At 43.4% G+C, this 71910-nt stretch overlaps 7 protein-coding genes across 7 annotated transcripts; all 7 read left to right on the forward strand.

Annotated features, from left to right (window-relative positions):
- Window positions 1–8508: 8508 nt before the first annotated feature.
- LOC140465554 (heat shock protein 30C-like) lies at window positions 8509–9553 on the forward strand. The gene has a single exon (XM_072561094.1). It carries the CDS (start codon window positions 8699–8701, stop codon window positions 9356–9358), a length of 660 nt encoding a protein of 219 aa, XP_072417195.1. The 5' UTR covers window positions 8509–8698; the 3' UTR covers window positions 9359–9553.
- Window positions 9554–18749: 9196 nt separating this feature from the next.
- LOC140465521 (heat shock protein 30C-like) lies at window positions 18750–19543 on the forward strand. The gene has a single exon (XM_072561061.1). It carries the CDS (start codon window positions 18860–18862, stop codon window positions 19541–19543), a length of 684 nt encoding a protein of 227 aa, XP_072417162.1. The 5' UTR covers window positions 18750–18859.
- A 3849-nt stretch (window positions 19544–23392) lies between these two features.
- On the forward strand, window positions 23393–24401 carry LOC140465555 (heat shock protein 30C-like). Its single transcript, XM_072561095.1, has one exon. It carries the CDS (start codon window positions 23547–23549, stop codon window positions 24204–24206), a length of 660 nt encoding a protein of 219 aa, XP_072417196.1. The 5' UTR covers window positions 23393–23546; the 3' UTR covers window positions 24207–24401.
- A 9249-nt stretch (window positions 24402–33650) lies between these two features.
- On the forward strand, window positions 33651–34392 carry LOC140465523 (heat shock protein 30C-like). The gene has a single exon (XM_072561062.1). The coding sequence runs from the start codon at window positions 33709–33711 to the stop codon at window positions 34390–34392; it is 684 nt and encodes a 227-aa protein (XP_072417163.1). The 5' UTR covers window positions 33651–33708.
- Window positions 34393–38221: 3829 nt separating this feature from the next.
- On the forward strand, window positions 38222–39249 carry LOC140465556 (heat shock protein 30C-like). Its single transcript, XM_072561096.1, has one exon. The coding sequence runs from the start codon at window positions 38396–38398 to the stop codon at window positions 39053–39055; it is 660 nt and encodes a 219-aa protein (XP_072417197.1). The 5' UTR covers window positions 38222–38395; the 3' UTR covers window positions 39056–39249.
- A 16128-nt stretch (window positions 39250–55377) lies between these two features.
- Window positions 55378–56411, forward strand: LOC140465557 (heat shock protein 30C-like). Its single transcript, XM_072561097.1, has one exon. It carries the CDS (start codon window positions 55558–55560, stop codon window positions 56215–56217), a length of 660 nt encoding a protein of 219 aa, XP_072417198.1. The 5' UTR covers window positions 55378–55557; the 3' UTR covers window positions 56218–56411.
- Window positions 56412–60267: 3856 nt separating this feature from the next.
- LOC140465558 (heat shock protein 30C-like) lies at window positions 60268–61229 on the forward strand. Its single transcript, XM_072561098.1, has one exon. It carries the CDS (start codon window positions 60420–60422, stop codon window positions 61065–61067), a length of 648 nt encoding a protein of 215 aa, XP_072417199.1. The 5' UTR covers window positions 60268–60419; the 3' UTR covers window positions 61068–61229.
- The last annotated feature ends 10681 nt before the right edge of the window (window positions 61230–71910 follow it).

Consider the following 71910-nt stretch of genomic DNA (forward strand, 5'->3'; position numbering starts at 1 on the left):
TGGCAAGATAGAAGGAGAGATCACCGATTAAATTGTTGCTTCAATCCAAAGAAGTCCCCAGACCGTGGGATGTTGACAGGGGCCCTGCTGTTGTATTTGTCTGTCTTGTGTTTGTCCTGTTTTTCTCTCATCTGTTTGTCCTGTGTGTTTCTGTGTTTGTCAGTGCTGCAGTCTGTTCTCGAACCAGAGTTTCATGAGGTTGCGGGACTCCCAATCCTCAGGAGAGGGACCACCCTGGGGACAAGTCTAACTTGTCCAGCTGAGGCAGCGGTCCGTGGACACTGAATCTCTTCAGGAAGTAACAAGTGCCACTGTAATCATCAGGCTTGGAGAGTAAGGTGGGGAATACCCTGTTTATACAGGTCACCAGCCAATATCGTTTGGGAGCAGAATAGGGAAGGTAGGTACGGCGACCCTTAATGGCATGACTTTTGATAAGTTTAGGGAAGTGGTCAGCCCTAACGCCCCCACCCACCCCACACCCCCCCAAACTTGAAATCATGGTGTCCCGAAACCTTTGAAAGAAAAGCAATCCCTCCCAGCACCACAGCCCTCCCTCAGTACACCACACATTCCTTGTTGCTGAGGAACTTGATCCTGGGGTGGTTGGATGAGGGGGCTGTGTTACTGGCTTCCCAGCTGCACAGGGCAGCAGAGACAGAGACAGTGACAGAGAGAGAGAGGGAGACAGGGACAGAGAGAGAGGGAGTGAGAGAGAGAGAGAGAGACAGGGACAGAGAGAGAAGAAGTGAGAGAGAGAGAGACAGGGACAGAGAGAGGGAGTGAAAGAGAGACAAGGACAGAATCAGAGAGAGAGAGAGAGGGACGGGGAGAGAGAGAGAGAGAGAGACAGACAGGGACAGAGAGAGAGTGAGAGAGAGAGAGCAGAGACGGTCCGGCAGTCTGTCACAGTTCATGCTGGTACTCAGCAGGGACTTCGTGCCTGGACGCACATGATCACTGAACATTCGAGAAACTTGGACTCTTTGGGTTCAGCCTTGCATGCACATTTGCTTGCTGGTGATTGAACGTTTCAATCCATGCAGCTGAAGATCCAGAGGTGTCTTGAATTAATTTGCATTTGGTGATCTATGATGCTTTTTCTTTTAAGGAACAATGAGTAATTATGAAATGAAAGTTCTGCATAAGTTTTATTAATAAGGTATTAATGTTCCTTCTCTTCATATACACCATGACTGCCCTGCTGTCACTCTCGAACTAGTCAAAGAATTGACTAAAGTAGATCCATGCGGTTGCACTAAAGCTAAATTGGCTTCAGACTGTACACTGCTTCTCTATCAGAGTTTTCAGAAATATGTTTATTTAAAAATAATACAATAAAGTAAAATGAAATAGTATAATACAGTGGAAGTAACATTTTGGCATCCTGGATTAAGGTACAGAATGATTCTGCGTGAGAATAAACATGAACTTTATACGGCTGAATTAAAATGCAAAAGAAAACTGTAAAACTAAATCTCCCAAACTACCAATACTGCTTTCAGAAAATTATATTGCCATAATTAAATGTTGCTTCGTGGTCCAGATAATTTTAAGCCTGCAGCATCTCATCAGGGAGTATGAAGGACCCATGGTAGAGTGACTATCTGACCCTGTCAAATTCAGCATCAGAGCTGTCACTGTCCCCAATACAGCAATGATTTCTGCTTCATGCTCAGTGGCCCTCCTGGGTCAGCAGACATTGTGCAAGTTGAATGCCAGCATCCACTGCCCCCCTCAGGGTCTCACGCTGGAAATCCTGGATACACACTACTCCATGCTGTGGGCAGCCATTTCCCTCGAAGCTCCGGCCCTGCCAGCTCCAGCTGCGCCTGGTCGTGCTCACAAGCACCTAGATTCCCCTCAGTTGTACTGGGGTTGGGCTTTCTCTTTTAGAAGTGTAACCCCTCCACTTTGACTCAGTAGGTCAGGCCCCCAGCCCCCCGGTAGAGGTTGCCCAACTTGGGCAGGATGAGTTCTGTGTGCGTTGCGCTCCTGCAATACTCCAAGCCACTTTTACCACACAAACCCTGGCACTGCCCCCTCCCATGAAAACCCCCTGTTGCTGGCCCATGTTCCAGCATCACTGTGGACACAGCACCCCAACCATGCACGCCAAGTGTTGTTCACCCTAATACACACAGTCACTCTCAAACAGAGAGCCAACCTGTACCCTATACGGCAATACCCACTGTCGCCAGCAGCAGTCGAAGGGATCTACCCGGTTATTGACTCCTTCCTACAACAGGGTGTCCTAGTTCCCATGACCAGTCCATGTAATACACCCATGCTACCCATCCCAAAACCCGGGAGGCCCAGAAAGTGGCGTTTTGTCCAGGATCTGAGGGCTGTAAATGCAATTGTGGCTCCCTGCTCCGCAGTAGTCACGGACACGAACACCATACTCAGCAGCATCCCTGCTTCCGCCACCTGTTTTTGTGTGATTGACCTCTGCCCAGCCTTTTTCTCTATTAAATTGGTCCCCGAGAGCCAGTACCTTTTTGCTTTTATGTACGGCGGCTGCCAGTACACATGTACCCGGCTTCCCCAGGGTTACACGGAGAGCCTCACAGTCCCCGCAGCTGCAGTACACTGCACCCTCTCCACCCTAGACCTGCCGTGCCACAGCACCCTCCTCCAATACAAGGTCGATTTATTACTGGCCTCTACCTCGGCTGAATTGGACACACAGGACACTGAGGCATTGCTCCACTGTCTAGCAAAAGATGGACACAGGGTTTCAATGGAGAAAATGCAACTCTGCCAATACAAAGTACAGTCCTTGGGATACAAACTCTCACATGGCCTCAGGGCACTATCCAAAGAACGGGTCATGGCCATTACTCAGCTTCCCCCGCCAGCCACAAGAACTCAGCTGCAGGCTTTCCTGAGAATAGTAAATTATTGCAGGCACTGGATCCCAGACCACCGTGCCATTGACGAGCCCCTACGGGAGGCATCCTCACCAAAGCAGCCAACAAAAGTGACCTGGACACCAAAGATGGAACAGGCATTCACTGAATTAAAACAGCGATTAGTCTCTGCTCCTGCCCTGGGGGTTCCAGACAAAACTCAGCCATTTTACCTCAATGTCAATGAATCCGCGGAGTTTACTTGCGGCATCTTTACACACCTCCATGGGGATCTCCAGCGCCCTGATGCTTTTTACTCTGTACATTTACCGCCTGTTGTAAGGGGAATGCTGCTGTGTTTGAGAGCTGTGGCAGCAGCCGCGATAACAGTAGAAAAGGCAACCCCCCATCGTGCTGGATCACCCATGCACTGTTTTGGTTCCCCATTCGGTCTCCCTGCTGCTAAATCCAGCAGCAACCCAGCATTTCACTGCCACCTGGAGAACTGGCTATGAGGTCACTTTATTGGCCAAAGCTAACCTGTCCATACAGCGTGCCCCTGCCCTGAAACCCACCACTTTGCTCGATGCTGTTTGTCACAGGACGGTTCAAGCCCCATGTCTCGCACTGACAGCTGTGAATGAACTGATCATTCCCATCAACATCATCCTGGATACAAGAACCACTCCCCGGCTCAAACCTGACCAAGAGGCTGACGAACAGGAGAATGGGAAGGATGTGGTGAACATGAAAGATGAAGAACAGGTGTCCAGTTAAGACTCTGTTACAATGAACTTTTGAAGATCTAATAATTGTTCAAAAGCAGCAATGAGTTTCTGTAATGTGAGATGAAAATATATTTTTGTCAAATCCATTGCATTCAAGTTGTAAATCTGTAATGTGCTTTTATCAGAATTCATGTACAGGTAAATTATTTATGTATGTATGTTGGAACAATGAATACTTCTGAATTTTATCTATGATCATTCTACCTTCTTACGTGATAGAAGCAAAACTGATACATCACTAATAATCTTCACTCTGACCTCCCTTATTCACGGTTACGGTAAATACACCTTTTAGGTTTGATTAAGTTCAAACTGGGCATAAAATCAGTCAGTCTAGATCTGCCTAAGTCAAACCTCAGGTCATATAGTCATAGAGACATCAAGTCATCCAGCATGTAAACTCAACCATGCTGAACAGGTACCGGAAACTTAACTAGTGCCTATATCTCTCTAAACCTTTCCTGCTCGTGTTATTGGCCAAATGTCGTTTAAATGTTGTTAGAGTACTGGCCTCTACCACTTTCTCTGCCAGCTCACCCTCTGTGTGAAAAAGTCGCCCTTCTCGTCCCTTGTAAGTCTTTCCCCTCTCACCTTAAATCTAAGCCCTCGAGTTTAGGACACACCTATCCTTGGAAGAAGACCTTGCCTGTTCACCTTATCTGTGTCCATCATGATTTTATAAGCCTCTATAAGGTCATCCTCAGCCTCCAGTCTTCCTGGAGAAAAGGTCCAAGTCTATTCAGCCTCTCCTTACAACTCAACACTCCAGTGGATCCAACATCCTTGCAAATAGTTTCAGCACCCAGCTCTGTCAAAAGATATCAAACTACAGTTCAGACACTGTCCTTGAACAATTTTCTACGCTTCAATCTCAGAGATATTCCCTGCAGCTTCACAATAATCAGAAACAACAGCTTCAAAAACAGAAGTTGCTGGAAAGGCTCAGCAGATCAAAGTGAATGTTGTGGTTCCAGTGACCATTCTTCAGAACTGAGGACACGGCCAGACCTGCTGAGCTTTTCCAACAACCTCTATTTTTGTTTATGTTTCTGATTTACAGCATCCACAGTTCTTTCAGTTTCTTTTAGCAATAACTGCTTGTCATCCAACCCAATCTGTACCCTACACTGTTACTGGATGGTGAGATGCACTTTCATTGGGGTTAAATGATTCTTGTGGCTATCGGGAATGGAAGGTCAAGTTGGTTGCGTCAAAAGACACTTTTTATGAAGGTTTTGTTTCAATAATATTAATGATGCTTTACCCTTGAACATAAAGAATAGGAACAGGAGCAGGCCATTCGGCCTTTACACTCACTTTGCTATTCCTTCAGGTCACTGATGAATTAATGATGAACTGACCACTACAATCCTGCCTCCTGGAGAACTCATCACTCGTTATTTAAACAAGAATATGTACAAAGCTTAACTACATTTAATGACACAGCCTCCACTGATCATTGAGGAAGAGAATTTAAACTGGGAATCACCTGAAAGAAGACAATACTCCTGACATGAACCTTATGTGGGTGAGCCCTTATTATTAAACTCTGCTGCTGATTTGAGGATTTCTGCCTGATGTGACACAGCCTTTCAGCAGCTAAAAAGCCAAGATTTGAATTGATTTGATTTAGTATCATCACACGTACCTAGGTACAGTGAAAAGTTTTGTTTTGCATGCAGTATAAATACATCATACCATACAAAGTGCATAATTGATAAAACAGTTCGAGGAATACAATGTTATGGCTGCAAAGAGAGTGCACAAAAAGTAAGATCAACATTAGATTTGAAATTGGACATTTCCATTCAGGAGTCTACTAATAGCAGGGAAGAATCTGTTCTTCAACATGTTGATACGTGTGTTTCAGCTGTTGGCTCTTCTGCCTGATGGAAGAGCTTGGAAGAGATTATAACCGGGGTGGAAGGGGTCTTTGATGATGGTGGTCCCCTTTCTGAGACAAGAAGCAGTGTAGATGGAGTCAATGGATGGAAGCCTGGTTTGTGTGATGGACTGAGCTCTGTTTACAAGTCTCTGTAGTTTTTTACAGTCCTGGGCAGAGCAGCTGCCATTCCAAACCATAATGCATCCAGACAGAATGCTTTCAATGTTGCATCTAGCATCGACAAAAGTAGATGAATGATCGATGGGCATGCCAAATTTCCTTCAATTCCTGAGGAAGAAGAGGCGTTGCTATGCTGACTTCACCATCACATCCATGATGGTGGTCCTGGATAGATTGTTGGTGATTGTCACTCCAGAGGAACTCGCACTCACAACCATCTCCACCTCAGCTCCTTTGACTTAGACAGGGGTGTCCCCTCCTCTTTGCTTCCTGAAGTCAGCTCTTCAGTTTTGCTGACCTTAAGGGAGAGATTGTTATCTTTGTACCACGACACTTCCTTCCTGTATTCTGTCTCATCATTGTTTGATATCCAGACTATAACAGTGATGTTGTCAGCCACATTGGAGATGGATTTCAAATGAAATTTGGCCACACCACCCATGAGTGTACAGGGAGTATAGTAAGGAGCTAAGTATACAATTTTTGGGACACCGGTGTTGAGGATTGTTGTGGAAGAGATGCTGTTGCCTATCCTCACTGATTGTGGTCTGTGGGTGAGGAAGTTGAGGATCCAGTTGTTGAGTCGAGAGCAGAAACCAAGGTCTCAGAGTTTAGAGATGGGTTTGGTTGGGATTATAGTGTTGAATGCGGAGCTGTAGTTGCTAAGTATCTTAATTATACCTCTGTTCCAGGGAGGCTAGGGAGGTGGAGTCTGCCATGGATCTTTTGCGCTGGTAGGCAAATTGCAAGGAATCAAGGCAGGCTGGGAGGCAGGAGTCGATATAAGCGATGAATAATCTCTCGAAGTACTTCATAATTATGGAGGTCAGAGGCACTGGGCAGTAGTCATTCAGGCACGCTGCATGTGTTTTCATTGGCACAGGGATGGTGGTGGTGTTCTTGAAGACCCTTTCAATCTAATGTTTTAAGGAATGGTCACTGTGGCACAGCATCAGGAAGATATGTTATACTTCCCTCAATATGATTCACCAGCTTGGTTCCATCAGTCAATTTACTGGATCACATTAACTGACAAACACGTGGTTTATAGAACAGCGAGAAATATTAACAACAATACCCTTAGTCCAAGAGCAGAAGTGACTTATGCCACAGGAGTTACATTAGAAACATATTAATCCAGCACAAATAGCAAAGAGACACAAAATTTATATTGAACCTAAAATTTGATTCGTCGTTCTCCTTCCTTGGGTCTGTTTCTCATAAACCAGGACGGCAAAATGGGAGTGTAAGGAGGTAGCAGACCCAAAGGACTGTCACAGACTGGAATTGTACTTATAGTTGCAAAGACAGAATTTGAAGAGCTTAGCAAAAGAACATGGGGGGATGGGAGTAATTGCATAGCATTTCCGAAGAGTTGACACTGATCTGATGGACCGAATGGCCTTGCCATCTGCTGTCACATTCTAAACGTATTGTTGTGTATTCTCCATTTTCCATTTTGGAAATCTCATAATTAGCCACAGGGCTTAGTAATTCAAAAAGATGCAGCAGCTTCACTTTCACATTTTTCACCTTTAAATATATTCCATGACAATTACAAAACAGCAAGTGGCTTTAAGGACGGAATAAATACTTTATTCAATTTAAAAGCGGCTGATGTAACTTTCGCCCCATTTTTCTCGGTGATAAATTTCACATCAATCTCATTCAAATTATTTAAAATACCAAAGTCAGAAAAACAAATACAGCCACTTCATTATCTCATGACATGAGTTTATATTTGAATCAATTAATCCCCTTTCTGCTTTTACAAACACTCACTTTCCAGCATATTCTCAGCTTTCTGCTCAGTTGTCAATCATTAACGTTGCTCCTCCCATCTGTGCTGTCACTCTCTGAGGACATTCCGGAAGACTCGGGAATTCCTCCAGTAGCAGTCAGTGAGTCCAGACCTCTCACAAACTGGAATTGTCCATACACTTGCTAAAACAGAATTTGCAGAGTTCGGGAAAAGACCATGGGAGATGCGAGTAATTGGATAGTGCTTCCAAAGGGATCACACCTGCCTGGTGGACCGAATGGCCTTGTTTGTTGCTGGGTTGATCTAAAGCAATTTTTCCGCATTCTTCATTTTCTATAATTGGAAATATTGTATCAAACCCATGATTCACAACGGGGTTTAATAATATGAAAGGACACAGCTTCATTTCAAAGTGTTTCATTTTTTAAAAATGTGTTATCATCATAAACAAGGGAATTGTCTGCAGGCAATCCAGACTTTACAGAACTTAAATAAAACTCATGATTTGGAGATGCCGGTTTTGGACTGGAGTGTACAAAGTTCAAAATCACACAACACCAGGTTATAGTCCAACAGGTTTAATTGGAATCACACAACCTTTGGGAGCGACACTGCTTCATCAGTTGATAGTGATGAAGAAGCGTCACTCCGAAAGCGAGTGTGCTTCCTATTAAACCTGTTGGACTATAACCTGGTGTGGCGTGATATTTTACTAAATAAAACTCATTTATAATTCCCTCCATCTGAAACAGACCAACATTACATTCATCTCGAGAAAGTTACTGAAAACAGGAACGTTACAAAAACCAAACATTGCCTCGTCCTTCCTGCTTGTCATGAGTTGTTATTTCAATAAATTAATCCTCTCTGTGTTTGAACAAACCTCACTTTCCTGCACAGACTCAGCCTTCTGCTCAGCTGTCAATCATTAACATTGCTCCGCCCATCTATGATGTCACTGTCTGAGAACATTCCAGAAGTCTGTGGATGTCCTTCAGTGGGTGTCACTGAGTCGAGTCATTCTTGTTTAAAGTCAGGCTCAGATGTGACGTCATGTATTTTCAGCTCACGTGTGATAAACCCAGCAAACTTGAGGACATTCTGGAAATGTCTGGATTTCTGGCAGTAGAATATATAAGGTGTGAGCTCAGAGTGCTGCAGCAGATCAGAGACTGAAGACTGGGAGTTCACATCAGTCAGTTTGAGGGAAGTGAGAGAAGAGGCAGAGACAATGCTGAGCTATCGGGCTTTCCACCCTTCACATCTGTGCCAGCAGCCTGTATACACACTGGCGCCTGTTGCACACAGGCTCTGGGAACCACTTGAATGTAACAGGTGGGAACAGGTGGAAGATGCGAGAAAGGGCATGAACTTCATCAATCGAGTTCTTGAGGATCTGACAGCAGAATGTTCTGGGGAAATACCAAGAACTCCAGTCAACAAATCTGATGCTAGTGGTGAAGGTAAAGCACAATCCGAGGACAAGGATGGAGATGGCTTTTCTGTGTCCCTGAATGTCCAGCACTTCTCCCCAGAAGACCTGAGGGTGAAAGTATTTGGAAGAAAAGTGCTGGTGACAGGAAAACACGAGAAGAAATGTGATGGTGGCGGCGGCTGTTACAGCTACAAATATGAAGAGTTCAGGAGAGAATTCCAGCTGCCAGAGGATGTCGATGCTGAAGCTCTTCGATGCTGTTTGTCACAGGATGGTCGGTTAAAGGTTCAAGCCCCGCACCTGGCACTGCCAGCTGTGAATGAACGGACCGTCCCCATCACCATCACCTCGGAGACAACAACCACTCCCCGGCTCAATCCTGACCAAGAGACAGAGAAACAGGAGAGTGGGAAGGATGTGGGGATGAAGAAAGCTGAAGAACAGATGGACAGTTAAGACTCTGTAATAATGAACATCTGAAGATGTAATAATTGTTCAAAAGCAGCAATGAATTTCTGTGAATGTGAGATAAAGAGATATTGCTGTCCAATTAATACTTTTCAACTTGGAAACCTGTAAAGTGCTGTTATCAATGTTCTTGTGGTTTACTTTTGAATATATATTGGAAGAATAAATACTTTTGAAATTTAATTATAATGATTCTGCCTATTTACTTGATAAAAATAAAACTGATGTATCACTCTCACTTACATTATTCTCAATTAAGGGAAAGAAGCCTTTTTGACTTGGATTAATTTAAAAGACAGAAACAAAATCAGGTGGTCACAATCTGCCTAAATCTGAGCTCAGGTCTGTCAAAAATGTCAAGCTACTGTGAAGAGACTGCGCTGAAATAATTGTGTACACCTCAGTCTCAGGGATAATCCCTGCAGCGTCACTATCATGAGCGACAACAGGTTGTCATCCAACTCAGACACCAGTCTGTCCACCACTCAGTTATTGAACGGTGGGAAACACTTTCATTGTGGTTAATTGATCATTGTAACTATCAGGGAGAGAAGGTGAAGTTACTTCCATCAGAAGCAACATAAATGTTGGTTTCTTTTTCAACAATATTAATGATACTACACACTTCAACATAAAAAATAGGAACAGTGTTGGGACCACAATGATTCACAATTTACCGAGATGATTTGGAGTTGACGACCACATGTACTGTCTCAAATTTTTTAGATAACACTTAGATGAGTGGCACAGCAAAGTGTGTGGTGGACTGTAAAACATTTCAGAGGAACTTAGATATTTTAAGTGAGTAGGTAAGGTCTGACAGAAAGAATGCAGTGGTAATATATACAAGGTCATCCACTTAGGTAAGAGTAACAATAGAAAGGACTATTACTTGAATGGTAAAACATTGCAGCGTGCTGTGATGCAGAGGGATCTGGGTGTCCTTGTGCATGAATCATCAAAGGTTAGTTTGCAGGTACAACATCTAATTAGGAACGCAAATAGAATGTTGTCTTTCATTGCAAAAATGATTGTGTTTAAAAGCAGGAATGCTATGTTGCAGCTGTATAGGGTACTCGTGAGGCCACACCTGGAATATTGAGTGCATTTTTGATCTCTTACGTGAGAAAGGATGTACTGGAATGAGAGAGGGTGCAGAGGAGCTGCACACGATTGATTCTAAAGTTGAGGGGGTTGACGTATGAGGAGACACTGAGTAGAAGGGGATTATATTCATTAAAATTTAAAATAATGAGGGGGGATCTTATAGAAACACGTAATATTAATGAAGGGAATAGATCAGATAAACGTAGAGAAGATATTTCCACTGGCAGGTGAAATTACGACAAGAGGACACAGACGCAAAATTAGGGGGAGCAGAATTAAAAATTAAGTTCTTCACCCAGAGGGTTGTGAATCTATGGAATTCTCAGCACACTGAAGTCATTGACACTACTTCAGTAAAGGTTTTTAAAGTTAAGATAGATTTTTTTGAAAAATGAAGGAATAAAGGGTTACAGTGAGAGGGCAGGTAGGTGGAGCTGAGGGCTCAAAAAGATCATCCATGACCTTATTAAGTGACGGAGCAGGTTGGAAGGGCCAGATGGCCTACTCCTGCTCCAAGGTCTAACGTTCTTATGCTATTATGTACATCAGTAGGCCATTCCACCCATCAAACACGTTTCTGTATTCCATAAGGTCAACAATGATTTAATGATGGACAGAACACTGCAATCCTGCCTCCCAGATAACTGGTCACTCCTTATTTAAACAACAATCTGTACAAAGCCTCAAACGCATTCAATGCTGTAGCCTCCACTGATCACTGGGGAAGAGAATTCAAACTGATAACCCCCAAAAGAATACAATTCTAGTGATATGTACCTTCGATGGGCAGGACCTTATTTTTAAACTAATCCTCCGACTCCAGGATTTCTGTCTGATGTGACACATCAGTTTAGCATCTACCATGTCAAGACCCTTTGAATCTAATGTTTCAATGAATGGTCCCTCTGTGCAACATCAGGAAGATGTGTAATATTTCCCTCAATGTCACTCAGAAACTTGGTTCCATCAGCATATTTACTGGATCACACTGACTGACAAGCAAGTGATTTGCAGAACAGCAAGAAATATTAACAATCTCAATAGTGCTCGAGTTGAAGCGAGCAATGCCACAGGAGATCCATTACAAAAATATTTCATGCAGTGCAATTGTCAGAGATTCTGAATTAATATTGAACCTAAATACAGTTAGTTATTCTCCTAGAGTTGTGCTATTTCTTGTGAACTGGAAAGGACAATGTTAATGTGAAGAGGGAGCAGATTCAAAGGCCTCTCACAAACTGATATTGTACATACACTTGCTAAAACAGAATTTGCAGAGTTTGGTTAAAGGTCATGGGAAATGTGAGTAATTGGATAGTACTTCCAAAGGGATCACACCGGCCTGGTGGACCGAATGGCCTTGTTTGTTGCTGGGTCGAGCTGAACCATTTTTGCGCATTCTTTATTTTCTATGCAGGAACTGCATAAAAATAAGGGCTTACCCACATAAGGTTCATGTCAGGAGTATTGTCTTCTTTCAGGTGATTACCAGTTTGAATTCTCTTCCTCAATGATCAGTGGAGGCTGTGTCATTAAATGTAGTTAAGCTTTGTACATATTCTTGTTTAAATAATGAGTGATGAGTTCTCCAGGAGGCAGGACTGTCGTGGTCAGTTCATCATTAATTCATTAGTGACCTCAAGGAATAGTGAAGTGAGTTTAAAGGCCGAATGAGTACCAGCATGAACTGTGACAGGCTGCCAGACCGTCTCTGCTCTTTCTCTCTCTCTCTCTCTCTGTCCCGGTGTATCTCTCGCTCTCTCTCTCTCTCTCTCTCTCTCTCTGTCCCTGTCTATCTCTCTCTCTCTCTCCGTCCTTGTCTCTCTCTCTCTCTCTCTCTCTCTCTTTTACTCTCTCTGTCTCTGTCCTTGTCTCTCTTTCACTCTCTCTCTCTGTCCTTGTCTCTCTCTTTCACTCCCTCTCTCCGTCCCTGTCTCTCTCTGTCTCTGTCTCTGTCCTTGTCTCCCTTTCATTCTCTCTGTCTCTGTCCTTGTGTCTCTTTCACTCTCTCTCTGTCCCAGTCTCTCTCTCTTACTCCCTCTCTCTCTGTCCCTGTCTCTCTCTCTCTCTCACTCCTTCTCTCTCTGTCCCTGTATCTCTCTCTCTTCCTCTGTTCTTCTCTCTCTCTTTCACACCCTCTCTCTGTCCCTGTCTCTCTCTCTCTCACTCTCTCTCTCTCTGTCCCTGTCTCTCTCTCTCTCTGTCACTGTCTCAGTCTCTGCTGCCCTGTGCAGCTGGGAAGCCAGTAACACAGCCCCCTCATCCAACTACCCCAGGATCACGTTCCTCAGCAACAAGGGATGTGTGGTGTACTGAGGGAGGGCTGTGGTGCTGGGAGGGATTCCTTTTCTTTCAATGGTTTCGGGACACCATGATTTCAAGTTTGGGGGGTGGGGGGGGGGGGTGGGGTGTTGGGGGCTGACCACTTCCCTGAACTTATCTAAAGTCATGCCATTAAGGGTCGCCATACCTACTTTCCCTATTCTGCTCCCAAACGATATTGGCTGGTGAACTGTATAAACTGGGTATTCCCAACCTGACTCTCCAAGCCAGATGATTACAGTGGCACTTGTTACTTCCTGGAGAGATTCAGTGTGGGCGGACCGCTGCCTCAGCGGGACAAGTTAGACTTGTCCCCAGGGTGGTCCCTCTCCTGAGGATTGGGAGTCCCGCAACCTCATGGACCTCTGGTTCGAGCTGGGAATAGAGAACAGACTGCAGCACTGACAAACACAGAAACACACAGGACAAACAGATGAGAGAAAAATAGGACAAACACAAGACAGACAAACACAACAGCAGGGCCCCTGTCAACCTCCCACGGTCTGGGGACTTCTTTGGATTGAAGCAACAATTTAATCGGTGATCTCTCCTTCTATCTTGCCAGGCTTCCCTTGCCCGTCCCGTCTGTCCCCTTGGCTGGATCAGGATCACGGTACAAGCCCTGGCTCAAGTCGGATCACATGTCTGCCGAGTTGGTTCAAATTTAGATGACCAGTTCAGGAGCGTACCCCGTCCATGTTATCAGTCAGAGTCCATGGTTGCTCAACGCCGAATTGCTGCAATAGTTGGATTGGAATTGTGGCTCCCCTCCACAGTTGTCCAGCCTTTGCTCTCGGTCTGATCGAGAGTGTGAAGCTGGAAAAGCACAGCAGGTCAGGCAGCATCAGAGGAGCAGGAGAATCAATGTTTCATGCATAAGCCTTTCATCAGGAATGAGGCTTGTGGGCCAGGGGCTGAGAGATAAATGGGAGGGTGTGGGGTTGAGAGGGGAGGGTGGGGGGGAAGTTAGCTTAGAAAGCTAACTTGGAAAGGTGCAAGGTCAGAGGGTGGGAGTGAGGGACAGGTCCAGAGGGCGGTGCTGAGTTGGAGGTTTGAGAGTGGGATAATGTGGGGGAGGGGAAATGAGGAAGCTGTTGAAATCCATATTTATCCTGTGTGGTTTCAGGGGCCCAAGGCGGAAAATGAGGCTTTCCTCCTCCAGGCGTCGGGTGGTAATGGTTTGGAAGCGGGGGCGTCCCAGGACCTGCATGTCCTTGACAGAGATGGATTTGAAGTGTCCAGCCACAAGACGGGGGTGGGATTGGTGGATGAGGGTGTCCCAGAGATGTTCTCTGAAACGTTCCGCAATAAAGTGTCCTGTCTCCACCATGTAGAGGAGACCCCAGCGGGTGCAACAGATGCAGTAGATGACATTGGTAGAGGTAGAGGTAAATTTCTGATGGATGTAGAAGGATCCCTTGGGGCCTTGGACGGAGGTGAGGGGAATGGTGTGGGCACAGGTTTTGCACTTCCTGCGATGGCAGGGAAAGGTGCCCGGAGTGAGGTATGGGCTGGTGGGAGCGTATGGACCTGATCAGGCAGTCACGGAGGGAATGGTCTTTCCGAACACCTATATGGGTGGGGAAGGAAATATATCTCTGATGGTGGGGTCCGTTTGGAGGTGGCGGAAGTGGTGGAGGATGATGCTTTATATGCGGATGTTGGTGGGGTGGAAGAGGAGGACCAAGTAGGTTCTGTCCTTGTTGCGTTGGGAGGAGTGGTGTTTAAGTCAGTGGTGTGTGAAGTGGACAAGTTGCGCTGGAGGGCATCGTCAACCACGTGAGAAGGGAAGTTGTGATCGTGGAAGAAGGAGACCTTCTGGTACTTTGAGGTGGAATTGGTCATCGTGGGAACAGATGTTGCAGAGACTACACAAGCCAGATCGACTGAAACTGACAAGCTGTTTATTACAAGCGATATCGCTGGAAGAGAAATTGATCAAGGGTTCTCTTCCCTGTGCTGAGAATCAAGCCATTTTATATACGAATATTGTACAATGATGCTAATTAAAAATAGGGAAAATACAATGGTCTTGATAATCAAGTGATCCAGTTACAACGGTGATAATCACAAAGCAGTTATCAGAAGAATGTCCTGAATCTAGATACAATGAAGCATCCTGGCAGCTTCAATCAGTTTGTAATTTGAGGAGATTCCAGCTCTCTTTGAGTGTAGATTGGATGGTCTGTTTCCTTGGCATTAAGGTGTTTCCATTGTTGCTCACCTGTGAGCCAGGTGTTCAGGTGCCTCTCCGACTGACCTGAGCTATGTGCGGCTTTGGTATCACTGGAGTACAAGACTGCCCTTAGAGCTTTGGGACAGCTGGGTTTATTGGGTCCAGGAAGCTTATTGTCAGGAAGTCTTGGGAAATGCATTTCCTGGACTGTGACCGACTACGGTCATGTCTGGTTTCCCTTGTCAGCCTGTTTGGTCAATGCTGAGGCATTCTGGGTGTTTCTTGTATTGTTTGGACAGGCTTGATTTTCTGTGTTCTGTGTGGCCATGCTGTGTGTAGGCAGATTAGCAGATCTTTTCCCACAATTATAAAATCCCGTTGCGAATCATGGGTTTGATACAGGATTTCTAATTACTGTACAGAAAATGAAGAATGCGCAAAAATGGTTCAGCTCAAGCCAGCAACAAACAAGGCCATTCGGTCCACCAGGCCAGTGACATCCCTTTGGAAGCAGTATTCAATTACTCGTATCTCCCATGCTCTTTTCCCAAACTCTGCAAGTTTTAGCAAGTGTATGCACAATTCCAGTTTGTGAGAGTCCTTAGAATCTGTTCCCTGAGGGCATAGGTTTAAGGTGAGAGGGGAACGATATAAAACAGACCTACGGGGCAACGTCTTCACACACAAGGTGGTACATGTATGGAATGAGCTGCCAAGGGAAGTGGTGGAAGCTGGTACAATTGCAACATTTAAGAGGCATTTGGATGGGGAGATGAATACGAAGGGTTTGGAGGGATATGTGATGGGTGCTGGCAGGTGGGACTAGATTGGGTTGGGATATCTGGTCGGCATGGATGGGTTGGACCGAAGGGTCTGTTTCCGTGCTGTAAATCTCTATGATTCTATGACTCTAAGTAGCACAACAGAAGGAGAATAACTACCTGTATTTAGTTTCTCTATTAATTCAGAATTTTTGACAATTGCACTGCATGTAATATTTTTGTAATGGATCTCCTGTGGCATTGCTCGCTTCTACTCAAGCACTGTTGAGATTGGTAATATTTCTTGCTGTTCTGTAAACTACCTGCTTGTCAGTCAGTGTGATCCAGTCAATGCGCTGATGCAACCAAGTTGCTGAGTGACATTGAGGGAAATATTACACATCTTCCTGATGCTGAAGATAGGGACCATTCATTAAAACATTAGATTCAAAGGGTCTTGCCATGGTAGATGCTAAACTGATGTGTCACACCAGACTGAAATCCTGGAGGATTAATTTTAAAATAAGGACCGACCCATCGAAGGTTCAATTCAGTAGAATTGTCTTCTTTCGGAGGACTATCAGTTTGAGTTCACTTCCGCAATGATCAGTGGTGGCTGCAACATTCAGTGCATTTGATGCTTTATACAGAGTATTGTTTAAATCAGGAGTGATCAGTTATCTGGGAGGCTGTGTTCTGTCCATCATTAAGTCATTGGTGACCATATGGAATACAGAAACATGTTTGATGGGTGGAATGGCCTACTGATGTTCATAGTAGCATAAGAGTTAAGACCTTGGAGCAGGAGTAGGCCATCTTGCCCCTCCAACCTGCTCCGCCATTTATTAAGGTTATGGCTGATCTTTTCGTGTCCTCAGTTCCACTTACCTGCCTTCTCACTGTTATCCTCAATACCTTCATTGTTCAAAAAGAAGGTCTATGCCCTTTGTCGCAGTTTCATCTGTCAGTGGAAACATCCTCTCTACGTTTATCTTATCTATTCCCTTCATAATTTTATATGTTTCTTTAAAATCACCCCTGTGCAGTGATTAAAATCACCCAAGGAATCAAGGCAGGCTGGGAGGCAGGAGTTGATATGAGCGATGACTAATCTCTGGAAGCACTTCACAATTATGGAGGTCAGAGGCACTGGGCAGTAGTCATTCAGGCACACTGCATGTGTTTTCAGTGGCACAGGGATGATGGTGGTCTTCTTGAAGACCCTTTCAATTTTAATGTTTTAAAGAATGGTCACTGTGGCACAGCATCATGAAGATGTGTCATACTTCCCTCAATATCACTCAACACCTTGGTTCCATCAGTCAATTTACTGGATCACACTAACTGACAAACACGTGGTTTATAGAACAGCGAGAAATATTAACAACAATACCCTTAGTCCAAGAGCAGAAGTGACTTATGCCACAGGAGATACAGTAGAAACATATTAATCCAGCACAAATAGCAAAGAGACACAAAATTTATATTGAACCTAAAATTTGATTAGTCGTTCTCCTTCTTTGGTTCGGTTTCTCATAAACCAGAACGGAAAATGGGAATGCAAGGAGGCAGCAGACCCAAAGGCGTCTCATACTGGAATTGTACTTATAGTTGCAAAGACAGAATTTGCAGAGCTTAGCAAAAGAGCATGGGAGGTGGGAGTAATTGCATAGCATTTCCGAAGAGTTGACACTGACCTGATGGACCGAATGGCCTCGCCATCTGCTGTCACATTCTATTGTTGTGTATTCTCCATTTTCCATTTTGGAAATCTCATAATTAGCCACAGTGCTTTGTAATTGAAAAGGATGCAGCAGCTTCACTTCTACATTTTTCACCTTTAAATATATTTCATGACAATTACAAAACAGCGAATGGCTTTAAGGACGGAATAAATACTTTATTCAACCGTAACAAGGACAGAACGCCCCTGGTGCTCACCTTCCACCCTACAAACCTTCGCATCAACCAAATCATCCACCGACATTTCCGCCACCTCCAAAAAGACCCCACCACCAGGGATATATTTCCCTCCCCACCCCTTTCCGCCTTCCGTAAAGACCGTTCCCTCCGTGAATACCTGGTCAGGTCCACACCCCCCTACGACCCACCCTCCCATTCTGGCACTTTCCCCTGCCACCGCAGGAACTGTAAAACCTGTGCCCATACCTCCTCCCTCACCTCTATCCAAGGCCCTAAAGGAGCCTTCCACATTCATCAAAGTTTCACCTGCACATCCACCAATATCATTTATTGTATCCGTTGCTCCCGATGTGGTCTCCTCTACATTGGGGAGACTGGGCGCCTCCTAGCAGAGCGCTTTAGGGAACATCTCCGAGACGCCCGCACCAATCAACCAAACCGCCCCGTGGCCCAACATTTCAACTCCCCCTCCCACTCTGCCGAGGACATGGAGGTCCTGGGCCTCCTTCACCGCCGCTCCCTCACCACCAGATGCCTGGAGGAAGAATGCCTCATCTTCCGCCTCGGAACACTTCAACCCCAGGGCATCAATGTGGACTTCAATAGCTTCCTCATTTCCCCTTCCCCCACCTCATCCTAGTTTCAAACTTCCAGCTCAGTTACTGTCTCCTTGACATGTCCGACCTGCCTATCTTCTTTTCCACCAATCCACTCCACCCTCTCCTCCTTGACCTATCACCTTCATCTCCTCCCCCACTCACCCATTGTACTCTATGCTACTCTCTCCCCACCCCCACCCTCCTCTAGCTTATCTCTCCATGCTTCAGGCTCACTGCCTTTATTCCTGATGAAGGGCTTTTGCCCGAAACGTTGATTTCGCTGCTCGTTGGATGCTGCCTGAACTGCTGTGCTCTTCCAGCACCACTAATCCAGTATTTGATTTTCAGCATCTGCAGTCATTGTTTTTACCCCGTCACTGAGTCGAGTCATTCTTGTTTAAAGTCAGGCTGAGATGTGACGTTATGTATTTTCAGCTCACGTGTGATAAACCCAGCAAACTTGAGGACATTCTGGAAATGTCTGGATTTCTGGCAGTCGAATATATAAGGTGTGAGCTCAGAGTGCTGCAGCAGATCAGAGACTGAAGACTGGGAGTTCACATCAGTCAGTTTGAGGGAAGTGAGAGAAGAGGCAGAGACAATGCTGAGCTATCGGGCTTTCCACCCTTCACGTCTGTGCCAGCAGCCTGTATACACACTGGCGCCTGTTGCACACAGGCTCTGGGAACCACTTGAATGTAACATGAGGGATCAGGTGGAAGAAGCGAGAAAGGGCATGAACTTCATCAATCGAGTTCTTGAGGATCTGACAGCAGAATGTTTTGGGGAAATACCAAGAACTCAAGACAACAAATCTGATGCTAATGCAGAAGGTAAAAGACAATCCGAGGACAAGGATGGAGATGGCTTTTCTGTGTCCCTGAATGTCCAGCACTTCTCCCCAGAAGACCTGAGGGTGAAAGTATTTGGAAGAAAAGTGCTGGTGACAGGAAAACACAAGAAGAAATGTGATGGTGGCAGCGGCTGTTACAGCTACAAATATGAAGAGTTCAGGAGAGAATTCCAGCTGCCAGAGGATGTCAATGCTGAAGCTCTTCGATGCTGTTTGTCACAGGATGGTCGGTTAAAGGTTCAAGCCCCACGCCTGGCACTGCCAGCTGTGAATGAACGGACCGTCCCCATCAACATCACCTCAGATACAACAACCACTCCCCGGCTCAATCCTGACCAAGAGACAGAGAAACAGCAGAGTGGGAAGGATGTGGGGATGAAGAAAGCTGAAGAACAGATGAACAGTTCAGACTCTGTTACAATGAACGTATGACATTGTAATAATTGTTCAAAAGCAGCAATGAATTTCTGTGAATATCAGATAAAGAGATATTGTTGTCCAGTTAATAGTTTTCAGGTTGGAAACCTGTACACTGCTGTTATCATTGTTCATGTAGTTTATTTCTGTATGTATATTGGAAGAATAAATACCTTTGAAATTTAATTATGATGATTCTGTCGATTTACTTGATAAAAAGAAAACTGATATGTCACTCTAACTTACATTATTCTCAATTAAGGGAAAGAAGCCTTTTTTACTTGGATTCATTTAAGACAGAATCAAAATCAAGATCTGCCTAAGTCTGAGCTCAGTTCAGTCAAAGATGTCAAGCTACTGTGAGGAGACTGTGCTGAAATAATTGTGTACACCTCAGTCTCAGGGATAATCCCTGCAGCGTCACTATCATGAGCAACAACAGGTTGTCATCCAACTCAGACACCAGTCTGTCCACCACTCAGTTATTGAACGGTGGGAAACACTTTCATTGTGGTTGATTGATCAATGTAATTGTCAGGGAAGAAAGTTGAAGTTACTTGCATCAGAAGCAACGTTTATGTAGTTTGTGTTTCAATAATCTTAATGATAATATACACTTCATCATAAAGAATAGGATCAGTGTTGGGACTGCAGTTATTCACAATTTACACAGTTGTTTTGAGTTGGGTACCATGTGGAATGTCTCAAAGTTTCCAGATGACGTTAAGACGAGTGGCACAGCAAAGTGTGTGGTGGACTGGGAAACTTTGCAGAGGAACATAAATATTTCAAGTGAGTAGGTAAAGGTCTGGCCGATGGAATACAATGTTAATAAATGAGAAATCATCCACTTAGGTAGGAGCAACTGTGAAAAGGACTATTACTTGAAAGGTAAAAGTTGCAGCGTGCTGCTATGCGGAGGGATCTGGGCATCCTTTTTAATGAATCATAGAATGCTGGAGTGCAGGTACAACACGTAATTAGGAAGGCAAATGGAATGTTGTCCTTCAATGCGAAAGAAAATGAGTTTAAAAGCAGTGAGGTTATGTTGCAGCTGTATAGAGTGCTGGTGAGGCCACACCTGGAATACTGCGTACAGTTTTGGTCTCTTACTTGAGAAAGCTTCACGAGGTTGATTCCACAGTTGAGAGGGTTGACGTATGAAGAGAAATTGAGTAGAATGCAATTATATTCATTGGAATTTGCAAGAATCAGGGGTGATTTTAAAGAAACATATAAAATTATGAAGGGAATAGATAAGATAAATGTAGAGAGGATGTTTCCACTGACAGATGAAACCAAAACAAAGGACATAGACCTTTTTTTTGAACAATGAAGGTATTGAGGATAACAGTGAGAAGGCAGGTAAGTGGAACTGAGGAAACGAAACGATCAGCCATGACCTTAATAAATGGCGGAGCAGGCTGGAGGGGCAAGATGGCCTACTCCTGATCCAAGGTCTTCCATTCTTATGCTACTATGAACATCAGTTGGGCATTCCACCCATCAAACATGTTTCTGTATTCCATAAGGTCACCAATGACTTAATGATGGACAGAACACAGCCTCCCAGATAACTGATCACTCCTCATTTAAACAATAATCTGTATAAAGCCTCAAATGCACTCAATGTTGAAGCCACCACTGATCATTGCGGAAGTGAACTCAAACTGATAGTCCTCTGAAAGAAGACAATTCTACTGATACGAACCTTCGATCGGTCGGTCCTTATTTTTAAATTAATCTTCCAGGATTTCTGTCTGGTGTGACACAGGAGTTTAGCATCTACCATGGCAAGACCCTTTGAATCTAATGTTTCAATGAATGGTCCCTATCTACAGCATCAGGAAGATGTGTAATATTTCCCTCAATGTCACTCAGCAACTTGGTTCCATCAGCGCATTGACTGGATCACACTGACTGACAAGCAAGTAGTTTACAGAACAGCAAGAAATATTACCAATCTCAACATTGCTTGAGTAAGCGAGCAATGCCACAGGAGATCCATTACAAAAATATTACATGCAGTGCAATTATCAAAAATTCTGATATTAATACTGAAACTAAATACAGTTAGTTATTCTCCTTCTGTTGTGCTACTTAGAGTCATAGGGTCATAGAGATTTACAGCACGGAAACAGACCCTTCGGTCCAACCCATCCATGCCGACCAGATATCCCAACCCAATCTAGTCCCACCTGCCAGCACCCAGCACATACCCCTCCAAACCCTTCCTATTCATATACCCATCCAAATGCCTCTTAAATGTTGCAATTGTACCAGCTTCCACCACTTCCTCTGGCAGCTCATTCCATACATGTACCACCTTCTGTGCGAAGAAGTTGCCCCGTAGGACTGCCACCTATACGGCAATACCCACTGTCGCCAGCAGCAGTAAAAGGGATCCACCCGGTTATTGACTCCTTCCGACAACAGGGTGTCCTAGTTCCCATGACCAGTCCATGCAATACACTCATGCTACCCATCCAAAAACCCGGGAGGCCCAGAAAGTGGCGTTTTGTCCAGGATCTGAGGGCTGAAAAAGCAATTGTGGATCCCTTTAAATATATTTCATCACAATTACAAAACAGCAAATGGCTTTAAGGACGGAATTAATACTTTATTCAATTTAAAAGCGGCTGCTGTAACTTTCGCCCCATTTTTCTCGGTGATAAATTTCACATCAATCTCATTCAAATCATTGAAAATACCAAAGTCAGAAAAACAAATACAGCCACTTCATTATCTCATAACATGAGTTTATATTTCAATCAATTAATCCCCTTTCTGCTTTTACAAACACTCACTTTCCAGCACATTCCCAGCTTCCTGCTCAGTTGTCAATCATTAACATTGCTCCTCCCATCTGGGCTGTCACTCTCTGAGGACATTCCGGAAGACTCGGGAATTCCTCCAGGAGCAGTCACTGAGTCCAGACCTGACACAAACTGGAATTGTACATACACTTGCTAAAACAGAATTTGCAGAGTTCGGGAAAAGACCATGGGAGATGCGAGTAATTGGATAGTGCTTCCAAAGGGATCACACCTGCCTGGTGGACCGAATGGCCTTGTTTGTTGCTGGGTTGATCTAAAGCAATTTTTCCGCATTCTTCATTTTCTATAATTGGAAATACTGAATCAAACCCATGATTCACAACGGGGTTTTATAATATGAAAGGTCACAGCTTCATTTCAAAGTGTTTCATTTTTTTAAAATGTGTTATCATCATAAACAAGGGAATTGTCTGCAGGCAATCCAGACTTTACAGAACTTAAATAAAACTCATGATTTGGAGATGCCGGTTTTGGACTGGAGTGTACAAAGTTCAAAATCACACAACACCAGGTTATAGTCCAACAGGTTTAATTGGAATCACACAGGCTTTGGGAGCGACACTGCTTCATCAGTTGATAGTGATGAAGAAGCGTCACTCCGAAAGCGAGTGTGCTTCCTATTAAACCTGTTGGACTATAACCTGGTGTGGTGTGATTTTTTACTAAATAAAACTCATTTACATTTCCTTCCATCTGAAACAGACCAATATCACATTCATATCAACAAAATCACTGAAAACAGGAACGTTACAAAAACCAAACACTGCCTCGTCCTTCCTGCTTGTCATGAGTTGTTATTTCAATAAATTAATCCTCTCTGTGTTTGAACAAACCTCACTTTCCTGCACAGACTCAGCCTTCTGCTCAGCTGTCAATCATTAACATTGCTCCGCCCATCTAAGCTGTCACTGTCTGAGTACGTTCCAGAAGTCTGTGGATGTCCTCCAGTGGGTGTCACTGAGTCGAGTCATTCTTGTTTAAAGTAAGGCTCAAATGTGACGTCATGTATTTTCAGCTCACGTGTGATCAACCCAGCAAACTTGAGGACATTCTGGAAATGTCTGGATTTCTGGCAGTAGAATATATAAGGTGTGAGCTCAGAGTGCTGCAGCAGATCAGAGACTGAAGACTGGGAGTTCACATCAGTCAGTTTGAGGGAAGTGAGAGAAGAGGCAGAGACAATGCTGAGCTATCGGGCTTTCCATCCTTCACGTCTGTGCCAGCAACCTGTATACACACTGGCGCCTGTTGCACACAGGCTCTGGGAACCACTTGAATGTAACATGTGGGAACAGGTGGAAGAAGCGAGAAAGGGCTTGAAGTTCATCAATCGAGTTCTTGAGGATCTGACAGCAGAATGTTCTGGGGAAATACCAAGAACTCCAGTCAACAAATCTGATGCTAGTGGTGAAGGTAAAGCACAATCCGAGGACAAGGATGGAGATGGCTTTTCTGTGTCCCTGAATGTCCAGCACTTCCCCCCAGAAGACCTGAGGGTGAAAGTATTTGGAAGAAAAGTGCTGGTGACAGGAAAACACGAGAAGAAATGTGATGGTGGCGGCGGCTGTTACAGCTACAAATATGAAGAGTTCAGGAGAGAATTCCAGCTGCCAGAGGATGTCGACGCTGAAGCTCTTCGATGCTGTTTGTCACAGGATGGTCGGTTAAAGGTTCAAGCCCCGCACCTGGCACTGCCAGCTGTGAATGAACGGACCGTCCCCATCACCATCACCTCGGAGACAACAACCACTCCCCGGCTCAATCCTGACCAAGAGACAGAGAAACAGGAGAGTGGGAAGGATGTGGGGATGAAGAAAGCTGAAGAACAGATGGACAGTTAAGACTCTGTAATAATGAACATCTGAAGATGTAATAATTGTTCAAAAGCAGCAATGAATTTCTGTGAATGTGAGATAAAGAGATATTGCTGTCCAATTAATACTTTTCAACTTGGAAACCTGTAAAGTGCTGTTATCAATGTTCTTGTGGTTTACTTTTGAATATATATTGGAAGAATAAATACTTTTGAAATTTAATTATAATGATTCTGCCTATTTACTTGATAAAAGTAAAACTGATGTATCACTCTAACTTACATTATTTTTAATTAGGGGAAAGAAGCCTTTTTTACTTGGATTAATTTAAAAGACAGAAACAAAATCAGGTGGTCACAATCTGCCTAAATCTGAGCTCAGGTCTGTCAAAAATGTCAAGCTACTGTGAAGAGACTGCGCTGAAATAATTGTGTACACCTCAGTCTCAGGGATAATCCCTGCAGCGTGACTATCATGAGCGACAACAGGTTGTCATCCAACTCAGACACCAGTCTGTCCACCACTCAGTTATTGAACGGTGGGAAACACTTTCATTGTGGTTAATTGATCATTGTAACTATCAGGGAGAGAAGGTACAGTTACTTCCATCAGAAGCAACATAAATGTTGGTTTCTTTTTCAACAATATTAATGATACTACACACTTCAACATAAAAAATAGGAACAGTGTTGGGACCACAATGATTCACAATTTACCGAGATGATTTGGAGTTGACGACCACATGTACTGTCTCAAATTTTTTAGATAACACTTAGATGAGTGGCACAGCAAAGTGTGTGGTGGACTGTGAAACATTTCAGAGGAACTTAGATATTTTAAGTGAGTAGGTAAAGGTCTGACAGAAAGAATGCAGTGGTAATATATATAAGGTCATCCACTTAGGTAAGAGTAACAATAGAAAGGACTATTACTTGAATGGTAAAACATTGCAGCGTGCTGTGATGCAGAGGGATCTGGGTGTCCTTGTGCATGAATCATCAAAGGTTAGTTTGCAGGTACAACATCTAATTAGGAACGCAAATAGAATGTTGTCTTTCATTGCAAAAATGATTGTGTTTAAAAGCAGGAACGCTATGTTGCAACTGTATAGGGTACTCGTGAGGCCACACCTGGAATATTGAGTGCATTTTTGATCTCTTACGTGAGAAAGGATGTACTGGAATGAGAGAGGGTGCAGAGGAGCTGCACACGATTGATTCTAAAGTTGAGGGGGTTGACGTATGAGGAGACACTGAGTAGAAGGGGATTATATACATTAAAATTTAAAAGAATGAGGGGGGATCTTATAGAAACACGTAATATTAATGAAGGGAATAGATCAGATAAACGTAGAGAAGATATTTCCACTGGCAGGTGAAATTACGACAAGAGGACACAGACGCAAAATTAGGGGGAGCAGAATTAAAAATTAAGTTCTTCACCCAGAGGGTTGTGAATCTATGGAATTCTCAGCACACTGAAGTCATTGACACTACTTCAGTAAAGGTTTTTAAAGTTAAGATAGATTTTTTTGAACAATGAAGGAATAAAGGGTTACAGTGAGAGGGCAGGTAGGTGGAGCTGAGGGCTCAAAAAGATCATCCATGACCTTATTAAGTGACGGAGCAGGTTGGAAGGGCCAGATGGCTTACTCCTGCTCCAAGGTCTAACGTTCTTATGCTATTATGTACATCAGTAGGCCATTCCACCCATCAAACACGTTTCTGTAGTCCATAAGGTCAACAATGATTTAATGATGGACAGAACACTGCAATCCTGCCTCCCAGATAACTGGTCACTCCTTATTTAAACAACAATCTGTACAAAGCCTCAAACGCATTCAATGCTGTAGCCTCCACTGATCACTGGGGAAGAGAATTCAAACTGATAACCCCCAAAAGAATACAATTCTAGTGATATGTACCTTCGATGGGCAGGACCTTATTTTTAAACTAATCCTCCGACTCCAGGATTTCTGTCTGATGTGACACATCAGTTTAGCATCTACCATGTCAAGACCCTTTGAATCTAATGTTTCAATGAATGGTCCCTATATGCAACATCAGGAAGATGTGTAATATTTCCCTCAATGCCACTCAGAAACTTGGTTCCATCAGTACATTTACTGGATCACACTGACTGACAAGCAAGTGATTTGCAGAACAGCAAGAAATATTAACAATCTCAATAGTGCTCGAGTTGAAGCGAGCAATGCCACAGGAGATCCATTACAAAAATATTTCATGCAGTGCAATTGTCAGAGATTCTGAATTAATATTGAACCTAAATACAGTTAGTTATTCTCCTAGAGTTGTGCTATTTCTTGTGAACTGGAAAGGACAATGTTAATGTGAAGAGGGAGCAGATTCAAAGGCCTCTCACAAACTGATATTGTACATACACTTGCTAAAACAGAATTTGCAGAGTTTGGTTAAAGGTCATGGGAAATGTGAGTAATTGGATAGTACTTCCAAAGGGATCACACCGGCCTGGTGGACCGAATGGCCTTGTTTGTTGCTGGGTCGAGCTGAACCATTTTTGCGCATTCTTTATTTTCTATGCAGGAACTGCATACAAATAAGGGCTTACCCACATAAGGTTCATGTCAGGAGTATTGTCTTCTTTCAGGTGATTACCAGTTTGAATTCTCTTCCTCAATGATCAGTGGAGGCTGTGTCATTAAATGTAGTTAAGCTTTGTACATATTCTTGTTTAAATAATGAGTGATGAGTTCTCCAGGAGGCAGGACTGTCGTGGTCAGTTCATCATTAATTCATTAGTGACCTCAAGGAATAGTGAAGTGAGTTTAAAGGCCGAATGAGTACCAGCATGAACTGTGACAGGCTGCCAGACCGTCTCTGCTCTCTCTCTCTCTCTCTCTCTGTCCCGGTGTATCTCTCGCTCTCTCTCTCTCTCTCTCTCTCTCTCTCTGTCCCTGTCTATCTCTCTCTCTCTCTCCGTCCTTGTCTCTCTCTCTCTCTCTCTCTCTCTCTTTTACTCTCTCTGTCTCTGTCCTTGTCTCTCTTTCACTCTCTCTCTCTGTCCTTGTCTCTCTCTTTCACTCCCTCTCTCCGTCCCTGTCTCTCTCTGTCTCTGTCTCTGTCCTTGTCTCCCTTTCATTCTCTCTGTCTCTGTCCTTGTGTCTCTTTCACTCTCTCTCTGTCCCAGTCTCTCTCTCTCTTACTCCCTCTCTCTCTGTCCCTGTCTCTCTCTCTCTCTCACTCCTTCTCTCTCTGTCCCTGTATCTCTCTCTCTGTCTCTGTTCTTCTCTCTCTCTTTCACACCCTCTCTCTGTCCCTGTCTCTCTCTCTCTCACTCTCTCTCTCTCTGTCCCTGTCTCTCTCTCTCTCTGTCACTGTCTCAGTCTCTGCTGCCCTGTGCAGCTGGGAAGCCAGTAACACAGCCCCCTCATCCAACTACCCCAGGATCACGTTCCTCAGCAACAAGGGATGTGTGGTGTACTGAGGGAGGGCTGTGGTGCTGGGAGGGATTCCTTTTCTTTCAATGGTTTCGGGACACCATGATTTCAAGTTTGGGGGGTGGGGGGGGTGGGGTGTTGGGGGCTGACCACTTCCCTGAACTTATCTAAAGTCATGCCATTAAGGGTCGCCATACCTACTTTCCCTATTCTGCTCCCAAACGATATTGGCTGGTGAACTGTATAAACTGGGTATTCCCAACCTGACTCTCCAAGCCAGATGATTACAGTGGCACTTGTTACTTCCTGGAGAGATTCAGTGTTCACGGACCGCTGCCTCAGCGGGACAAGTTAGACTTGTCCCCAGGGTGGTCCCTCTCCTGAGGATTGGGAGTCCCGCAACCTCATGGACCTCTGGTTCGAGCTGGGAATAGAGAACAGACTGCAGCACTGACAAACACAGAAACACACAGGACAAACAGATGAGAGAAAAACAGGACAAACACAAGACAGACAAACACAACACCAGGGCCCCTGTCAACCTCCCACGGTCTGGGGACTTCTTTGGATTGAAGCAACAATTTAATCGGTGATCTCTCCTTCTATCTTGCCAGGCTTCCCTTGCCCGTCCCGTCTGTCCCCTTGGCTGGATCAGGATCACGGTACAAGCCCTGTCTCAAGTCGGATCACATGTCTGCCGAGTTGGTTCAAATTTAGATGACCAGTTCAGGAGCGTACCCCGTCCATGTTATCAGTCAGAGTCCATGGTTGCTCAACGCCGAATTGCTGCAATAGTTGGATTGGAATTGTGGCTCCCCTCCTCAGTTGTCCAGCCTTTGCTCTAGGTCTGATCGAGAGTGTGAAGCTGGAAAAGCACAGCAGGTCAGGCAGCATCAGAGGAGCAGGAGAATCAATGTTTCATGCATAAGCCTTTCATCAGGAATGAGGCTTGTGGGCCAGGGGCTGAGAGATAAATGGGAGGGTGTGGGGTTGAGAGGGGAGGGTGGGGGGGAAGTTAGCTTAGAAAGCTAACTTGGAAAGGTGAAAGGTCAGAGGGTGGGAGTGAGGGACAGGTCCAGAGAGCGGTGCTGAGTTGGAGGTTTGAGAGTGGGATAATGTGGGGGAGGGGAAATGAGGAAGCTGTTGAAATCCATATTTATCCTGTGTGGTTTCAGGGGCCCAAGGCGGAAAATGAGGCTTTCCTCCTCCAGGCGTCGGGTGGTAATGGTTTGGAAGTGGAGGCGGCCCAGGACCTGCATGTCCTTGACAGAGATGGATTTGAAGTGTCCAGCCACAAGACGGGGGTGGGATTGGTGGATGAGGGTGTCCCAGAGATGTTCTCTGAAACGTTCCGCAATAAAGTGTCCTGTCTCCACCATGTAGAGGAGACCCCAACGGGTGCAACAGATGCAGTAGATGACATTGGTAGAGGTAGAGGTAAATTTCTGATGGATGGAGAAGGATCCTTTGGGGCCTTGGACGGAGATGAGGGGAATGGTGTGGGCACAGGTTTTGCACTTCCTGCGATGGCAGGGAAAGGTGCCCGGAGTGAGGTATGGGCTGGTGGGAGCGTATGGACCTGATCAGGCAGTCACGGAGGGAATGGTCTTTCCGAACACCTATATGGGTGGGGAAGGAAATATATCTCTGGTGGTGGGGTCCGTTTGGAGGTGGCGGAAGTGTGGAGGATGATGCTTTATGTGCGGATGTTGGTGGGGTGGAAGAGGAGGACCAAGTAGGTTCTGTCCTTGTTGCGTTGGGAGGAGTGGTGTTTAAGTCAGTGGTGTGTGAAGTGGACAAGTTGCGCTGGAGGGCATCGTCAACCACGTGAGAAGGGAAGTTGTGATCGTGGAAGAAGGAGACCTTCTGGTACTTTCTGAGGTGGAATTGGTCATCGTGGCAACAGATGTTGCAGAGACTACACAAGCCAGATCGACTGAAACTGACAAGCTGTTTATTACAAGCGATATCGCTGGAAGAGAAATTGATCAAGGGTTCTCTTCCCTGTGCTGAGAATCAAGCCATTTTATATACGAATATTGTACAATGATGCTAATTAAAAATAGGGAAAATACAATGGTCTTGATAATCAAGTGATCCAGTTACGATGGTGATAATCACAAAGCAGTTATCAGAAGAATGTCCTGAATCTAGATACAATGAAGCATCCTGGCAGCTTCAATCAGTTTGTAATTTGAGGAGATTCCAGCTCTCTTTGAGTGTAGATTGGATGGTCTGTTTCCTTGGCATTAAGGTGTTTCCATTGTTGCTCACCTGTGAGCCAGGTGTTCAGGTGCCTCTCCGACTGACCTGAGCTATGTGCGGCTTTGGTATCACTGGGGTACAAGACTGCCCTTAGAGCTTTGGGACAGCTGGGTTTATTGGGTCCAGGAAGCTTATTGTCAGGAAGTCTTGGGAAATGCATTTCCTGGACTGTGACCGACTACGGTCATGTCTGGTTTCCCTTGTCAGCCTGTTTGGTCAATGCTGAGGCATTCTGGGTGTTTCTTGTATTGTTTGGACAGGCTTGATTTTCTGTGTTCTGTGTGGCCATGCTGTGTGTAGGCAGATTAGCAGATCTTTTCCCACAATTATAAAATCCCGTTGCGAATCATGGGTTTGATACAGGATTTCCAATTCTTGTACAGAAAATGAAGAATGCGCAAAAATGGTTCAGCTCAAGCCAGCAACAAACAAGGCCATTCGGTCCACCAGGCCAGTGACATCCCTTTGGAAGCAGTATTCAATTACTCGTATCTCCCATGCTCTTTTCCCAAACTCTGCAAGTTTTAGCAAGTGTATGCACAATTCCAGTTTGTGAGAGTCCTTAGAATCTGTTCCCTTAGGGCATAGGTTTAAGGTGAGAGGGGAAAGATATAAAACAGACCTACGGGGCAACGTCTTCACACACAAGGTGGTACATGTATGGAATGAGCTGCCAAGGGAAGTGGTGGAAGCTGGTACAATTGCAACATTTAAGAGGCATTTGGATGGGGAGATGAATACGAAGGGTTTGGAGGGATATGTGATGGGTGCTGGCAGGTGGGACTAGATTGGGTTGGGATATCTGGTCGGCATGGATGGGTTGGACCGAAGGGTCTGTTTCCGTGCTGTAAATCTCTATGATTCTATGACTCTAAGTAGCACAACAGAAGGAGAATAACTACCTGTATTTAGTTTCTCTATTAATTCAGAATTTTTGACAATTGCACTGCATGTAATATTTTTGTAATGGATCTCCTGTGGCATTGCTCGCTTCTACTCAAGCACTGTTGAGATTGGTAATATTTCTTGCTGTTCTGTAAACTACCTGCTTGTCAGTCAGTGTGATCCAGTCAATGCGCTGATGCAACCAAGTTGCTGAGTGACATTGAGGGAAATATTACACATCTTCCTGATGCTGAAGATAGGGACCATTCATTAAAACATTAGATTCAAAGGGTCTTGCCATGGTAGATGCTAAACTGATGTGTCACACCAGACTGAAATCCTGGAGGATTAATTTTAAAATAAGGACCGACCCATCGAAGGTTCAATTCAGTAGAATTGTCTTCTTTCGGAGGACTATCAGTTTGAGTTCACTTCCGCAATGATCAGTGGTGGCTGCAACATTCAGTGCATTTGATGCTTTATACAGAGTATTGTTTAAATCAGGAGTGATCAGTTATCTGGGAGGCTGTGTTCTGTCCATCATTAAGTCATTGGTGACCGTATGGAATACAGACATATGTTTGATGGGTGGAATGGCCTACTGATGTTCATAGTAGCATAAGAATGGAAGACCTTGGAGCAGGAGTAGGCCATCTTGCCCCTCCAACCTGCTCCGCCATTTATTAAGGTCATGGCTGATCTTTTCGTGTCCTCAGTTCCACTTACCTGCCTTCTCACTGTTATCCTCAATACCTTCATTGTTCAAAAAGAAGGTCTATGCCCTTTGTCGCAGTTTCATCTGTCAGTGGAAACATCCTCTCTACGTTTATCTTATCTATTCCCTTCATAATTTTATATGTTTCTTTAAAATCACCCCTGTGCAGTGATTAAAATCACCCAAGGAATCAAGGCAGGCTGGGAGGCAGGAGTTGATATGAGCGATGACTAATCTCTGGAAGCACTTCACAATTATGGAGGTCAGAGGCACTGGGCAGTAGTCATTCAGGCACACTGCATGTGTTTTCAGTGGCACAGGGATGATGGTGGTCTTCTTGAAGACCCTTTCAATTTTAATGTTTTAAAGAATGGTCACTGTGGCACAGCATCATGAAGATGTGTCATACTTCCCTCAATATCACTCAACACCTTGGTTCCATCAGTCAATTTACTGGATCACACTAACTGACAAACACGTGGTTTATAGAACAGCGAGAAATATTAACAACAATACCCTTAGTCCAAGAGCAGAAGTGACTTATGCCACAGGAGATACAGTAGAAACATATTAATCCAGCACAAATAGCAAAGAGACACAAAATTTATATTGAACCTAAAATTTGATTAGTCGTTCTCCTTCTTTGGTTCGGTTTCTCATAAACCAGAACGGAAAATGGGAATGCAAGGAGGCAGCAGACCCAAAGGCGTCTCATACTGGAATTGTACTTATAGTTGCAAAGACAGAATTTGCAGAGCTTAGCAAAAGAGCATGGGAGGTGGGAGTAATTGCATAGCATTTCCGAAGAGTTGACACTGACCTGATGGACCGAATGGCCTCGCCATCTGCTGTCACATTCTATTGTTGTGTATTCTCCATTTTCCATTTTGGAAATCTCATAATTAGCCACAGTGCTTTGTAATTGAAAAGGATGCAGCAGCTTCACTTCTACATTTTTCACCTTTAAATATATTTCATGACAATTACAAAACAGCGAATGGCTTTAAGGACGGAATAAATACTTTATTCAACCGTAACAAGGACAGAACGCCCCTGGTGCTCACCTTCCACCCTACAAACCTTCGCATCAACCAAATCATCCACCGACATTTCCGCCACCTCCAAAAAGACCCCACCACCAGGGATATATTTCCCTCCCCACCCCTTTCCGCCTTCCGTAAAGACCGTTCCCTCCGTGAATACCTGGTCAGGTCCACACCCCCCTACGACCCACCCTCCCATTCTGGCACTTTCCCCTGCCACCGCAGGAACTGTAAAACCTGTGCCCATACCTCCTCCCTCACCTCTATCCAAGGCCCTAAAGGAGCCTTCCACATTCATCAAAGTTTCACCTGCACATCCACCAATATCATTTATTGTATCCGTTGCTCCCGATGTGGTCTCCTCTACATTGGGGAGACTGGGCGCCTCCTAGCAGAGCGCTTTAGGGAACATCTCCGAGACGCCCGCACCAATCAACCAAACCGCCCCGTGGCCCAACATTTCAACTCCCCCTCCCACTCTGCCGAGGACATGGAGGTCCTGGGCCTCCTTCACCGCCGCTCCCTCACCACCAGATGCCTGGAGGAAGAATGCCTCATCTTCCGCCTCGGAACACTTCAACCCCAGGGCATCAATGTGGACTTCAATAGCTTCCTCATTTCCCCTTCCCCCACCTCATCCTAGTTTCAAACTTCCAGCTCAGTTACTGTCTCCTTGACATGTCCGACCTGCCTATCTTCTTTTCCACCAATCCACTCCACCCTCTCCTCCTTGACCTATCACCTTCATCTCCTCCCCCACTCACCCATTGTACTCTATGCTACTCTCTCCCCACCCCCACCCTCCTCTAGCTTATCTCTCCATGCTTCAGGCTCACTGCCTTTATTCCTGATGAAGGGCTTTTGCCCGAAACGTTGATTTCGCTGCTCGTTGGATGCTGCCTGAACTGCTGTGCTCTTCCAGCACCACTAATCCAGTATTTGATTTTCAGCATCTGCAGTCATTGTTTTTACCCCGTCACTGAGTCGAGTCATTCTTGTTTAAAGTCAGGCTGAGATGTGACGTTATGTATTTTCAGCTCACGTGTGATAAACCCAGCAAACTTGAGGACATTCTGGAAATGTCTGGATTTCTGGCAGTCGAATATATAAGGTGTGAGCTCAGAGTGCTGCAGCAGATGAGAGACTGAAGACTGGGAGTTCACATCAGTCAGTTTGAGGGAAGTGAGAGAAGAGGCAGAGACAATGCTGAGCTATCGGGCTTTCCACCCTTCACGTCTGTGCCAGCAGCCTGTATACACACTGGCGCCTGTTGCACACAGGCTCTGGGAACCACTTGAATGTAACATGAGGGATCAGGTGGAAGAAGCGAGAAAGGGCATGAACTTCATCAATCGAGTTCTTGAGGATCTGACAGCAGAATGTTTTGGGGAAATACCAAGAACTCAAGACAACAAATCTGATGCTAATGCAGAAGGTAAAAGACAATCCGAGGACAAGGATGGAGATGGCTTTTCTGTGTCCCTGAATGTCCAGCACTTCTCCCCAGAAGACCTGAGGGTGAAAGTATTTGGAAGAAAAGTGCTGGTGACAGGAAAACACAAGAAGAAATGTGATGGTGGCAGCGGCTGTTACAGCTACAAATATGAAGAGTTCAGGAGAGAATTCCAGCTGCCAGAGGATGTCAATGCTGAAGCTCTTCGATGCTGTTTGTCACAGGATGGTCGGTTAAAGGTTCAAGCCCCACGCCTGGCACTGCCAGCTGTGAATGAACGGACCGTCCCCATCAACATCACCTCAGATACAACAACCACTCCCCGGCTCAATCCTGACCAAGAGACAGAGAAACAGCAGAGTGGGAAGGATGTGGGGATGAAGAAAGCTGAAGAACAGATGGACAGTTCAGACTCTGTTACAATGAACGTATGACATTGTAATAATTGTTCAAAAGCAGCAATGAATTTCTGTGAATATCAGATAAAGAGATATTGTTGTCCAGTTAATAGTTTTCAGGTTGGAAACCTGTACACTGCTGTTATCATTGTTCATGTAGTTTATTTCTGTATGTATATTGGAAGAATAAATACCTTTGAAATTTAATTATGATGATTCTGTCGATTTACTTGATAAAAAGAAAACTGATATGTCACTCTAACTTACATTATTCTCAATTAAGGGAAAGAAGCCTTTTTTACTTGGATTCATTTAAGACAGAATCAAAATCAAGATCTGCCTAAGTCTGAGCTCAGTTCAGTCAAAGATGTCAAGCTACTGTGAGGAGACTGTGCTGAAATAATTGTGTACACCTCAGTCTCAGGGATAATCCCTGCAGCGTCACTATCATGAGCAACAACAGGTTGTCATCCAACTCAGACACCAGTCTGTCCACCACTCAGTTATTGAACGGTGGGAAACACTTTCATTGTGGTTGATTGATCAATGTAATTGTCAGGGAAGAAAGTTGAAGTTACTTGCATCAGAAGCAACGTTTATGTAGTTTGTGTTTCAATAATCTTAATGATAATATACACTTCATCATAAAGAATAGGATCAGTGTTGGGACTGCAGTTATTCACAATTTACACAGTTGTTTTGAGTTGGGTACCATGTGGAATGTCTCAAAGTTTCCAGATGACGTTAAGACGAGTGGCACAGCAAAGTGTGTGGTGGACTGGGAAACTTTGCAGAGGAACATAAATATTTCAAGTGAGTAGGTAAAGGTCTGGCCGATGGAATACAATGTTAATAAATGAGAAATCATCCACTTAGGTAGGAGCAACTGTGAAAAGGACTATTACTTGAAAGGTAAAAGTTGCAGCGTGCTGCTATGCGGAGGGATCTGGGCATCCTTTTTAATGAATCATAGAATGTTGGAGTGCAGGTACAACACGTAATTAGGAAGGCAAATGGAATGTTGTCCTTCAATGCGAAAGAAAATGAGTTTAAAAGCAGTGAGGTTATGTTGCAGCTGTATAGAGTGCTGGTGAGGCCACACCTGGAATACTGCGTACAGTTTTGGTCTCTTACTTGAGAAAGCTTCACGAGGTTGATTCCACAGTTGAGAGGGTTGACGTATGAAGAGAAATTGAGTAGAATGCAATTATATTCATTGGAATTTGCAAGAATCAGGGGTGATTTTAAAGAAACATATAAAATTATGAAGGGAATAGATAAGATAAATGTAGAGAGGATGTTTCCACTGACAGATGAAACCAAAACAAAGGACATAGACCTTTTTTTTGAACAATGAAGGTATTGAGGATAACAGTGAGAAGGCAGGTAAGTGGAACTGAGGAAACGAAACGATCAGCCATGACCTTAATAAATGGCGGAGCAGGCTGGAGGGGCAAGATGGCCTACTCCTGATCCAAGGTCTTCCATTCTTATGCTACTATGAACATCAGTTGGGCATTCCACCCATCAAACATGTTTCTGTATTCCATAAGGTCACCAATGACTTAATGATGGACAGAACACAGCCTCCCAGATAACTGATCACTCCTCATTTAAACAATAATCTGTATAAAGCCTCAAATGCACTCAATGTTGAAGCCACCACTGATCATTGCGGAAGTGAACTCAAACTGATAGTCCTCTGAAAGAAGACAATTCTACTGATACGAACCTTCGATCGGTCGGTCCTTATTTTTAAATTAATCTTCCAGGATTTCTGTCTGGTGTGACACAGGAGTTTAGCATCTACCATGGCAAGACCCTTTGAATCTAATGTTTCAATGAATGGTCCCTATCTACAGCATCAGGAAGATGTGTAATATTTCCCTCAATGTCACTCAGCAACTTGGTTCCATCAGCGCATTGACTGGATCACACTGACTGACAAGCAAGTAGTTTACAGAACAGCAAGAAATATTACCAATCTCAACATTGCTTGAGTAAGCGAGCAATGCCACAGGAGATCCATTACAAAAATATTACATGCAGTGCAATTATCAAAAATTCTGATATTAATACTGAAACTAAATACAGTTAGTTATTCTCCTTCTGTTGTGCTACTTAGAGTCATAGGGTCATAGAGATTTACAGCACGGAAACAGACCCTTCGGTCCAACCCATCCATGCCGACCAGATATCCCAACCCAATCTAGTCCCACCTGCCAGCACCCAGCACATACCCCTCCAAACCCTTCCTATTCATATACCCATCCAAATGCCTCTTAAATGTTGCAATTGTACCAGCTTCCACCACTTCCTCTGGCAGCTCATTCCATACATGTACCACCTTCTGTGCGAAGAAGTTGCCCCGTAGGACTGCCACCTATACGGCAATACCCACTGTCGCCAGCAGCAGTAAAAGGGATCCACCCGGTTATTGACTCCTTCCGACAACAGGGTGTCCTAGTTCCCATGACCAGTCCATGCAATACACTCATGCTACCCATCCAAAAACCCGGGAGGCCCAGAAAGTGGCGTTTTGTCCAGGATCTGAGGGCTGAAAAAGCAATTGTGGATCCCTTTAAATATATTTCATCACAATTACAAAACAGCAAATGGCTTTAAGGACGGAATTAATACTTTATTCAATTTAAAAGCGGCTGCTGTAACTTTCGCCCCATTTTTCTCGGTGATAAATTTCACATCAATCTCATTCAAATCATTGAAAATACCAAAGTCAGAAAAACAAATACAGCCACTTCATTATCTCATAACATGAGTTTATATTTCAATCAATTAATCCCCTTTCTGCTTTTACAAACACTCACTTTCCAGCACATTCCCAGCTTCCTGCTCAGTTGTCAATCATTAACATTGCTCCTCCCATCTGGGCTGTCACTCTCTGAGGACATTCCGGAAGACTCGGGAATTCCTCCAGGAGCAGTCACTGAGTCCAGACCTGACACAAACTGGAATTGTACATACACTTGCTAAAACAGAATTTGCAGAGTTCGGGAAAAGACCATGGGAGATGCGAGTAATTGGATAGTGCTTCCAAAGGGATCACACCTGCCTGGTGGACCGAATGGCCTTGTTTGTTGCTGGGTTGATCTAAAGCAATTTTTCCGCATTCTTCATTTTCTATAATTGGAAATACTGAATCAAACCCATGATTCACAACGGGGTTTTATAATATGAAAGGTCACAGCTTCATTTCAAAGTGTTTCATTTTTTTAAAATGTGTTATCATCATAAACAAGGGAATTGTCTGCAGGCAATCCAGACTTTACAGAACTTAAATAAAACTCATGATTTGGAGATGCCGGTTTTGGACTGGAGTGTACAAAGTTCAAAATCACACAACACCAGGTTATAGTCCAACAGGTTTAATTGGAATCACACAGGCTTTGGGAGCGACACTGCTTCATCAGTTGATAGTGATGAAGAAGCGTCACTCCGACAGCGAGTGTGCTTCCAATTAAACCTGTTGGACTATAACCTGGTGTGGCGTGATATTTTACTAAATAAAACTCATTTACATTTCCTTCCATCTGAAACAGACCAATATCACATTCATATCAACAAAATCACTGAAAACAGGAACGTTACAAAAACCAAGCACTGCCTCGTCCTTCCTGCTGGTCATGAGTTGTTATTTCAATAAATTAATCCTCTCTGTGTTTGAACAAACCTCACTTTCCTGCACAGACTCAGCCTTCTGCGCAGCTGTCAATCATTAACATTGCTCCGCCCATCTATGATGTCACTGTCTGAGGACATTCCAGAAGTCTGTGGATGTCCTCCAGTGGGTGTCACTGAGTCGAGTCATTCTTGTTTAAAGTCAGGCTCAGATGTGACGTTATGTATTTTCAGCTCACGTGTGATAAACCCAGCAAACTTGAGGACATTCTGGAAATGTCTGGATTTCTGGCAGTAGAATATATAAGGTGTGAGCTCAGAGTGCTGCAGCAGATCAGAGACTGAAGACTGGGAGTTCACATCAGTCAGTTTGAGGGAAGTGAGAGAAGAGGCAGAGACAATGCTGAGCTATCGGGCTTTCCACCCTTCACGTCTGTGCCAGCAGCCTGTATACACACTGGCGCCTGTTGCACACAGGCTCTGGGAACCACTTGAATGTAACAGGTGGGAACAGGTGGAAGAAGCGAGAAAGGGCATCAACTTCATCAATCGAGTTCTTGAGGATCTGACAGCAGAATGTTTTGGGGAAATACCAAGAACTCGAGACAACAACTCTGATGCTAATGGAGAAGGTAAAAAACAATCCGAGGACAAGGATGGAGATGGCTTTTCTGTGTCCCTGAATGTCCAGCACTTCTCCCCAGAAGACCTGAGGGTGAAAGTATTTGGAAGAAAAGTGCTGGTGACAGGAAAACACGAGAAGAAATGTGATGGTGGCAGCGGCTGTTACAGCTACAAATATGAAGAGTTCAGGAGAGAATTCCAGCTGCCAGAGGATGTCGATGCTGAAGCTCTTCGATGCTGTTTGTCACAGGACGGTCGGTTAAACATTCAAGCCCCACGCCTGGCACTGCCAGCTGTGTATGAACGGACCGTCCCCATCAACATCACCTCGGATACAACAATCACTCCCGGGCTCAATCCTGACCAAAAGGCAGAGGAACAGGAGAGTGGGAAGGATGTGGGGATGAAGAAAGATGAAGAACAGATGAACAGTTAAGACTCTGTTACAATGACCAGCTGAAGATGTAATAATTGTTAAAAGCAGCAATGAATTTCTGTGAATGTGAGATAAAGAGATATTGCTGTCCAATTAATAGTTTTCAACTTGGAAACCTGTAAACTGCTGTTCTCAATGTTCTTGTGGTTTATTTTTGAATGTATATTGGAAGAATAAATACTTTTGAAATTTAATTATAATGATTCTGCCTATTTACTTGATAAAAAGAAAACTGATATGTCACTCTGACTTACATTATTCTCAATTAAGGGAAAGAAGCCTTTTTTACTTGGATTAATTTAAAGGACAGAATCAAAATCAAGATCTGCCTAAGTCTGAGCTCAGGTCTGTCAAAGATGTCAAGCTACCGTGGGGAGACTGTGCTGAAATAATTGTGTACACCTCAGTCTCAGGGATAATCCCTGCAGCGTCACTATCATGAGCGACAACAGGTTGTCATCCAACTCAGACACCAGTCTGTCCACCACTCAGTTATTGAACGGTGGGAAACACTTTCATTGTGGTTGATTGATCAATGTAATTGTCGGGGAAGAAAGTTGAAGTTACTTGCATCAGAAGCAACGTTTATGTAGTTTGTGTTTCAATAATCGTAATGATAATATACACTTCATCATAAAGAATAGGATCAGTGTTGGGACCACAGTTATTCACAATTTACACAGTTGTTTTGAGTTGGGGACCACGTGGAATGTCTCAAACTTTGCAGATGACGCGAAGACGAGTGGCACAGCAAAGTGTGTGGTGGACTGGGAATCTTTGCAGAGGAACATAAATATTTCAAGTGAGTAGGTAAAGGTCTGGCCGATGGAATACAATGTTAATAAATGTGAAATCATCCACTTAGGTAGGAGCAACTGTGAAAAGGACTATTACTTGAAAGGTAAACATTGCAGCGTGCTGCTATGCAGAGGGATCTGGCCATCCTTTTTAATGAATCATAGAAGGTTGGTTTGCAGGTACAACACATAATTAGGAAGGCAAATGGAATGTTGTCCTTCAATGTGAAAGAAACTGAATTTGAAAGCAGTGAGGTTATGTTGCAGCTGTATAGGGTGCTGGTGAGGCCACACCTGGAGTACTGCGTGCAGTTTTGGTCTCTTACTTGAGAAAGCTTCACGAGGTTGATTCCAGAGTTGAGAGGGTTGACGTATGAGGAGAAACTGAGTAGAATGCAATTATATTCATTGGAATTTGCAAGAATCAGGGGTGATTTTACAGAAACATATAAAATTATGAAGGGAATAGATAAGATAAACGTAGAGAGGATGATTCCACTGACAGATGAAACTGCGACAAATGGCATAGACCTTTTTTTTGAACAATGAAGGTATTGAGGATAACAGTGAGAAGGCAGGTAAGTGGAACTCAGGACATGAAAAGATCAGCCATGACCTTAATAAATGGCGGAGCAGGCTGGAGGGGCAAGATGGCCTACTCTTGCTCCAATGTCTTACATTCTTATGCTACTATGAACATCAGTAGGCCATTCCACCCATCAAACATGTTTCTGTATTCCATAAGGTCACCAATGACTTAATGATGGACAGAACACAGCCTCCCAGATAACTGATCACTCCTCATTTAAACAATAATCTGTATAAAGCATCAAATGCACTGAATGTTGCAGCCACCACTGATCATTCCGGAAGTGAACTCAAACTGATAGTCCTCCAAAAGAAGACAATTTTACTAATATGCACCTTCGATCGGTCGGTCCTTATTTTTAAATTAATCCTCCAGGATTTCTGTCTGATGTGACACATCAGTTTAGCATCTACCATGTCAAGACCCTTTGAATCTAATGTTTTAATGAATGGTCCCGATCTACATCATCAGGAAGATGTGTAATATTTCTCTCAATGTCACTCAGCAACTTGGTTCCATTAGCGCACTGACTGGATCACACTGACTGACAAGCAAGTAGTTTACAGAAGAGCAAGAAATATTACCAATCTCAACAGTGCTTGAGTAGAAGCGAGCAATGCCACAGGAGATCCATTACAAAAATATTACATGCAGTGCAATTGTCAAAAATTCTGAATTAATATTGAACCTAAATACAGTTAGTTATTTTTCTTCTGTTGTGCTATTTAGAGTCATAGAAATTTACAGCACGGAAACAGACCCTTCGGTCCAACCCATCCATGCCGACCAGATATCCCAACCCAATCTAGTCCCACCTGCCAGCACCCAGCACATATCCCTCCAAACCCTTCCTATTCATATACCCATCCAAATGCCTCTTAAATGTTGCAATTGTACCAGCCTCCACCACTTCTTCTGGCAGCTCATTCCACACATGTTCCACCCTCTGTGTGAAGACGTTGCCCCGTAGGTCTGTTTTATATCGTTCCCCTCTCACCTTAAACCTATGCCCTCAGGGAACAGATTCTAAGGACTCTCACAAACTGGAATTGTGCATACACTTGCTAAAACTTGCAGAGTTTGGGAAAAGAGCATGGGAGATACGAGTAATTGAATACTGCTTCCAAAGGGATGACACTGGCCTGGTGGACCGAATGGCCTTGTTTGTTGCTGGCTCGAGCTGAACCATTTTTGCACATTCTTCATTTTCTGTACAGTAATTGGAAATCCTGTATCAAACTCATGATTCGCAACGGGATTTTATAATTGTGGGAAAAGATCTGCTAATCTGCCTACACACAGCATGGTCACACAGAACACAGAAAATCAAGCCTGTCCAAACAATACAAGAAACACCCAGAATGCCTCAGCATTGACCAAACAGGCTGACAAGGGAAACCAGACATGACCATAGTCACTCGCAAACCAGGAAATACACTTCCCAAGACAACCTGACAATAAGCTTCCTGGACCCAATAAACACAGCTGTCCCAAAGCTCTAAGGGCTGTCTTGTACCCCAGTGATACCAAAGCCGCACATAGCTCAGGTCAGTCGGAGAGGCACCAGAACACCTGGCTCACAGGTGAGCAACAATGGAAACACCTTAATGCCAAGGAAACAGACCATCCCAACTACCCTCGTAGAGAGCTAGAATCTCCTCAAATTACGAACAGATTGAAGCTGCCAGGATGCTTCATTGTATCTAGATTCAGGACATTCTTCTGATAACTTCTTTGTGATTATCACCATCGTAACTGGATCACTTGATTATCAAGACCATTGTATTTTCCCTATTTTTAATTAGCATCATTGTACAATATTCCTATATAAAATGACTTGATTCTCAGCACAGGGAAGAGAACCCTTGATCAATTTATCTTCCAGCGATATCGCTTGTAATAAACAGCTTGTCAGTTTCAGTCGATCTGGCTTGTGTAGTCTCTGCAACATCTGTTGCCACGATGACCAATTCCACCTCAGAAAGTACCAGAAGGTCTCCTTCTTCCACGATCACAACTTCCCTTCTCATGTGGTTGACGATGCCCTCCAGCGCAACTCCTCCACTTCACACACCACTGACTTAAACACCACTCCTCCCAACGCAACAAGGACAGAACCTACTTGGTCCTCCCCTTCCACCCCATCAACATCCGCATATAAACCATCATCCTCCACCACTTCCTCCACCTCCAAACGGACCCCACCACCAGAGATATATTTCCTTCCCCACCCATATAGGTGTTCGGAAAGACCATTCCCTCCGTGACTCCCTCGTCAGGTCCATTCGCTCCCACCAGCCCATACCTCATTCCTGGCATCTTTCGCTGCCATCGCAGGAAGTGCAAAACGTGTGCCCACACCATTCCCCTCACCTCCGTCTAAGGCCCCAAGGGATCCTTTCACATCCATCAGAAATTTACCTCTCCCTCTACCAATGTCATCTACTGCATCTGTTGCACCCACTGGGGTCTCCTCTCCATGATGGAGTCAGGACACTTTCTTGCAGAACGTTTCAGAGAACATCTCTGGGACACCCTCATCCACCAATCCCACCCCTGACTTGTGGCTGGACACTTCAACTCCATCTCTATCAAGGACATGCAGGTCCTGGGCCGCCTCCACTTCCAAACCGTTACCACCCGACGCCTGGAGGAGGAAAGCCTCATATTCCGCCTTGGGCCCCTGAAACCACACAGGATAAATATGGATTTAAACAGCTTCCTCATTTCCCCTCCCCATTATCCCACTCTCAAACCTCCAACTCAGCACCGCCCTCTGGACCTGTCCCTCACTCCCACCCTCTGACCTTTCACCTTTCCAAGTTAGCTTTCTAAGCTAACTTCCCCCCCACCCTCCCCTCTCAACCCCACACCCTCCCATTTATCTCTCAGCCCCTGGCCCACAAGCCTCATTCCTGAAACGTTGATTCTCCTGCTCCTCGGATGCTGCCTGACCTGCTGTGCTTTTCCAGCTCCACACTCTCGATCAGACCTAGAGCAAAGGCTGGACAACTGTGGAGGGGAGCCACAATTCCAAACCAACTATTGCAGCAATTCGGCATTGAGCAACCATGGACTCTCCCTGATAACATGGACGGGGTACGCTCTTGAACTGGTCATCTAAATTTTAACCAACTCGGCAGATACGTGATCCGACTTGAGCCAGGGCTTGTACCGTGATCCTTATCCAGCTAATGGGACAGACGGGACGGGCAAGGGAAGCCTGGCAAGATAGAAGGAGAGATCACCGATTAAATTGTTGCTTCAATCCAAAGAAGTCCCCAGACCGTGGGATGTTGACAGGGGCCCTGCTGTTGTGTTTGTCTGTCTTGTGTTTGTCCTGTTTTTCTCTCATCTGTTTGTCCTGTGTGTTTCTGTGTTTGTCAGTGCTGCAGTCTGTTCTCTATTCCCAGCTCGAACCAGAGGTCCATGAGGTTGCGGGACTCCCAATCCACAGGAGAGGGACCACCCTGGGGACAAGTCTAACTTGTCCCGCTGAGGCAGCGGTCCGCGGACACTGAATCTCTTCAGGAAGTAACAAGTGCCACTGTAATCATCAGGCTTGGAGAGTAAGGTTGGGAATACCCTGTTTGTACAGGTCACCAGCCAATATCGTTTGGGAGCAGAATAGGGAAGGTAGGTACGGCGACCCTTAATGGCATGACTTTAGATAAGTTCAGGGAAGTGGTCAGTCCCAACGCCCCGCCTCCCCCCCCCAAACTTGAAATCATGGTGTCCCGAAACCTTTGAAAGAAAAGGAATCCCTCCCAGCACCACAGCCCTCCCTCAGTACGCCACACATCCCTTGTTGCTGAGGAACGTGATCCTGGGGTGGTTGGATGAGGGGGCTGTGTTACTGGCTTCCCAGCTGCACAGGGCAGCAGAGACTGAGACAGTGACAGAGAGAGAGAGAGAGACAGGGACAGAGAGAGGGAGTGAGAGAGAGACAGGGACAGAGACAGGGACAGAGAGAGAGACAAGGGACAGAGAGAGAGAGAGAGAGAGAGAGACAGGGATAGTGAGAGAGGGAGTGAGAGAGAGAGAGAGACAGGGACAGAGAGAGGGTGTGAAAGAGAGAGACAAGGACAGAGACAGAGAGAGTGAAAGAGAGACAAGGACAGAGACAGAGAGAGTGAATGAGAGACAAGGACAGAAACAGAGAGAGAGCGAGAGGGACGGAGAGAGAGAGACAGACAGACAGGGACAGAGAGAGAGTGAGAGAGAGAGAGAGCAGAGACGGTCCGGCAGCCTGTCACAGTTCATGCTGGTATTCAGCAGGGTCTTAGTGCCTGGACACACATGATCACTGAACATTCGAGAAACTTGGACTCTTTGGGTTCAGCCTTGCATGCACATTTGCTTGCTGGTGATTGAACGTTTCAATCCATGCAGCTGAAGATCCAGAGGTGTCTTGAATTAATTTGCATTTGGTGATCTATGATGGTTTTTCTTTTAAGGAACAATGAGTAATTATGAAATGAAAGTTCTGCATAAGTTTTATTAATAAGGTATTAATGTTCCTGCTCTTCATATACACCATGACTGCCCTGCTGTCACTCTCTAACGAGTCAAAGAATTGACTAAAGTAGATCCATGCGGTTGCACTAAACCTAAATTGGCATCAGACTGTACACTGCTTCTCTATCAGAGTTTTCAGAAGTATGTTTATTTAAAAATAATACAATAGAGTTCAATGATCCAGTATAATACAGTGGAAGTAACATTTTGGCATCCTGGACTGAGGTGCAGGATGATTCTGCGTGAGAAGAAACGTGAACTTTATATGGCTGAATTAAAATGCAAAAGAAAACTCTAAAACTAAATCTCCCAAACTGCCAATACTGCTTTCAGAAAATTATATTGCCATAATTAAATGTTGCTTCGTGGTCCAAATAATTTTAAGCCTGCAGCATCTCATCAGGGAGTATGAAGTACCCATGGTAGAGCGACGATCTGACCCTGTCAACTTCAGCATCAGAGCTGTCACTGTCCCCAATACTGCAATGATTTCTGCTTCATGCTCAATGGCCCTCCTGGGTCGGCAGACATTGTGCAAGTTGAATGCCAGCATCCACTGCCCCCCTCAGGGTCTCACGCTGGAAATCCTGGATACATACTACTCCATGCTGCGGGCAGCCATTTCCCTCGAAGCTCCGGCCCTCCCAGCTCCAGCTGCGCCTGGTCGTGCTCACAAGCACGTAGAGTCCCCTCAGTTGCACCGGGGATGGGCTTTCTCTTTTAGAAGTGTAACCCCTCCACTTTGATTCACTTAGTCAGGCCCTCGGCCCCCTGGTAGAGGTTGCCCAACTTGGGCAGGATGAGTTCTGTGTGCGTTGCGCTCCTGCAACACTCCAAGCCACTTTTACCACGCAAACCCCAGCACTGCCCCCTCCGATGAAAACCCCCTGTTGCTGGCCCATGTTCCAGCATCACTGTGAACACAGCACCCCAACCATGCACGCCAAGTGGTGTCCACCCTAATACACACAGTCACTCTCAAACAGGGAGCCATCCTGCCACCTATACCCACTGTCGCCAGCAGCAGTAGAAGGGATCAAGCCGGTTATTGACTCCTTCCTACAACAGGGTGTCCTAGTTCCCATGACCAGTCTATGTAATACACCCATGATACCCATCCCAAAACCCGGGAGGCCCAGAAAGTGGTGTTTTGTCCAGGATCTGAGGGCTGTAAATGCAATTGTGGATCCCTGCTCCGCAGTAGTCACGGACACTAACACAATACTCAGCAGAAGAAAGTTGAAGTTACTTGCATCAGAAGCAACGTTTATGTAGTTTGTGTTTCAATAATCTTAAATGATAATATACACTTCATCATAAAGAATAGGATCAGTGTTGGGACCACAGTTATTCACAATTTACACAATTGTTTTGAGTTGAGGACCACGTGGAATTTCTCAAAGTTTGCAGATGACACTAAGACGAGTGGCACAGCAAAGTGTGTGGTGGACTGGGAAACTTTGCAGAGGAACATAAATATTTCAAGTGAGTAGGTAAAGGTCTGTCCGATGGAATACAATATTAATAAATGTGAAATCATCCACTTAGGTAGGAGCAACTGTGAAAAGGACTATTACTTGAAAGGTAAACATTGCAGCGTGCTGCTATGCAGAGGGATCTCGGCATCCTTTTTAATGAATCATAGAATGTTGGAGTGCAGGTACAACACGTAATTAGGAAGGCAAATGGAATGTTGTCCTTGAATGCAAAAGAAATTGAGTTTAAAAGCAGTGAGGTTATGTTGCAGCTGTATAGGGTGCTGGTGAGGCCACACCTGGAGTACTGCGTACAGTTTTGGTCTCTTACTTGAGAAAGCTTCACGAGGTTGATTCCAGAGTTGAGAGGGTTGACGTATGACGAGAAACTGAGTAGAATGCAATTATATTCATTAGAATTTGCAAGAATCAGGGGTGATTTTAGAGAAACATATAAAATTATGAAGGGAATAGATAAGATAAATGTAGAGAGGATGTTTCCACTGACAGATGAAATTGCGACAAAGGGCATAGACCTTCTTTTTGAACAATGAAGGTATTGAGGATTACAGTGAGAAGGCAGGTAAGTGGAACTGAGGACACGAAAAGATCAGCCATGACCTTAATAAATGGCGGAGCAGGCTGGAGGGGCAAGATGGCCTACTCCTGCTCCAAGGTCTTCCATTCTTATGCTACTATGAACATCGGCCATTCGACCCATCAAACATGTTACTGTATTCCATAAGGTCACCAATGACTTAATGATGAACAGAACACAGCCTCCCAGATAACTGATCACTCCTCATTTAAACAATAATCTGTATAAAGCATCAAATGCACTGTATGTTGCAGCCACCACTGATCATTGCGGAAGTGAACTCAAACTGATAGTCCTCTGAAAGAAGACAATTCTACTGAAATGAACCTTCGATGGGTCGGTCCTTATTTTTAAATTAATCTTCCAGGATTTCTGTCTGGTGTGACACAGGAGTTTAGCATCTACCAGGTCAAGACCATTTGAATCTAATGTTTCAATGAATGGTCCCTATCTACAGCATCAGGAAGATGTGTAATATTTCCCTCAATGTCACTCAGCAACTTGGTTCCATCAGCGCATTGAATGGATCACACTGACTGACAAGCTGCTATGCAGAGGGATCTCGGCATCCTTTTTAATGAATCATAGAATGTTGGAGTGCAGGTACAACACGTAATTAGGAAGGCAAATGGAATGTTGTCCTTGAATGCAAAAGAAATTGAGTTTAAAAGCAGTGAGGTTATGTTGCAGCTGTATAGGGTGCTGGTGAGGCCACACCTGGAGTACTGCGTATAGTTTTGGTCTCTTATTGTGAAAGCTTCACGAGGTTGATTCCAGAGTTGAGAGGGTTGACGTATGACGAGAAACTGAGTAGAATGCAATTATATTCATTGGAATTTGCAAGAATCAGGGGTGATTTTAGAGAAACATATAAAATTATGAAGGGAATAGATAAGATAAATGTAGAGAGGATGTTTCCACTGACAGATGAAATTGCGACAAAGGGCATAGACCTTCTTTTTGAACAATGAAGGTATTGAGGATTACAGTGAGAAGGCAGGTAAGTGGAACTGAGGACACGAAAAGATCAGCCATGACCTTAATAAATGGCGGAGCAGGCTGGAGGGGCAAGATGGCCTACTCCTGCTCCAAGGTCTTCCATTCTTATGCTACTATGAACATCGGCCATTCGACCCATCAAACATGTTACTGTATTCCATAAGGTCACCAATGACTTAATGATGGACAGAACACAGCCTCCCAGATAACTGATCACTCCTTATTTAAACAATAATCTGTATAAAGCATCAAATGCACTGAATGTTGCAGCCACCACTGATCATTGCGGAAGTGAACTCAAACTGATAGTCCTCTGAAAGAAGACAATTCTACTGAAATGAACCTTCGATGGGTCGGTCCTTATTTTTAAATTAATCTTCCAGGATTTCTGTCTGGTGTGACACAGGAGTTTAGCATCTACCAGGTCAAGACCATTTGAATCTAATGTTTCAATGAATGGTCCCTATCTACAGCATCAGGAAGATGTGTAATATTTCCCTCAATGTCACTCAGCAACTTGGTTCCATCAGCGCATTGACTGGATCACACTGACTGACAAGCAAGTAGTTTACAGAACAGCAAGAAATATTAACAATCTCAACAGTGCTTGAGTAGAAGCGAGCAATGCCACAGGAGATCCATTACAAAAATATTACATGCGGTGCAATTGTCAAAAATTCTGATATTAATACTGAAACTAAATAGTTAGTTATTCTCCTTCTGTTGTGCTACTTAGAGTGATAGAGTCATAGAGATTTACAGCACGGAAACAGACCCTTCGGTCAAACCCATCCATGCCGACCAGATATCCCAACCCAGTCGAGTCCCTCCTGCCAGCACCCAGCACATATCACTCCAAACCCTTCCTATTCATATACCCATCCAAATGCCTCTTAAATGTTGCAATTGTACCAGCTTCCACCACTTCCTCTGGCAGCTCATTCCATACATGTACCACCTTCTGTGCGAAGAGGTTGCCCCGTAGGTCTGCCACCTATACGGCAATACCCACTGTCGCCAGCAGCAGTAGAAGGGATCAACCCGGTTATTGACTCCTTCCGACAACAGGGTGTCCTAGTTCCCATGACCAGTCCATGTAATACACTCATGCTACCCATCCCAAAACCCGGGAGGCCCAGAAAGTGGCGTTTTGTCCAGGATCTGAGGGCTGTAAATGCAATTGTGGATCCCTGCTCTGCAGTCGTCACGGACACTAACACCATAGTCCGCAGCATCCCTGCTTCCGCCACCTGTTTTTGTGTGATTGACCTCTGCCCAGCTTTTTTCTCTATTAAATTGGTCCCTGAGAGCCAGTACCTTTTTGCTTTTATGTACGGCGGCTGCCAGTCCACATGGACCCGGCTTCCCCAGGGTTACACTGAGAGCCTCACAGTCCCCGCTGCTGCAGTACACCGCACCCTCTCCACCCTACCCCTCCGTGCCACAGCACCCTCCTCCAATACAAGGTCGATTTATTACCGGCCTCTACCTCAGCTGAATTATGCACACAGGACACTGAGGCATTGCTCCACTGTCTAGTAAAAGATGGACACAGGCTTTCAATGGAGAAAATGCAACTCTGCCAATACAAAGTACAGTCCCTGGGATACAAACTCTCACATGGCCTCAGGGCACTATCCAAAGAACAGGTCATGGCCATTACTCAGCTTCCCCCGCCAGCCACAAGAACTCAGCTGCAGGCTTTCCTGAGAATAGTAAATTAATGCAGGCACTGGATCCCAGACCACCGTGCCATTGACGAGCCCCTACGGGAGGCATCCTCACCAAAGCAGCCAACAAAAGTGACCTGGACACCAAAGATGGAACAGGCATTCACTGAATTAAAACAGCGATTAGTCTCTGCTCCTGCCCTGGGGGTTCCAGACTACACTCAGCCATTTTATCTCAATGTCAATGAATCCGAGGAGTTTACATGCGGCATCTTAACACAGCTCCATGGGGATCTCCACGGCCCTGATGCTTTTTACTCTGTACATTTACCGCCTGTTGTAAGGGGAATGCTGCTGTGTTTGAGAGCTGTGGCAGCAGCCATGATAACAGTAGAAAAGGCCACCCCCCATCGTGCTGGATCACCCATGCACTGTTTTGGTTCCCCATTCGGTCTCCCTGCTGCTAAATCCAGCAGCAACCCAGCATTTCACTGCTACCTGGAGAACTGGCTATGAGGACGCTTTACTGACAAAAGCTAACCTGTCCGTACAGCGTGCCCCTGCCCTGAAACCCACCACTTTGCTCGATGCTGTTTGTCACAGGACGGTTGGTTAAAGGTTCAAGCCCCATGTCTGGCACTGACAGCTGTGAAGGAATTGATCGTTCCCATCAACATCATTCTGGATACAAGAACCACTCCCCGGCTCAATCCTGACCAAGAGGCTGACGAACAGGAGAATGGGAAGGATGTGGTGAACAAGAAAGATGAAGAACAGGTGTCCAGTTAAGACTCTGTTACAATGAATTTTTGAAGTTCTAAAAATTGTTCAAAAGCAGCAATGAGTTTCTGTAATGTGAGATGAAAATATATTTTTGTCAAATCCATTGTATTCAAGTTGTAAATCTGTAATGTGCTTTTATCAGAATTCATGTACAGGTAAATTATTTATGTATGTATGCTGGAACTGTGAATACTTCTGAATTTTATGTACCATTCTACCTTCTTACGTGACAGAAGCAAAACTGATACATCACTAATAATCTTCACTCTGACCTCCCTTATTCACGGTTACGGTAAATACACCTTTTAGGTTTGATTAAGTTCAAACTGGGCATAAAATCAGTCAGTCGAGATCTGCCTCAGTCAAACCTCAGGTCATATAGTCATAGAGACATCAAGTCATCCAGCATGTAAACTCAACCATGCTGAACAGGTATCGGAAACTTAACTAGTCCCTATATCTTTCTAAACCTTTCCTGCTCATGTAATTGGCCAAATGTTGTTTAAATGTTGTTAGAGTACTGGCCTCTACCACTTTCTCTGCCAGCTCACCCTCTGTGTGAAAAGGTCGGCTTTCTCGTCCCTTGTAAATCTTTCCCCTCTCACCTTAAATCTAAGCCCTCTAGTTTAGGACACACCTATCCTTGAAAAAAGACCTTGCCTGTTCACCTTATCTGTGTCCATCATGATTTTATAAGCCTCTATAAGGTCATCCTCAGCCTCCAGTCTTCCTGGAGAAAAGGTCCCAGTCTATTCAGCCTCTCCTTACAACTCAACACTCCAGTGGATCCAATAGTTTCAGCACCCAGCTCTGTCAAAAGATATCAAACTACAGTTCAGACACTGTCCTTGAACAATTTTCTACACTTCAATCTCAGAGATATTCCCTGCAGCTTCACAATAATCAGAAACAACAGCTTCAAAAACAGAAGTTGATGGAAAGGCTCAGCAGATCAAAGTGAATGTTGTGGTTCCTGTGACCATTCTTCAGAACTGAGGACACGGCCAGACCTGCTGAGCTTTTCCAACAACCTCTATTTTTGTTTCTGTTTCTGATTTACAGCATCCACAGTTCTTTCAGTTTCTTTTAGCAATAACTGCTTGTCATCCAACCCAATCTGTACCCTACACTGTTACTGGATGGTGAGATGCACTTTCATTGGGGTTAAATGATTATTGTGGCTATCGGGAATGGAAGGTCAAGTTAGTTGCATCAAAAGCCACTTTTTCATGAAGGTTCTGTTTCAATAATATTAATGATGCTATACCCTTGAACATAAAGAATAGGAACAGCAGCAGGCCATTCGGCCTTTAAACTCACTTCGCTATTTCTTGAGGTCACTAATGAATTAATGATGAACTGACCACGACAATCCTGCCTCCCGGAGAACTCATCACTCCTTACTTAAACAAGAATATGTACAAAGCTTCACTACATTTAATGACACAGCCTCCACTGATCATTGAGGAAGAGAATTCAAACAGGTAATCACCTGAAAGGAGATAATACTCCTGATATGAACCTTATGTGGGTGAGCCCTTATTTTTAAACTCTGCTGCTGATTTGAGGATTTCTGCCTGATCTGACACACCCTTTCAGCAGCTAACAAGCCAAGATTTGATTGGATTTGAGTTAGTATCATCACATGTACCTGGGTACAGTGAAAAGTTTTGTTTTGCATGCAGTATAAATACATCATACCATACAAAGTGCATAATTGATAGAACAGTTCGAGGAATACAATGTTATGGCTGCAAAGAGAGTGCACAAAATCAACATTAGATTTGAAACTGGACAGCTCCATTCAGGAGTCTACTAACAGCAGGGAAGAATCTGTTCTTCAACATGTTGATACGTGTGTTTCAGTTGTTGGCTCTTCTGCCTGATGGAAGAGCTTGGAAGATATTATAACCGGGGTGGAAGTGGTCTTTGATGATGCTTGTCCCCTTTCTGAGACAAGAAGCCATAGATGGAGTCAATGGATGGAAGCCTGGTTTGTGTGATGGACTGAGCTCTGTTTACAAGTCTCTGTAGTTTCTTACAGTCCTGGGCAGAGCAGTTGCCATTCCAAACCATAATGCATCCAGACAGAATGCTTTCTATGTTGCATCTAGCATCTACAAAAGTAGATGAATGATCGATGGGCATGCCAAATTTCCTTCAATTCCTGAAGAAGAAGAGGCATTGCTGTGCTGACTTCACCGTCACATCCATGATGGTGGTCCTGGATAGATTGTTGGTGATTGTCACTCCAGGGGAACGTGCACTCACGATCTTCTCCACCTCAGCTCTTTTGACTTAGACAGGGGTGTCCCCTCCTCTTTGCTTCCTGAAGTCAGCTCTTCAGTTTTGCTGACCTTAAGGGAGAGATTGTTATCTTTATACCACGACACTAAGCATTGTATTTCCTTCCTGTATTCTGTCTCATCATTGTTTGATATCCGGCCTATAACAGTGATGTTGTCAGCCAAATTGGAGATGGATTTCAGATGAAATTTGGACACACCACCCATGAGTGTACAGGGAGTACAGTAAGGAGCTAAGTATACAACTTTGTGGGACACCGGTGTTGAGGATCGGTGTAGAATAAATGCTGTTGCCTATCCTCACTGATTGTGGTCTGTGGGTGAGGAAGTTGAGGATCTGGTTGTTGAGCCGAGAACAGAAACCCAGGTCTCAGAGTTTAGAGATGGGTTTGGTTGGGATTATAGTGTTGAAAGCAGAGCTGTAGTAGCTATGTATCTTAATAATCCCTATGTTCCAGGGAGACTAGGGAGGTGGAGTCTGCCATGGATCTGTTGCGCTGGTAGGCAAATTGCAAGGAATCAAGGCAGGCTGGGAGGCAGGAGTTGATACGTGCGATGACTAATCTCTCGAAACACTTCATAATTATGGAGGTCAGAGGCACTGGGCAGTAGTCATTCAGGCACGCTGCATGTGTTTTCATTGGCACAGGGATGGTGGTGGTGTTCTTGAAGACCCTTTCAATCTAATGTTTTAAAGAATGGTCACTGTGGCACAGCATCAGGAAGATGTGTCATACTTCCCTCAATATCACTCAACACCTTGGTTCCATCAGTCAATTTACTGGATCACACTAACTGACAAACACGTGGTTTATAGAACAGCGAGAAATATTAACAACAATACCCTTAGTCGAAGAGCAGAAGTGACTTTTGCCACAGGAGATACATTAGAAACATATTAATCCAGCACAAATAGCAAAGAGACACAAAATTTATATTGAACCTAAAATTTGATTCGTCGTTCTCCTTCTTTGGTTCAATTTCTCATAAACCAGAACGGAAAATGGGAGTGTAAAGAGGTAGCAGACCCAAAGGCCTGTCACAGACTGGAATTGTACCTATAGTTGCAAAGACAGAATTTGCAGAGCTTAGCAAAAGAACATGGGGGGTGGGAGTAATTGCATTGCATTTCCGAAGAGTTGACATTGACCTGATGGACCGAATGGCCTCGCCATCTGCTGTCACACTCTAAACGTATTGTTGTGTATTCTCCATTTTCCATTTTGTAAATCTCATATGGTCTTATCATTAGCCACAGGGCTTAGTAATTCAAAAAGATGCAGCAGCTTCAGTTCTACATTTTTCACCTTTAAATATATTTCATGACAATTACAAAACAGCAAATGGCTTTAAGGACGGAATAAATACTTATTTCAATTTAAAAGCGGCTGGTGTAACTTTCGCCCCATTTTTATCGGTGATAAATTTCACATCAATCTCATTCAAATCATTGAAAATACCAAAATCAGAAAAACAAATACAGCCACTTCATTATCTCATGACATGAGTTTATATTTGAATCAATTAATCCCCTTTCTGCTTTTACAAACACTCACTTTCCAGCACATTCCCAGCTTCCTGCTCAGTTGTCAATCATTAACATTGCCCCTCCCATCTGGGCTGTCACTCTCTGAGGACATTCCGGAAGACTCTGGAATTCCTCCAGTAGCAGTCAGTGAGTCCAGACCTCTCACAAACTGGAATTGTACATACACTTGCTAAAACAGAATTTACAGAGTTTGGGAAAAGACCATGGGAGATGCGAGTAATTGGATAGTGCTTCCAAAGGGATCACACCTGCCTGGTGGACCGAATGGCCTTGTTTGTTGCTGGGTTGATCGAAAGCAATTTTTCCGCCTTCTTCATTTTCTATAATTGGAAATACTGAATCAAACCCATGATTCACAACAGGGTTTTATAATATTAATGGAGACAGCTTCATTTCAAAGTGTTTCATTTTTAAAAATGTGTTATCATCATAAACAAGGGAATTGTCTGCAGGCAATCCAGACTTTACAGAACTTAAATAAAACTCATGATTTGGAGATGCCGGTTTTGGACTGGAGTGTACAAAGTTCAAAATCACACAACACCAGGTTATAGTCCAACAGGTTTAATTGGAATCACACAGGCTTTGGGAGCGACACTGCTTCATCAGTTGACAGTGATGAAGAAGCGTCACTCCGAAAGCGAGTGTGCTTCCTATTAAACCTGTTGGACTATAACCTGGTGTTGTGTGATTTTTTTACTAAATAAAACTCATTTACAATTCCCTGCATCTGAAACAGACCAATATCACATTCATATCAACAAAATCACTGAAAACACGAATATTAGAAAAACCAAACACTGCCTCGTCCTTCCTGCTTGTCATGAGTTGTTATTTCAATAAATTAATCCTCTCTGTGTTTGAACAAACCTCACTTTCCTGCACAGACTCAGCCTTCTGCTCAGCTGTCAATCATTAACATTGCTCCGCCCATCTAAGCTGTCACTGTCTGAGAACATTCCAGAAGTCTGTGGATGTCCTCCAGTGGGTGTCACTGAGTCGAATCATTCTTGTTTAAAGTCAGGCTCAGATGTGACGTCATGTATTTTCAGCTCACGTGTGATAAACCCAGCAAACTTGAGGACATTCTGGAAATGTCTGGATTTCTGGCAGTAGAATATATAAGGTGTGAGCTCAGAGTGCTGCAACAGATCAGAGACTGAAGACTGGGAGTTCACATCAGTCAGTTTGAGGGAAGTGAGAGAAGAGGCAGAGACAATGCTGAGCTATCGGGCTTTCCACCCTTCACGTCTGTGCCAGCAGCCTGTATACACACTGGCGCCTGTTGCACACAGGCTCTGGGAACCACTTGAATGTAACAGGTGGGAACAGGTGGAAGATGTGAGAAAGGGCATGAACTTCATCAATCGAGTTCTTGAGGATCTGACAGCAGAATGTTTTGGGGAAATACCAAGAACTCAAGACAACAAATCTGATGCTAATGGAGAAGGTAAAAGACAATCCGAGGACAAGGATGGAGATGGCTTTTCTGTGTCCCTGAATGTCCAGTACTTCTCCCCAGAAGACCTGAGGGTGAAAGTAATTGGAAGAAAAGTGCTGGTGACAGGAAAACACGAGAAGAAATGTGATGATGGCAGCGGTTGTTACAGCTACAAATATGAAGAGTTCAGGAGAGAATTCCAGCTGCCAGAGGATGTCAATGCTGAAGCTCTTCGATGCTGTTTGTCACAGGACGGTCGGTTAAACATTCAAGCCCCACGCCTGGCACTGCCAGCTGTGTATGAACGGACCGTCCCCATCAACATCACCTCGGATACAACAACCACTCCCGGGCTCAATCCTGACCAAAAGGCAGATGAACAGGAGAGTGGGAAGGATGTGGGGATGAAGAAAGATGAAGAACAGATGAACAGTTAAGACTCTGTTACAATGACCAGCTGAAGATGTAATAATTGTTAAAAGCAGCAATGAATTTCTGTGAATGTGAGATAAAGAGATATTGCTGTCCAATTAATAGTTTTCAACTTGGAAACCTGTAAAGTGCTGTTATCAATGTTCTTGTGGTTTATTTTTGAATGTATATTGGAAGAATAAATACTTTTGAAATTTAATTATAATGATTCTGCCTATTTACTTGATAAAAAGAAAACTGATATGTCACTCTGACTTACATTATTCTCAATTAAGGGAAAGAAGCCTTTTTTACTTGGATTAATTTAAAACACAGAAACAAAATCAGGTGGTCACGATCTGCCTAAGTCTGAGCTCAGGTCGGTCAAAAATGTCCAGCTACTGTGAAGAGACTGTGCTGAAATAATTGTGTACACCTCAGCCTCAGGGATAATCCCTGCAGCGTCACCATCATGAGCGACAACAGGTTGTCATCCAACTCAGACACCAGTCTGTCCACCACTCAGTTATTGAACGGTGGGAAACACTTTCATTGTGGTTAATTGATCATTGTAACTGTCAGGGAGAGAAGGTGAAGTTACTTCCATCAAAAGCAACATAAATGTCAGTTTATGTTTTAACAATATTAATGATACTACACACTTCAACATAAAAAATAGGAACAGTGTTGGGACCACAATTATTCACAATTTACAGAGATGATTTGGCGTTCAGGAACACATGTAATGTCTCACATTTTTCAGATAACACTAAGATGAATGGCACAGCAAAGTGTGTGGTGGACTGTGAAACTTTGAAGAGGAACTTTGATATTTCAAGTGAGTAGGTAAAGGTCTGGCAGAAAGAATGCAGTGTTAATAAATATGAGGTCATCCATTTAGGTAAGACTAACAATATAAAGGACTATTACTTGAATGGTGAAACGTTGCAGCATGCTGTGATGCAGAGGGATCTGGGTGTCCTTTTTAATGAATCATAGAAGGTTGGTGTGCAGGAACAATATGTAATTTAGGAAGGCAAAAGAATGTTTTCCTTCATTGCAAAAATGATTGAGTTTAAAAGCAGGAACGCTATGTTGCAGCTGTATAGGGTACTCGTGAGGCCATACCTGGGGTATTGCGTGCAGTTTTGGATTCTAACTTGAGAAAGGATGTACTGGAATGAGAGAGGGTGCGGCAGAGCTTCATGAGGTTGATTCTGGAGTTGAGGGGGTTGACATATGAGGAGAGACTGAGTAGAATGGGATTATATTCATTGAAATTTAAAAGAATGAGGGGGGATCTTATACAAACATGTAATATTATGAAGGGAATAGATAAGATAAATGTAGAGAAGATATTTCCACTGGCAGGTGAAATGGCGACAAGAGGACACAGACGCAAAATATGATGATGGCAGCGGCTGTTACAGCTACAAATATGAAGAGTTCAGGAGAGAATTCCAGCTGCCAGAGGATGTCGATGCTGAAGCTCTTCAATGCTGTTTGTTACAGGAGGGTCGGTTAAAGGTTCAAGCCCCATGCCTGGCACTGCCAGCTGTGAATGAACAGACTGTCCCCATCAACATCACCTCGGATACAACAACCACTCCCCGGCTCAATCCTGACCAAGATGGAGAGGTACAGGAGAGTGAGAATGATGTGGGGATCAATAACAGACGTAGAACAGATGGACATTTAAGATTCTGTTCCAATGGACTTTAGAAGATGTAAGAATTTTGAAAAAGCAGCAATGAATTTCCCTGAATACCTGAGGACAAGATATTGTTATCCAATTAATTGTTTTAAATGTAAATCTGTATTGTGCTATTAGCAGTTTTGATGTATATTATTTCTTTATGTATATTGGAAAAATAAATACTTTTGGGAATTAACTATGATGATTCTGCCTTCATATTTTATCAAAACAAGTCTGATACATCACTGACGTTCTTCACTCTAACTGACATTATTGTCATTTACCATAAAGATACTATTTAACCTGCGTGAAATTAAAACCCAGAACATGAAATCAGTCTATCTAGTTCTGCCTAAATTTCAACTCAGGTCAGTCAAAAATATCAAACTTAGAGACTATGCGTGAGCCAGTTTTTTTACAGCTCCATGTCAGAGATATTCCCTGCAGCGTCCCAATCTTCTCCAGCAACAGCTTGTCATCCACCTCAGACACCAACTTGTATACCAGTCTGTGACTGGATGGTGGCAAGCACTTTCTTTGTGGTTAAATAATCATTGTAACTTATGGAGGTTGGGGGGGTGGGGGATGGTGGGGGGGAGGGGTGTGCGGGGGGTTGGAGAAGCAGCTTACTTGCATCCTGAGTCACCTTTATGATGTTTTTGTTTTCAATAATATGAATGATACTGTACTGGGCCTTAGTGGTTGGCATCTGTTGCCTCACAACGCCAGGGACCCAGATTCAATTCCACCTTCAAGCAACTATCTTTGTGGAGTTTGCACGTTTTCCCTGTGTCTGCGTGGGTTTGTGCTCTGGTCCCCTCCCACAGTACAAAAATGTGCGAGTTAGATGGATCGGTCATTCTAAATTGCCCATTGTGTCCAGGATGTGCAAAACTAGCATCAGATTGATAGGCTGAATGGCCTCCTTCCATACTGTCAGGATTCGCAGAGTCTATGATGTTTCTGCAATCATAAAATATTGGAACATGAGTAGGCCATTCAGTCCTTCAAAATCATTTCTTCATTCCATAAGGTCACCATGATGGACAGAACATTATAGTCCTGCCTCCCGGATACCCGATCACTCCTTATTTGAACAATAATCTGCATAAAATCTCAAATAAGTTCAATGTTGCAGCCACCACTGCTAATTGGGAAAAAGAATTCAAATTGATAACCCTCAGAAAGGTCGATAATTCTCCTGATATGAACCTTAGACGGTTGAGCCCTTAATTTTAAACAGGGCTCCCGACTCCAGGATTTCTGGCTGATGTGACACATCCTACTGGCAGACAATTAATCAAGACTCTCTGAATCTAATGTATCAATGAACAGTCCCTATGTACAGCATCAGGTAGGTGTGTCATATTTCCCTCAATGTCACTCTGCAGCTTGGTTCCATCAGTACATTTCCTGGGTCACACTGACTGACAATCAAGTGGCTTGCAGAACAGCGACAAATGTTAACAATGATATCCATATTCCTCAAAAAAAAAGGAGCGATGCCACAGGAAATCCTACAGGAATATTTTAAGTGCAGTACAACTGTCAACAGACTCTGAACGTATATCGAACTGAAACATAGTTTGTTCTTCTCCTTCTGTTGTGCTGTTTCTAGTGAATTGGAAAGGAAGATGAGAATGCGAGGAGGTAGCAGATTCAGTGCCCTCTTGCAAACTGAAGTTATACGTATGCTTGCAAAAACAGAATTTGCAGAGCATGGGCAAAATAGCATGGGAGACGCAAGTAATTAGAAAGTGCTTCAAAAGAGATGATACTAGACTGATGGACAGAATGGCCTAGCTTGTTGCTGAGTAGATCTAAAGCAATTCTTGTGCATTCTTTGTTTTCTATATGTTGCTAAATCCTGCAGCAATCGCATATCTGGCAACACGGTGTTATAATATTGAAGGACACAGCAACTTCATTTCTAAGTATGTCATTTCTTTATAGACATTATCATGATCACAAATGAGCTCATTACATTTAGGACAGGTTCAACACTACTTAGCGTAAATAAAATGTATTTGCATTTCAAACTCCATCTCGAACTTATACATATCAAATCAATCTCTTATGAATCACTGAAAACAGTAATGTTAAAATGACCAAATACTGCCTCTTCATTCTGAGATGACAAGTTGATATTTCAATAAATTAATCCTCTCTGGGTTTTTAAAAAAACAAACTTTCCTGCACAGATTCAGCCTTCTGCTCAGCTGTCAATCATTAACATTGCTCCGCCCATCTAAGCTGTCACTGTCTGAGAACATTCCAGAAGTCTGTGGATGTCCTCCAGTGGGTGTCACAGAGTCGAGTAATTCTTGTTTAAAGTCAGGCTCAGATGTGACGTCATGTATTTTCAGCTCACGTGTGATAAACCCAACAAACTTGAGGACATTCTGGAAATGTCTGGATTTCTGGCAGTAGAATATATAAGGTGTGAGCTCAGAGTGCTGCAGCAGATCAGAGACTGAAGACTGGGAGTTCACATCAGTCAGTTTGAGGGAAGTGAGAGAAGAGGCAGAGACAATGCTGAGCTATCGGGCTTTCCACCCTTCACGTCTGTGCCAGCAGCCTGTATACACACTGGCGCCTGTTGCACACAGGCTCTGGGAACCACTTGAATGTAACATGTGGGAACAGGTGGAAGAAACGAGAAAGGGCATGAAGTTCATCAATCGAGTTCTTGAGGATCTGACAGCAGAATGTTTTGGGGAAATACCAGGAACTCGAGACAACAAATCTGATGCTAATGAAGAAGGTAAAAAACAATCCAAGGACAAGGATGGAGATGGCTTTTCTGTGTCCCTGAATGTCCATAATTTCTCCCCAGAAGACCTGAGGGTGAAAGTATTTGGAAGAAAAGTGCTGGTGACAGGAAAACACGAGAAGAAATGTGATGATGGCAGCGGCTGTTACAGCTACAAATATGAAGAGTTCAGGAGAGAATTCCAGCTGCCAGAGGATGTCGATGCTGAAGCTCTTCGATGCTGTTTGTCACAGGATGGTCGGTTAAAGGTTCAAGCCCCGTGCCTGGCACTGCCAGTTGTGAATGAACGGACCGTCCCCATCAACATCACCTCGGATACAACAACTACTCCCCGGCTCAATCCTGACCAAGAGACAGAGAAACAGGAGAGTGGGAAGGAGGTGGGGAACAAGAAAGCTGAAGAATAGTTGGCCACGAATCACTCATTTATAGCAAACTCTTTAAGTTAAAATAATTTCTCATGTGTAGAACTACATTTCTGAGGATTTGAAGTGAATATGTATTGCTGAATATTAATTGCTTGTCGTTCTGTATTTTTCTGTTATCAGCATTCACAGGAACTATTTATGTATGCATTTTGGTGCAATAAATACTTTTGAAAACTAACTATGATGATTCTGCCTTCTTACTTGAAAAAAACAAATCTGATACATCACTGAAAAGCTGACTGCATTATTCTCATTTACCAAAAGACATGTTTAAACGTCAATCAATTTACAACCCAGAGAATGAATTCAGTACGTCAATATCTTCCAAAGTCTGATTCAGTCCTAGCAGTCATGAAATTCTCTTGAACAGCCAGCACAGCACATTTGAGGATCTCTCTGGACCAGCAGATATTCGTACAGGTTCACAATGAGCTGCAACACCCCTTGGTCCAGCACAGATTCCAGCCTGTACACCAGTCACTTACTGGATAGTAGGAATCACTTTAATTGACATTAGCTATTTAATATAAAAATCAGCATGCGGAACAGTGAAGATATTTGCACCATATGCAAGTTTTAGTGTTTCACCTAAATAATATCACTGATCCTGTATCTTTAATGTCTGTGTCTTTCTGTAGCAATAAAATGAGTCACATCTTGGAGATGATGCATGCTCCCGCTACCAATCTCTCCCATCCCAGTCTGTGATGTCTGCTAGGCTGTCCTCCCTTCCTCATCTTCTCTCCCTCTCCTATATCAAAGGGTGCACAAATGAAAACATTTAGACTGAACTAATACTAAGTCTGGAATATAGTTCACTATCCTGTCACCATTTCATGATAGAGAGTAAAGAGTTTTATTGAAGTTCATAGTAGATTCATGTGTAATGGAAACTCATTTATCAATTATAAATTTGTGATTTTTGCATCAAAAGTAATGCTAATGAATTAATTAATAGAAATGTTCAGCATTGCTACATGTTTTCTTTTATAAGTTCTGCTGCTTCAAATTCAGTGATCGTTCTTTTAGAGTCATTTTCGATGTTATTTTAAGTCTCTCTGAATACGGTAAGTAAACTGTTACATTGCTGCTTACGATCTATTGTAGTAAATGGAGAACTCTGGATGTAAACTCACATTACAATTAGTTCCTTTTTCTTGCAAAATCTCTCACAAACGTGATTGAGTTTTTTTTTGTAGAGGTGACCACAAAGATGGATGAAGGCAGAGCAGTACATGTTGTCTATAGGACTTCAGCAAGGCCTTCGAGTGAGATCAACATTAAATTTGAAAGTTACTGTGTTTACAACTCTCTGTTGTTTCTTACGGTCCTGGGCAGAACAGTTACCGTACCAAGCCATGATGCATTTGGCTAGAGCGTTTTCTATGGTACATCTATAAAAATTGTTAAGAGTCATTGTGGACATCTTGAATTTCCTTAGTTCCAGAAGATGTGGAGGTGTTGTTGTGCTTGGCCATTGCGTCAATGTGGGTGGACCAGGATAAATTGTTGGTGATCGTCACTCCTACGAACATGACGATCTCGACCATCTCCACCTCAGCTCCATTGATGCAGACGGGGCAGACCCTCCACCTTGCTTCCTTTGCTGGGTTTATCACACATCGGCTGAAAGGAAATGAATGTCTCATCGTGTTGGTTTAAAACAGGAATGAATTGACTCAGTGATGCCCACAGGCAAATTCCAGCATCTTCTGGAATCTATTCAGCACAGATGAGAAGAGTGGTATTAACTTCCAAGAAATTAGATTCTTGTAAATGAAGCAGCAGGGGACTACACTGGTGTGAAGTTGAGAATCTGGCCAATTAGTTGTGAAATCTATTACATTTCTAATTTTATCCCCTGCAGAGCTATTAGTTTATTTGTTTTGAGCATGTGTTTCACTGCAGTCTGTTACCAAAGTGGCCCATTATTTTACAATTTTACAATCTCTGAATACTTTTATTAATGGCTCAACCTGTGCACAGTTACTTAGCCTTAACTTTCATAAAACTTTCAAACTTCAAATGTTATTTGTACTGTAGAGGAACCAACATAAGACTGCCATCCCAGCAGCAGCACTGCTCATTGCTGTTGGTGGATAAATTACATTATTAGCTAAGTGTCATGTAAGAATGGTAATACCGAAACTGTGCTGAAGATACTCAGGGAAGGGAATCAGGAAAAGAAGAGGAGACAGTTTGAGCACTTAGATTAATGTCCATATATGTGCCTGTCACAATTATTCTTAAATATTAGAGGAGATTAAAGAAGTAGATGTTGAGAATTCAGAACTCACAGCTGAGCAAATCTGCAGAATCACAGTACACACTATAAAAGTCAACTCAACTCATCCATTGGTTAATTATTAATATAAGGCATGCTGCCATCTACTGGAAAAAGCTCCAGACCCAGGACAAAGTGAGAAAGCGCAGTCCACAAACCAGGAAGAATATTCTCCTCTGATTTAGTTGCATTGGCAACACAGACCTTTTGACATGTGCTAACTATGTCTGTTGAGACACCAGTCCTGACAATGAAAGCTCATAAATGGGAATAATTGATGGATGGTTCCTGTATATTTCAAGTGCAGGGGCTGTGAATATTTCCTTTGGCAGCTTGCCCCATTGTGGGATTGTCCTTGAGGAAAAAAAAGAGTTGATGCACCATCTTAGAAACAAATGTGTCTTTGCGGTTTATGTAGATGGCTACTTCGTGGTTTGTGTCAATTCCCATGAGCCCACTCCATGTTTTAGAGAACATGATCAGTCTACTTTCTCTCCGTCCTGAGCTGTAGTAATTCCCATTCCCAATCTTTGCTCAAGGATGTGACACCGTGGTAATGCTGATTTGTCCAGTATGTACTTAGAATAATTCAATCTTATTGATATTGTGGCTGTATAAAGATTTGACACACAGCTAGCATTTTCAACATGTCCAATCTCATGATGCACTATTTTCCATTGTCAATTAAAAAGTCAGCACATCCAATTTTGGCTGAACAGTCAATAGTCGTTTAAACAATCGATCTCCAATGACTTCATAACTAATAAACAAAAATGTTCAAATTTTTTTAAGAAACTGCATTCTTGTTGTTGCAAGAGTTACCTATAAGGCAAATTCTCATTTTGTATTTTAACTGCTTAAGCACTAATAATCTAGGATGATTACCTCAGCAACCAATGCCACACAATAGCACAAGGGTACTTCTAGGCTACAGTGAGAGAGAGTGTAAAATGCAAATTATTTTCATTTATCGGTGATATTCGCATTTGCAACCATTTACTTCCTACCTAGGCCTTTGATTAACTAGCTACTTAATTCCTGGAGCAACCATTGCTATCTAAAGAACACCAAAGTTCCTTGCTCTCTGTATGATCTATGTACAAATGCCACAGCTACAGGCAAAGTTGGCAAAGATCAGTTCTGGCCACCCTATTATAAAAAGTATTTTATAAAACTAAAAATACGACAGAGAAGATTTACTAGGATGCTACCTGGACTGGAAGGCTTGAGTTATAGGAGAGGTTGGATAGGCTGGGACTTTTTTTCTCTGCAGAGTAGGAGACTAAGAGGTGACCTTATAGAGGTCTATATAACCATGAAAAGCATAGATAAAATGGATAGCCGTCAGCTTTACCCCATGGCAAGGGAATCGAAAACTAGAGGTCACAGGTTTAAGGTGAGAGGGGAGGATACAAAAGGTGGTGAGTGTCTGCAACAGGCTGCCAGAAGTAGTGGTGAAAGCGAATACAATTTTGTCATTTCAGAAACATTTGGACAGGTACATGATGGGAAATTGACCAAATGCAGGCAAATGAGACTAGTTTAAATTGTTAAAACTGGGCAGCATGTGCAATTTGGACCAAAGGGCCTGTTTCCATGCTGTACACCTCTATGACTCTATGTGTTGCACAATTAAATGTGGAAATTGAGAAGTCGCTGCCCATGATGAGCCTTGGGAAGCAGCATCTTGTTATCTGGCTCTCCATTCAGAAACATCAGGCAGTGTCCAGTTCCTGTGCTTGCGCAGTCAATACAAAGTAAAGCCACCAATACAATGTGAAGTCATTTCATTCCAAATCTAAGAATGTTAATAATTCACTACTACTACTTAACCTGTATGGGACTGGAAATTAACTATTGAAGGTTTGCAATCTCATTATTTCAGGTTTGCCATGTTGTTCAATTTCTTTTAAATAAGTGCTTTGTTTTAAAACATTTTCTCTCTCAATCCTTCTTTCACTGTTTTTATTTCTTCCTATATTTTGGCATCAAACTCATTATTCTAAAGTGCACTTTAAATTTGTCTTTATTAAAACACAGTTTTGGAACAGAGACCAAGGAAATCAGGACATGAGTCCTGATTGTAATGAAGAACATAAAAGGCAATTGGAAAATAAGGCCGGAGATGGTTGGTTTTTCTCTAGCGACGATTCTGCCCAGAAGAACTGAAGTTAAATGTATTTGAAAGAAAAATACTGATGAAAAGAAACTACAAGAAGGAAAGTGACGGCAGTAGCAAACCTTCGAGTTACAAATATGAACATTGTAAAGAGAATTCCAGTTGCTGGCGGATGCCAATGTTGTACTGCTGTTTGTCACAGGACGGTCGGTTAAAGCTTCAAGCTCCATGCCTGGCAATACCAGCTGTGAATGAATGATAAGTGTGTATTCTGCATCCATTAGTTTTAATGTTAAGAAGATTATAAAGTGATATTGTGATTCTTAGAAGAATGCAAAGTGAAAGAGAAGACTGGGGAATGGTATTAGGTGAATTGATCATTCAGAGGGCGCAGCAGCCTTGATATGCCAAATGGCTTCTTTCTGTGCGATAAGAACTCTTTGAACCATTCCAATTAGTACCACCTCTGATCCAGCAGATACTTTCCAATTCAAAGTTAATATTTCTTATGGGAACAGCAGAAATCATAGAATCCCTACAGTGTGGAAGCAGGCCATTTGCCCCATCAAGTCTACACACCGATCATCTGAAGAGCATCCCACCCAGACCCACGCAACTATCCCAAACCTGTAACCCCGCATTTTCCCATGGCTAACCCAGCTGACCTACATATCGCTGCACACTATGGACAATTTAACATGACATAACCCCTTGGCATCATGGTAGCTCACAAACCTACCAACAGACTAAAACAGCAGCTAATGAACTTGAAAGATCCTATACAGGCAACAAGCAAAACTAATGTCATTTACAAAATACCGTGCAAGGACTGTAACAAGCATCAACTAGACACAAAACGACATGACCCTCTCTCACTAGTATCCTTACATACAGATAAAGAAGGACACCACTTCAACTGGGACAACATATTCATCCTAGGACAAGCCAATAAGAGACATGCATGAGAATTCCTAGAAGCATGGTATTCCACCCGGAACTCTATCAACAAACACATTGAGTTAGACCCCATCTACTACCCCTTGAGAAAAACAACAGGAAATGACATCACCACAGGAAATGACATCACCAACCAAAGAAACCCAAACACATACATAGAAAGCAGGAATGATGAACGGTGCTTCGCCCAGAGGTCCACTGAAGATGTTACCTAGTAGGGTGACGCAACATCTGGAAATGAACCTTTCAGAACCTCAACTTCTCAAAACTCGCTTAGCATGGCCAATCCACCTGACCTGCATGTATTTGGACTGTGGGAGGAAACCGGAGAAAACCCATGTAGACATGAGGAGAATGTACAAACTCCACACAGACAGTAACCCAAAGATGGAAACAAACCCAGGTCCTTGGCACTGTGAGGCAGTGGTGGTAACCACTGAGCCACCATGCCACCCCTAAATGAATGGAAACAATTAGAACAGATATAATAATTTAATAACCTGTGGATAATAAATATATTCAATTCAAAATTTTTCATCATTTCCTTCATTGTTTTATATCTTGAAATTAATTGTTTTATGTTTGCAGTAAATTGCTTCATAAATCTTCACCCTATTCCTAGCAAAAAGTCACAAAAAAAGTAATCAAGTAATTGAAAGAAAGAGAAACAAAAATATGATAAAATGACTTGAAATTTGATAATGAAATTTAATAAAGAATTAATGAACACAGCAAAATATCCCAAGGCGTGTCACAGAAGCATTATCAAACAAAATTTCTTATTTAAGGAAATATTAAGAGAAGTGGCCAAAAGGCTGATCCATCCAGGTAGATGTTAACATGTATTTTAAGGAGAGAGGGAAAGGAACAGAGAGGTTCAGGACACTAGTACCAAACAGCTGAAGGCACTGCAACAAGTAGTAGAGTGATTAAACTAGGGATTTGCAAGAGGTTTGAACCAAACGAGAACATGGATTGTATGAATATGAGGGAAGGGATGAGACCACGCAAGGCTTGAAAATAATGATGGGAATCTCAAAGTTGTAAGATTGGCCAGACTGGGTATCAATATAGCTTGATAAAAGAATCAAGTTTGATTCAGTCATTATATTGTCAAATATTACAATATAGATAGCGCAAAACAATTTACTCTGGGTTCAACTTATGTGATGTGCATCAAGAATTAAACTCCTTTAAATAAGGAAGTTCATAAAAAACAAGGGAAGGATTATGGCATTCAGTCCATTGTCCTTATTCCGCCACTGAATAAAATCTGTTTGTGTCTTTAAATTCACATCCCTATCAGACCCAACCATAAACCTTGATTCCCTTATTGACCAAAAATCTGTCCAATATAATCTTAAATAAATACAATGATCCATTTTCCACAGTTCTCTGGAGAAGATACATCTAGAGATTAATGGCCTCACAAAAAAAATGTTATCTCCATATTAAATCTGAGACCCCTTATTTTTAAACAGCGTCTTCTAGCTCCAGATTCCCCTGTGATAATTAGATTAGATTTAGATTACTTACAGTGTGGAGACAAGCCCTTCGGCCCAACAAGTCCACACTGACCTGAAATTCTCCTACATTTACCCCTTCATCTAACACTACGGCAATTTAGCATGGCCAATATGGAATTCAATGTGAGCAAATGTGAGGTCTCGCACTTTGGAAAAAAGAATACAAGCATGGACTACTTTCTAAACGGTGAGAAAATTCGTAAAGCCAAAGTACAGAGGGATCTGGGAGTGCTAGTCGAGAATTCTCGAAAGGTAAACATGCAGGTTGAGTCCATGATTAAGAAAGCGAATGCAATGTTGTCAATTATTTCAAGAGGGTTGGAATATAAAAGCACCGTTGTGCTACTGAGACTTTATAAAGCTCTGGTTAGGCCCCATTTGGAGTACTGTGTCCAGTTTTGGTCCCCACACCTCAGGAAGGACATACTGGCACTGGACCGTGTCCAGCGGAGATTCACACGGATGATCCCTGGAATGGTAGGTCTAACATATGAGGAATGGCTGAGGATCCTGGGATTGTATTCATTGGAGTTTAGAAGATTAAGGGGAGATCTAATAGAAACTTACAAGATAATACATGGCTTGGAGAGGGTGGACGCTAGGAAATTGTTTCCGTTAGGCGAGGAGACTAGGACCCGTGGACACAGCCTGAGAATTAGAGGGGGTCAATTCAGAACAGAAATGCAGAGACATTTCTTCAGCCAGAGAGTGGTGGGCCTGTGGAATTCATTGCCGCAGAGTGCAGTGGAGGCCAGGATGCTAAATGTCTTCAAGGCAGAGATTGATAAATTCTTGATGTCACAAGGAATTAAGGGCTACGGGGAGAATGCGGGTAAGTGGAGTTGAAATGCCCAACAGCCATAATTGAATTGCGGAGTGGACTCGACGGGCCGAATGGCCTTACTTCCACTCCTATGTCTTATGGTCTAATTCACCTGATCTGCACACTTTTGGACTGTGGGAGGAAACCGGAGCACCTGGAGGAAACCCATGCAGCCATGGGGAGAATGTGCATACTCCACACAGTCAGTCGCATGAGGTAGGGAATTGAACCTGGGTCTCTGGCGCTGTGAGGCAGCAGTACTAACCACTGTGCCACCGTACCTTCACTATCAAGCCTATTTGACTCTTGTATGTTTCAAAAAGGTCACCCCTCATTCTCCTAAACTTCACTAAGTACAGGTCCGACCTGCTTAACTTTTCCTCAAGATGCCAACATGCCTGGAAAGAATCAAAACTGTACACAGTCATACATGATGTCTGGGAAATATGCCCTATCTCTTTACCCTCAAGATGTGTATCTTGTACAATTTGGTTAATATAATTATATCCACAAAATGCTAAATTAAGGGGTGCACATTAGCTAAACATTCTTCTATGTGCCGAGCAGGGTCACAAAATTTTGCAGCTACTAATAATAAAATGAAGTTGCAGTTCCTGACTTTGTACATCTCAGGTGACAGTCTTTGCTCTACAGATGGCTGATATATGACTCAACCTGCGGTTTTACACTAGGTCAGGGGCTACCATAAGAGATAGTCAGAATATTCACCAAACATCAGATGAGACTTAAAGTCTTGGGTGGTCACTGGAGAATGCAGTGAAGAAGAAACTGTTGCTTCAGACCCAGAAAAATGCAGAGACTGATGAACTTTGCCTTGTATAACTATTAACATGATGGTATTATTCATACTGCATTTCTTGTGCCATATCAAATTAAAGGTGGGGAAGGTAGCAACTCCTTGCAGCAACACGTCTACCCCAAACACCTGAAACCACTGCAAGAAGAAAAGAATGCTTTTCCTTTCAGTTCATCCAATGATCTGGACTTAAGTTTTAAAGGGCCTGTAATGGTGGCATTATGGTAAACATAGCTGCTTTCCAAGCAGTTAGCCCACATTCAATGCTTAACTATTGCAGTACAGTCCGTTCTGGTATAATGTGATATTTTCATTCTCGTGCGACCTCACATTATAAGAAAATGGCGTAATCGCAGCACCATTTAAACTAATGGGTCTGGAATCGTGTTATAGCCAATACAGGTAAGAAAAGTTTGTGTTCTACAGATAATGTTCTAAATTCTTCAATTGTGTTATAGCCAATTCTCATTATAGAAGAACGTACTGTATGTATGGGGTGGCATGGTGGTTCAGTGGTTAGCACTGCTGCCTTCAAGCACCAGGGACTTGAGTTTGATTCCAGCCTTGGGCAGCTATCTGTGTGGAGTTTGCACATTCTCCCCATGTCATTGTGGGTTTGCTCTGGTTTCCTCCCACAATCCAAAAATGTGCAGGTTGGGTGAATTGGCCATGCTAAATTGCCCAGAGTGTTAGGTGCATTAGTCAGGGGTAAATATGGGGAATGGGTCTGGGTGGGTTACTCTCTGGAGGGTTGGTGTGGACTTGTTGGGCCAAAGGGCCTGTTTCCATACTGTAGGGAATTTAATCTAATCATTACACACAGTGGTAAGGACAATGCAACTACTTACCTCTGAGTCAGAGGACCTGGGTTCCAGTTTCACTTTTTCCAAACGTGTACAATAACATGTGAATGGCTAACTTATAACCAGCTAAAAGGTACTTCAGATTACAAACCTGCAGTGTTTATACATTCAATTTTTAGTATTTTTTAAAATGAAATCCTGTAAAAAGAAACCATAAACTTTCCACATAATGGTGAGTCTGTAGTTCCTGATAAAACAACATCATGAATGTTACTGAAAAGGGAAACAAGTTGTGGAAACTTTTCATCCAGCATTCATCAGGATAAATACAAGATTGTCAAATTTCAGCTAATCACAAGAATTTATACTACAAGACAAGTAAGTGCTAATCAACTTTTTCACACAGAGGGTGGTACCTGTATGGAATGAACTGCCAGAGGAAGTGGTGGAGGCTGGTACAATTGCAACATTTAAAAGGCATTTGTATGGGTATATGAATAGGAAGGGTTTGGAGGGATATGGGCTGGGTGCTGGCAGGTAGGACTAGATTGGGTTGGGATATCTGGTCGGCATGGACGGGTTGGACCAAAGGGTCTATTTCCGTGCTGTACATCTCTATGACTCTATAACTCTAAGTTGATCCGGATTGGCCAAAATGCTACCTTGGAATAACAGACTCCCCAAACCCGCTGGTGACTCAATAAAGGCACAACGAATGAACATGTTTCTTTGGTTTGTGGTGAATGGGTTCCTGCTTAAGAACAGTACACCACTTTTGCATTAATAACAATCCAAGTGAAAACACTACATCAGCAGCACTCCCTCATCTCTCAGGTTCTGCTGTTATTTCATATTTTTTAATTTCTCTTTCTATTTACAATGTATTTATTTTCATGCACGTGAGACAACATAAAGAGCTAAATTGAGTGCACAGAATCAGGAACCGGCCAAAGATGTGATCAAAGACAGAAAAAGAGAAGGTTTCAAACTTATTCTACACTTTGTAATCAAGTCAACAGCAGATAATTGTTAGTTGGGCTGTTTGTTGCTGAATATATATTAATCAGGCAGGTTTTAAACTCTGAAACAAATCCTACGTGCTCATCATGCAGTAATTGCCACACTGTTGTCTTTATTTGTTCATGGGATGTGGGCGTCGCTGGCTAAGCTGGCATTTACTATCTCAAATAATGCGATGGAAATAGAAGCCAATTTAATGTGCCAGTATATCTCAACTGTAATGAGGCTTGTTGCACTTAACCTATAGTCAGTTATTGCAGGTTTTTGAGGGGAAATGTGTTTGAAAAACATGTGTCAGCAAAAACTTGCATTTATGAAGAAACACACCATTCACAACCTCAGGATAGTCCAACGTACTTTACAGTAAAAGAATCACTTTTGAAGTGTAGTAACTATGGTAATGTAAGACATGCAGCAATTTGCCACAGCATTTTGCATAATGATTTACTGTTGATGTACAAAACTGGATATGC

This window comes from Chiloscyllium punctatum, chromosome 42, assembly GCF_047496795.1.
Source record: "Chiloscyllium punctatum isolate Juve2018m chromosome 42, sChiPun1.3, whole genome shotgun sequence".
NCBI classification, from domain to species: domain Eukaryota; kingdom Metazoa; phylum Chordata; class Chondrichthyes; order Orectolobiformes; family Hemiscylliidae; genus Chiloscyllium; species Chiloscyllium punctatum.

Coding starts and splice junctions, on each gene's coding strand:
- LOC140465523 (XM_072561062.1), top strand. CDS start 33,709: ATGCTGAGCTATCGGGCTTTCCACCCTTCACGTCTGTGCCAGCAGCCT.
- LOC140465558 (XM_072561098.1), top strand. CDS start 60,420: ATGCTGAGCTATCGGGCTTTCCACCCTTCACGTCTGTGCCAGCAGCCT.
- LOC140465556 (XM_072561096.1), top strand. CDS start 38,396: ATGCTGAGCTATCGGGCTTTCCACCCTTCACGTCTGTGCCAGCAGCCT.
- LOC140465554 (XM_072561094.1), top strand. CDS start 8,699: ATGCTGAGCTATCGGGCTTTCCACCCTTCACATCTGTGCCAGCAGCCT.
- LOC140465557 (XM_072561097.1), top strand. CDS start 55,558: ATGCTGAGCTATCGGGCTTTCCACCCTTCACGTCTGTGCCAGCAGCCT.
- LOC140465555 (XM_072561095.1), top strand. CDS start 23,547: ATGCTGAGCTATCGGGCTTTCCATCCTTCACGTCTGTGCCAGCAACCT.
- LOC140465521 (XM_072561061.1), top strand. CDS start 18,860: ATGCTGAGCTATCGGGCTTTCCACCCTTCACGTCTGTGCCAGCAGCCT.